At 47.0% G+C, this 60948-nt stretch overlaps 2 protein-coding genes across 2 annotated transcripts in view; both read right to left on the bottom strand.

The window, feature by feature from the left end:
* Nucleotides 1–604: 604 nt before the first annotated feature.
* On the bottom strand, nt 605–33598 carry RAB11B (RAB11B, member RAS oncogene family). Its single transcript, XM_037885543.2, has 5 exons — nt 33211–33598; nt 11498–11693; nt 10013–10206; nt 8173–8253; nt 605–5818 (listed from the first exon to the last, which is right to left on the bottom strand). The coding sequence occupies exons 1-5, from the start codon at nt 33581–33583 to the stop codon at nt 5673–5675; spliced, it is 990 nt and encodes a 329-aa protein (XP_037741471.2). The 5' UTR covers nt 33584–33598; the 3' UTR covers nt 605–5672.
* A 25968-nt stretch (nt 33599–59566) lies between these two features.
* The window catches only part of ANGPTL4 (angiopoietin like 4), a 14002-nt gene continuing 12620 nt past the window's right edge, over nt 59567–60948 (bottom strand). Inside the window, exon 8 of the mRNA XM_037885956.2 lies at nt 59567–60948. This exon is cut by the window's right edge and continues 616 nt beyond it. The gene's annotated coding sequence lies outside the window, so the exon portion shown is untranslated.

Below are 60948 nucleotides of genomic sequence, written 5' to 3'. Positions count from 1 at the left end.
GCACAAAGAACCTGGAAAGTGCCCCCATCCTCCCAGAGGGGTGAAGGATTTTCACAGCTGCTGGAAGCATACAGGTGTGCTGGAGAGCAACAGGTTAGATATCAGGGATGTACATGCACACAAAGTTGACATGGGAGTGGGTGGGTACCCTTGATGATGGTCTGGGGCAAATGAGAAGGCTGGAAGGACAACGCTAATTGATATGGAGTTTGTGGTGCATAACAACTATTAGGGAATTAGGATGGATAGAGGGCAGGAGCAGAGAATTCATTAACTAGAATTTTGAGGAAAAACAGGGAGCCCTCCATTACATCAGGCAGCACTTCATAAAGGGCTACCCAAATTTATATAAGCTAAAAGGTCTGTTTTTGGCTACAAGAGGTTGACACATACGGATTTTGGAGAAGCAAAGTACTAGGATCAATGTGTGTGAGACAATACGCTCACTCAAAACGAGCCAAAAAAGGCTCCAAGCTTTCAGGCCCTCTTTATCCATTAAAAAAAAAAAAAATTAAAAAAAAAAAGTTACCTTGCTAGTTCCAAAAGCAACAGATTCCCATCTTATTCTAAGAATGTTCAGAACAAAATAAATTTACACATGCAATTTGGTTTGGCAATCTTTATATCCACAATACATAATCATGCACAAAAATCAAGTGATGCATATATATATTTACAAAGTGAATTGCACTTAACTGAACACATTAACCATGAGTAAAAGTAAGTGAAAGGAACCTCTTCTCAGTTGCATAAAGGTCCAGTGTTACAGCCCACAAAGCCGGATCGACTACACTCTACCAAAAAGAAGAGGATAGTGTAAATAACTAATGAAGCAGCCTTGGACATCACAATATTTTTCTAGAAATACCCCACTGCTCAACATTCTGAACTACAAAATTCTACATTACAGTCCTGTTAAGGATCTCTTCTAGAAACCATGAGAGTCCAAGCTCAGCCCTAACGGGCTGTAGATCAGTTCAGGACAATTTCAGCCTTCACTCCAAATTGCCTCTTTAAAAAGAGCAGGTCCTTAGTGTAGGTTCCTTTATTGTTAGGAAGGGGGGAAAAAGGCCTCAGTAGGTGCCTATGAAACACTGAATTAGGTCTGTATTTTTCTACTGAGATCAAAATGTCTAAGGAAAGTATTCTTCCTTTATGCTCGGAATGGAGACTCTCCTATCACAGAGAGCAGACGGACACACTTTCACACCACTGACAGATCAAGGCCATGACAGCATTCTGTGCCCACAGGGCTAGCCCACAAATCAAAATATTACCGGCCAAACAGAGAAGCAGATTCTCAAAGCAAGTTGGCTTCTTTCAATGAGTGACCGGTTCAAATAGCAAAGGCACAGACCTGTCCTCAAAATCAAGATGGCAGCCTAACAATTCCAGTTGAAAGGGCAGTTGTCTTGCAGTGTGAAGATCTCTCTTGATTCATATGCATTTTCCACTTTGATCTTTTTTTAAAATGGACAAATATACTCAGTCTTTTCCCACAGGCTGGGGGTTCTGTAGAGGGAGCTGACTATACGTGGTGCCCCTGATATAGCTCTGATGAGCTGTGGGGGGAGGAAAGAGGAAATCATATTCCTTTCCCCCTTTGTGTGTCTGCTGTAGAAGTGTTTGCAGAGTCCTTTTAACAAAGGGATTCAACAATTATAGCAGACAGCCATTGTGAAGTTTTGCAATAACAATTTTAGTGATTTAAACTTTCCACTGGACCACACTTGCTTGCTTTGCACATCAGAGGTGAACTCCAGAAAGACAGGCTGAATATCTTTCACTGAACTCAGTCATGTAGGCAGTTACTGAGACTTCCCCATCTGAGACAGAAACGACTGAGATTTAACAATAGAGACCCCTGCTCAGAATAGGATGAGCCAATGTAATGAGGTTCTGCTGTGCATGTGTTCAGTAACGAACACCCAATGTTTGTCAGTTTTGGTCTTTTGCCTCCTCTCCAAAACAGCTTCAATAGACAGTGATTAGCTAGTTATTTAACTAGTAAAACATGCTGCTATCATGGCCCCATCCAAGGCAGAAATAAATTTAAAGTCAGCAGGGAGCTTCAAAATGGAGACAACGACCAGACCATCCACACCAGATGGTGGAAGACATTTTTAAAGTTAGCTTTAATTAACTTTAGAAAGCTAACACTGTTCGCAATGTCTGGGTGAAGCAGGGGCTTGGGGAACAAGCTTTGTGAAGATTTAACTTTAACTCCCACAGAACCGGTTTGCTTCCTTGAGCAGACAGCTTTCTGTAAAAAAAAAGTTTTAATTTAGGAGACAAATTTTGCTTTCAGTGACATGCAAATTCCCCCATTGGAGACAAGTGATTAAGGGCAGAAGTGTACCCCTTCTTGTTTTTCCTTGCACTACAACTTTGGGATATGGAGCTAATGAGGTTATGCCAGGGACTCCTATGAAATTATGCTGCAGCTAAGATGAGCTCAATTTTTTCAGGTCAAGAAAGTGCACACTACTGCACAGCTTATTGGAAGGTTTGTTCTGGCTACTCCGGGTCTGACTATCAGAAAGCTTCCTTTGAATTCCTTTGTCCAGCTCCCCTCTGCGTGGACTCCAACAGCAGGCACCTGTAGTGCTCTCTCATCACACTACATTTCAGAAGCGTATGGGATTGGCATAGGGGAAGAATCAAGGTATTTTAGATTACAAGGTAACCCCATTAAGGTTTCCTATCTGTGCATGGGAAGACATTTAAGAGTGAATAAGACTTAAGACTACAGTAAGTGCCCTTTTTCTAGTGCTAATGGCCTCTGGCATATCTTGGCAAAATCATCTCATCCTCACAGGAGAGGGAAGAGTTTTGTGCTCTGCTGACTTTGCAAACAATTGCAGAACAGGCTCTGGGAAACAGTCCAGACCTAGTCTAACGAAGCAACCAACCACTGCAGACAAAAACTTCATGTCACATATGGGCTGGAGTGCAGCCAGAAAACTAAGGGTAGGTCTACACTGCCCATGTTACAGCGTGGCCGCGGCAGCGCTGTGACGTGGGCAGTGTAGTCCCACTTTATCACCAGGGGAGAGCACAACTAAGCAGCTCATTATGCCAGGACCTCTTAGGTCTGGTGGCAGTAGCACAGGATCTCTTCAGTAAGCAAGACAGTCGGCTGTACTTGAGCCCTGGACAAGGATGGTTTATTAGGGCTTTGAGCCAAATCCTAGAGCTCTGCACGAATCCCAGGAGTAAAAATGTTTCTATTCCAGAGCCTAGGAATTTAAGCAATTATGACACCTACTGCTTCTCTCAACCCTTCTCAAACTAGCCAGAAAAACCCTCACCAACTAACAAGAGGAGAGGAAGGTGAAGTTCATCTTTAGAAACAAAGGCTTTGCAGGGTAATCACAGTATTAGTAGATTACCCTGAACTAAGGCCTCTTAACAGCACAATTCTTCCTCATCCCATCGAAAGTTCTCAGGGACTGCTCCCTACTCCTTTACATAAAGTGTTCTGTTGATAGAGCTCTTAAAAAAAAAAAAGAGAGAGAGAGAATCCAGCTCCAAGAGCGGTTGCCTGGAATATTTTCAAACCTTTGTGAGAATATTTAAATATATTATGCATGATGTGCTTCCCCCGCCAGCCTCCAAATACTAACTGCAAGTCAGACAATGGCTCAGACACACCAGAAGGGTTCCAGTTCAGGCGTGCTAGGAGTCCTGTTCTCAGAAGGTTATTAGTGACAGTGTCATGTGCTGAGAGTGCTTCCAGCACTGGGAGTTTGCTGGGCCAGCACCAGCAATTCCCAGGAGGGATAAATACCTTCACCACGAGATGGAGCTCACTCACCTAGAGCATAATCCCACAGCCCGAAATGAACCCTGCCAGTGACTGCAGTGACTGCGCTAGGAAACAGGTTACGTTTAAAGAATTTATGTTAAACTATAAAGTACTGAGACCATGTGACTGCTTAGCTTAAAACTCTGACCTTCTATTTGTAAAATTCAGTGCATTTGGCTGGACATCTTATAAAGAAAAGCCATCAGAGTTAACTGCCCTTAATTTTATTACATAACCAGATACAAAACAGTTGAGACTGGAATGTCAACTCCCCCCCCCCCCCCAAACCCCAAGCACACAATGTAGTTTCCGATTTACTTTGTAACATAAAAAACTCAACAACTCACTGACATGCAAGGTAGGATTTGTCAAGTGAGGCATGGACTCAGAATTTGGAAGCAAGTTGCTTTAGCTAGCCTCCCAAGAACAGCTGGTGCTCCCAACACCTCATTTTGATCATTTCACCTGGGATTCTCTTTCAACACAACACTGGTTACTGCAAAGACGTAACAGTATCAGAGCTGGTGATGCTGAACCCTTCCCCATTGAGGATTTTCACAAGCTTGCAAGCGACTGACAAGGTTTGATAAAATTATTCCCATTCAACAAGTTTTAGAGTTGTTAGCCCTGCTGATGACAGATAATCAGTCATAGGATGTGAGTTACAGTCATTTGGAAGTTACAACCTGCAATTCAGAAAACAGGCTAAGAGTGAAGAAGCAGGACTGTGTATTATGTGGAATTTTATACAGTTTAGTAGAGGTCAAGAAAAAAAATTAAGCACAAGGTCAACAGTGACAGATAATGGAAAGAAAATCCAAGATGCTACGGTTCTGCATAAGTTTTACAAAATGTATAAAGTATTGTGTTTCTCTACAACAACCAAAAAACCTTTCAAGTGCAGGTATGTACATGACATGAAAATATTGCTTTACTCTCACTCAAATGGATTTAAGGATAGACCTAGTGAGAAAGCAGCATGCAAAAAAATTCTGGGACTAGAGAGGATTTCTCCTCCAGACACTGATCTACAGTATAAAATGAACCTAGTTCTACAGCTTGCAAAAAGATCTTAAAATTAATATGCTGGCACTTACTGTACATTAATGTTAATTAACAAAGCCAAGAATAAATATTAAGCCACTCCATACTGCCTCACAGAGCTGATCAGGCATCCATCATGGCAAATAATGCACTGCAGACATACTTCATTGATCCCAAATAAAACAAATTAAGAGAAGAGAAGATTTCCCAGGCAGGAAACAGTAAACTGCACAGCCAGACTAACTCTGCATTCAGGGGAATTACATAATAAGTAAGGTTTTTTCCAACACCACTTGTGTGTGCAGCCCCTAAAAACCTCACTGAGATGCTTCATCTGGACAGAAACAGAATGTTTGGTAGAATAGATATATTCTTTTAATTTCTCCCCCATGTTTACAGAAACATATGGGGCTTTGAAAAAGTCTGACTACGAGATAAAATGAAAACCTAAATGTAGTTATTTCTTCAGCCGTTCTAATCAAGTCCCCATGCCTCCTCTCCCACACAAAAATAAAAATATACATTTGAGGAGAGCGCTTCACAGGATAACATCCAGCAGCAGATGTTCCACAACAAATATGTCTACCAGATCAGTGCCTACATTTCAAGCCCAAAAGTCATCACATTCAAAAGGGAATTTCAGAGGCAGGAGAATGTTAGCCCTATAATTAAAGCTCTAAGATGAAAGATGGGGTTTGGGGAGGGGTGTGGAGAAGAGGAACACAGGGAGTTATTGAATCACAAGAATATTTGAAAGAAGCCCACACAAGTTTCTAACTGAAGCACAGATGATGTGAGGGGCACAGACAGCATCTACAGGTCACAGGTTCTGACAGCACTGGAGTTTGTTGGATTTCTGTCCATCGGTGGTTGGCGGGACACTGATATCAACTACATTGTTGCCAGGAGACTCATCGTGTGCAGATCGATCTGCAATCTGCTTCTGTGAGACGATGCGGTAGATTTCTGTAGATGAGAACAGACTCATTAGTGAGAGCCTAGACTTAAAACACATTTGCTCCAACAAGGTATTTGCACATTCCACAGAAAAGACACTGTAGAATGTAGTACTGAAGAGTTTCAAGGGTAATCTAGTTTGACCAGCCCTGGTGCTTACCCACAGCAGACCCTTTTGGCTCAAAAGGAGGCTGTTTGCCTTGCCATAACAAGGTTTATACAGTGTTATCTAGCTAATCCCAAATCTCTTCTAGTTTAGTTAAATTCTGGTTTTGCAGAATATTAATACCCACTGACACCTCTGAAAGCCATTATTTTTGAAGAGTACTTTGCAGTTGTCCTTATTGAATTTCATGCTATGTAGTTCAGACCATTTCTCCAGATCATTTTGAATTATAATCCTATCCTCCAAAGCACTTGCAAGCCCTCCCACCTTGGTATCGTTCACAAACTTTATATATGTACTCTCTAAGCCAGAGGTTCTCGGACCGTGGTCTGCAGGCCACCAGTGGTCCACGAGCTCCATTCAGGTGGTCCGCGGATAGTTCCCTTTAAGGTCCGTGCCTGTTAATTAAGGGGTTTTTTTATATAGCGCTTTTATCCAAAGAGCTTTACAAATAGTTCGCTAACGGTTCAAAGTACATTTGGAAAGATCATTAAGTGGTCCGCTGAGACCCTCAGCAATTTCAAGTGGTCCGTGAAAAAAAAAAAAAAAAAAGTTTGAGAACCATTGCTCTATGCAGTTATCTAAATCACTGAAAAGATACAGAACTGAACCAGACCCAGAACTGATCCCTGCGTCGTAACAAATCATTCAAGTAAAAAGGCCTTTTAAAATCAAATTTCATTTCACTCCTTCTGCCAGTCACCTACCATGGTGGGCAGACAAAGAAGGGGTGTCTGCTTGGAAGTCAGTGTTCACTGCCCACCATTCTGTTCAGAGGGCCAGCAACCTGTAAGTAACAGCCGCAGCACAGAGGAAGTGCCTCCAGGCTGCTGACTGTCTGCTAGATGGCTCTGGCTGCTTCCTCTGTGCTTGCTGCTGTTGTCGCCATCTGCAACCCACTCTCACTCCACCTGGGCAGCAGACAGCACCCTGAGCAGTGGGATTCAGGCAGCAGCCGCCGTTTGGAGCACGCAGCCAGAGCCAGCAAGTGGACAGTCAGCAGTGATCGTGGCCCAGCCACAGGGACAGCGGTGCTGACTGGAGATGCAGAAGAGGACAGAGCTGGGAGAACAAGAGCAAAGGGTTGGGGGAAGCCAAGCAGAGGGTCTGGGAGCAGGGCAGCAGGAGTGTTCTCACCTTGATGCAGAGGAAGACTGGCATTGTGTGCCCTCCTCCTTGCTGGGAGGGGATCCACGTTTGGTGTCTGTTTCAGATGGGTGCCCCAGACATAAAAGGATCTTGAGAGGCTAATTCTCTCCCAGGACAAGGACATCCTGCAGGATGTTTTGTGTATTCCTTTGTTTTGTTGTATGTAGCCTATCCTCCACTCCCCCATAAAGAAAGCAGCGATGACCTTAAACTACAGGGAGCTCAAGCCCTAATAGATAGTTCCCTATCCACAAGAGAGGGCAGGGCTGAGACAGCAAGAGCAAGGGGGCTGGGAGAAGCTGAGCAGGGGCAAGGCTAAGCTGGAGGCTGCCCCACTCCTCCTTTTAAATGGGGCTTCACAGCCCTGTATGACAGCATGTACAGTGCTAGTGTGGATAGATTTTCTTTTTTCTTTCATGTTTGAATTAAAAAACATTGAAAGATTCAATTAAATTCAGATTAAATTTAAAGACAGTGGTGTGTGTATGCACTGGCACACTCAGTGTCTCTATCATCTTATATATAAAATGGTGAGCCCAAGAAAACATCACATGCCTGAGTTCAAGCAAAATCCAAATCCAGCCCTTAGTGTCCCAATTTAAAATAAAATAATAAAAAACAACAAGAACCTCTCTGTTCATCGGTATCCATCAGCAGCAATTGCAAGGGCACAAATCTCTTCCAGGTCATCTTGGCATTACAAACCAGCAAAAGGCTTCAGAAGTTAACTGCTGTCCCTAACGGTCTGTCTCCACTGTACCCATCATCACGTAAGACTCAAGTCTTGTATCCAGCTGGTAAGTGCCTTTCCTATCAAGCAAAACCAGCAAGGAGTACTTGTGGCACCTTATAGACACACATTTATTTGCCCAAATAAATTTGTTAGTCTCTAAGGTGCCACAAGTACTCCTTGTTGTTTTTGCTGATACAGACTAACATGGCTACCACTTTGAAACCTTTCCTACAGAGGTTCTCATTAGCTTTTCCCCATGTAAAACCCTTTAGTGCGTCGTACTGCAGACATGCAAGCCAAAAAGCAAAGCCATACCTGTGAGAATGTTCTTGAAGGCTTCTTCTACATTTGTGGAATCCAGGGCAGAAGTTTCAATAAAAGATAAGTTATTTTTTTCTGTAAAAAGGAACAGATCATTCAGTTAAAGACTTTAGCAGCACTTTTGAATTACAGCCCTTAGCTTCGACTTCTTGGTTTAGACGGCCCGGACCCCAGTCTTGTTTTCTGTGAGAGAGGGGAGACTCCACTACTTGCTCAAATGGACTTGGCACCTCGTTTTATTTAGCTATAGTCCTATGAGCAGTAGCAATCCGCCGAGTCGGAGCACATCTCCCTCCTTTCAATCCCTCTTCTGCCAAGCAACAGGGTCCCCTGCCCTGCCCGCTATTATTCCTCTGCAGTCGCCAACAGCCGTTTGACACGACCAGTGTGATGCAGCTCCCAGCAACACAGAAGTGCCTCTGAGCAACAGCACAGGCACAGGTCATGTAGATAAGTAACTTCAGGATTCACCTTCCCTCCACTCCCAGAGGGACTGACTTGGAAAAAGCAGGACTTCTGTGATCCCACATCCAATAATTCCCTGGAGACAGCACACTAGAAGGGGCAGGAAATAATGAAACAGGAGTGCCCAGGGATGGCAGGTTTGTATAATTTTTGGTAGTACCCAGAATGGGTCCAAGTGCGCACCCCCCTCACCTGCCTAAGGCTCTGGGAGGGAGTTTGGGTGTGGGAAGGGTGTAGGAGGGGGTTTAGGGTGCAGGCTCTGGGCTGGGTCAGAGGGTTGGGGTGCAGGGCTGCAGATGAGTTTGGGGTACAGCAGGCAGGCTGTCCCCAGGCTGGGAGGGCCAGAGAGGACTCATCTGCAGGGGGAAAAGGGGGGCTGCCATGTGCCTCCTCCTCCTGCAGGCGCAGCCGCCGCCTGAGCCTGCCTCCGGCGCCGCTCCCTTCTGGCTGGCAGCGGCAGGCGAGGGAGCATAGCACGGAGTGGCAGCTGCCCAGGGCGGGCAGGTACGCTTGGGGAGGCATGTAGGGGCAGCAGGCGGGGCTGAGGGAAAGACCTGGCTCCTAACATTGGTGGAGCCGGCACCTGAATTTGTTGGAGCCCAGGCACCACGGACCCACACAACTCGCCGCCCCTGGGACTGCCTTCCCTCCACAGAGGTCATGTACTACTGCCACCATCAATGTTTAAATGCTGCACATACGATGTTACAGTACTGCCTGCCAAAATGTGAAACCTTCGATTGGAAGTCTGCATTGCAGACCCCGCCCCATCATTAACTATGATCGAACAGCTGAGGTAGAAGCTGCAGCCTCTCATTCCATATGGCTTTCAGTAGCACATGCAGGGGAAAGACCCATTTTGCCTCTTGAGATTTGTGACTTGTGCAGTTACATTGTGTTAGCCAACACCAAGGCAGGGAGGGTTTTAAACCATTTCCACAGCCAAAGGTAAAGCTCTGTTCAACCCAAATGTTTCACTCTTTAGTGAATGTAATACTCAGAGAAAGATTACTTTTTTGGTGTTTTATGTTCTTCTTTATTCATCCCCCAAGATCCTTTGACACTGGTTTTTACATCAGCAACATTTTTCATCCTGATCTTTGTTACTCTTCCCAGATGGACAAGACTGGTTTGCAAGACATCTTCCTAGCTCTGGGTCTCAAAAGAGTTTAATCAAACACTGTTGTTCAACCTTTAAGAGCACTTTTTCCATTGGCTTTTTTTTTTTTTTAAATCACATCACCCCTTAAGTCAGAACTTCCAAATGGAAGGCTGCCCCTTGTCCGAGATGGAGTACTTGAGTCTGCTACACACCACGTGCTGAAGTTAAAACACTGCTTAACAGATAAAACACACACAGTCCACAAACCTGCAAAAGCTCGGGCCTCATCGGTGGGCACAGCTCTCAGATGGCGCAGGTCACTTTTATTTCCCACCAGCATGATGACAATGTTGTTGTCTGCATGATCCCGGAGCTCCTTTAACCAGCGCTCGACATTCTCGTAGGTGAGATGTTTGGCAATGTCATAGACAAGGAGGGCCCCAACAGCACCACGGTAATAGCTGAAACCATAAAGAATATACTGCGTTAGACAGAATTCAGCTCAGGGATCTACAGAGAAACATTTCACAGTTAGTTTTTCTATTTTAATGTTTATTTTCAAAAAAGGGCACTAAGGGTTTGTTTTCTTCTTTAAAAAGAGAAAAGCGAGTTTCAACTTTAAAAATGGGATTTTCAGAAAACTGAAATGTATTTAACAAAACGCTGAAGATCTGGAGACTGTTTTAAGCAGGACATATTAGCAGCATAAAGGGAAACTCACTATCGTTTCAAAGAATAAGAAAAACAGGAGACTTCTGTTCAAAAAAGTTTTGCTGAGTTTATGTAATAGATCTTTCCACATACATACAGAGAAGGTGGAAGTTGCCATACAAACTGTAAGAGGCTAATTAATTAATATGAGCTATTATCCGCAGGAGAAATTAGCCTCTTACAGTTTGTATGGCAACTTCCACCTTCTCTGTATGTATATATCTTCTTACTATATGTTCCATTCTATGCATCCGATGAAGTGAGCTGTAGCCCACAAAAACTTATGCTCTAATAAATTTGTTAGTCTCTAAGGTGCCACAAGTACTCCTGTTCTTTTTCAAAAAGAAAAGGAGTACTTGTGGCACCTTAGAGACTAACCAATTTATTTGAGCATGAGCTTTTGTGAAGCATCCGATGAAGTGAGCTGTAGCTCACGAAAGCTCATGCTCAAATAAATTGGTTAGTCTCTAAGGTGCCACAAGTACTCCTTTTCTTTTTGCGAATACAGACTAACATGGCTGCTACTCTGAATCCTGTTCTTTTTGCGGATACAGATGAACACGGCTGCTACTCTGAAACCATTCTTTTTATAGTGTGTTCGTACTCTGAAAAGCGACTGCAAAAGTAGCATTGTAGTGGTTCTCAGCCAGGGACATGCATACCTCTCATCTAGATATTTGCATGGTTTTACAACAGGCTACATAAAAAGCATTAGCAAAGTCAGTACAAATTAAAATTTCATACACAAACAAAATGAGAAAGGAGCAATTTTTCAATAAGTATGCTGTGACACTTGTATTTTTAGGTCTGATTTTGTAAGCAAGTAGTTTAAGAGAGGTGAAACTTGGAGTATGCAAGACGAATCAGACTCCTGAAAGGGGTACAGTAGTCTGGAAAGGTTGAGAACCACTGCTCTATTGAACCTCACTGAATGCAGATTAATCCTGGAAGTAGAAAGTAAAACTGGTTTCTTTCCTTCTCATGCATCTCCACCAACAGCAGAAGTGGAGCAGAAGAGAGCTGGTGCTAGGCAATACTCACGCTGAGGTTATGGCACGATATCGTTCCTGCCCTGCAGTGTCCCAGATCTGGGCTTTTATCGTCTTCCCATCCACTTGGATGCTCCTGGTGGCAAATTCCACCCCAATGGTGCTCTTACTCTCAAGATTGAACTCATTGCGAGTGAAGCGTGACAGAAGATTACTCTTCCCTACCCCAGAGTCTCCAATCAACACAACTGGAAGAAATCAAAATTAATCCTTTATCTTGAGATTTGTAGAAGGAATTAATGATAATATTTTATGACTTGGGAAATTTGAACTCATTGCATATGAAATGTGACAGAAGATTACTCTTCCCTACTCTAGAGTCCCCAATCAACAAAATTTTATCAGGCCACTCACTGCCTGCCCACAGGCGGAGTACAAAACCCCTAAAACAAACAATTATTTGCAGTCCCTTCGGTACAGGTTTCATTCTAAGAAGTTTTTGATCTGTAGGCATAAGCAAGAGCTTCACATAAAGTTAGGCAGAAAGAAAACAGATAGTCAGTCACTTACCACTATGAGCAAGATCTGAAAGAAACCCACATTTCATAGTGTAAAACTTGTAATTCAACCAACAGCCAGTTTCTGGTAGGTTACATCATTGTTGGTAAATGACCATTTGAAAGTCTCTACCTAAACATGGCAATGTTCCAACTAAACCTTGTAGAGAAATGGTATAAACCAGTGGTTCTCAACCTGTGGCCCAGTCAGCACACAGCTGCAGTCCATGGGACAACCTCAGGGCCAAACAGGTCATATTGGCTATGGCCCACATAAAACAAAACACTTACCACAGTGGTAAATAGGTAGTGAACCACTGGTATAAAACAGCACTGATGAGATCTTGACTACAAACAGCCTTATCAATTTTACAAAAATACTTGCAATTAGATGAAAATTAAATGAATGCCAAATCCCAATGCCATTTCCTAAATCTGGGACCAGCCACACTTAACATTCATTACATGTATTTGGATATAAACCCAGTCCTGGCTTGCACCTGTGCTCACACTCTAAGGAGATAAAACAGGTTGCTCCTTTACTCTTTGGTCAGTTGCTGAGCTCCCAATACAATCCCCTCTCCCCCAAAACCAACAACAACTTATTTTCTCAGCCAGATCTGTCAAACATTACAGGGACTTAGACATTTTAGGCAATTGCCTACAATCTCTTTGAGAGATCTTACCATATTAAGTTTATGTATCATTATGGGACAGGGATTATATAGAATTCCATGGGGGAGGGTAACCACATCCCTTTAGGAACTATGAACAGCAGGAGGTAATTAGGCAAATTCCCTCACGTTTTAACACCTCCAGAGTAAGGTACCATGCCCTGGGGAGGCTCCCTTTTATTAGTTCAAACTGGATTCTCCAGAGGCCAACAGACAAAGGAAGGACTAAAGAGCCTGAATTTAAACTGACTCAGTCCTTGTTCTGATCCAGCAAAATGAACAGGATCAGATTTGTCCAAGGGGAAGGCCCCAATCCTTAGGGTATGGTTTAAAGGACTGACACCAGCTGGAGCTCTTGGGGAGATGATCTCTGTTAAGCTTATTGGTATCCATGTAAGTGTTTTTTTTTAATGTTCTAATGCTTTTACCTTAAGAATAAATGTACTTGCTTAGAAAGAGCTGTGTGGTAACTTTACCGTGGCAATTACACTATTTATAGCCTGAGGAGGTAGCAAAGTGCAGAAACAGGCCTGTTTAGGCAGTCTGCCTTCCTGGAGCAACTCAGTGCGGGGAAAGAACTATGAAGCCTGGAAAAACCCTGGTCAGGAGGGACAAAGACAAAAGTCTCCATCCAAGAGAGGTAATGACTGAGGAGCCTAGATTTGAGCTCTTGTGGGACCATGAGGGGGAATTATGGGTACCAGGACTACTATTTTTTTTTTTTTTAAAATCCCTACATTAGGGAGTGCACAAGTTAGCAAGCAATAAATAAATGGAAACTCATGGTCAAATCAACAAAAGCCACCCTCACCAATCACAGCAAAAAAATATAAGCAACATGCATCCCTCTTCCAAAAGAGGTTACTGAAGTTGAAGAAGGTTCAAAAAGACAGACAGACGGTATGTGGGACATCCCGTTATTGCAATAACAAGAGTGAATTATAGTGGGTGGGTCCTAGGTTGCCTCACAGACTTCCTCTTCACTAAATGTGGTACTTCTGCCTGATAGCCAGGAGCATACACCATTTCCACACACATTTAAGCAATTATATTGCTTAACATACATTTAAGATTTCTAACAATACAAAAATGGAAAAATTAGGAAACGGGATTTTTTATTTATTAGGTTAATTTCTCTACTCATGATCTGTGTCAAGCTGCATTTAGATGGTAATTTAAATTCAATTAAAAATGCACAAGACATTTAAAAAGCTTTTCATTAGTTAAGTAAATATTTCTGCATACATAAAGAAGTTTGAGAACATATTTTGTATTTAATTTATTAAAGGACATATTATCTGTAGTCAGTGAATTGAACTGATTGTTTCTGGTCCCTGTATCCTTGAAGATTTTAGAACTAAAAATTTAAAGAGGTCTAAGACGATGAAATTAATTCAGAGACTGGAGGTGGAAAATAAGCTTTCCTGCTTTTACAGCTTTGAATGAACTAGCTGAATGAACTGAAATAAAGAAAATATTCTTCTGCATGTGCAAACAGAGGCTACTGCTGTGAAAAACAGGTTTACCACTTCAAACTCTAGTCCCAGGTGCTTAACTGTGACTTCCACCAGTTCGGGGATTTGACTTCCTTTAAAAACTTCAGCAGTAAACATGTACTGCTTGAATTATTTCTTATTTAACATATACTATAGGAGGTTTAAGACTTAGCACAGGCTGTTATTTCAAGTTTAACATTAAACAGATTTTTAAAAAGAAAAAATTTAAATAAATCCAATTTAAACAAATCTAGTTTATTTAAATCAGATTTTAAGCCACCCTAGATAACAGACCCTCCGCAAGGAGTGGTGGTTCAGCTATTTCTAAGGCCTGATCTACACAACAGAGAGTTAGTCAACACAAGGCAGCTTACGTTGATCTAGCTCTAATTGTCTACACTACAATGGCGCTCCTGCCAATGCAAGTCGCCCACTACATCAACTTAACTCCACATCCATGCACTTAGGTTGATGTGGTTAGGATGACGCAGTGTCAGCATAGACACTGCATTACTTATGTTCATAGAATATCAGGGTTGGAAGGGACCTCAGGAGGTCATCTAGTCCAACCCCCTGCTCAAACAGGACCGATCCCCAATTAAATCATCCCAGCCAGGGCTCTGTCAAGCCTGACCTTAAAAACTTCTAAGGAAGGAGATTCTACCACCTTCCTAGGTAACGCGTTCCAGTGTTTCACCACCCTCCTTGTGAAAAAGCTTTTCCCAATATCCAACCTAAATCTCCCCCACTGCAACTTGAGACCATTACTCCTTGTTCTGTCATCAGCTACAACTGAGAACAGTCTAGATCCATCCTCTTTGGAACCCCCTTTCAGGTAGTTGAAAGCAGCTATCAAATCCCCCCTCATTCTTCTCTTCCGTAGACTAAACATCCCCAGTTCCCTCAGCCTCTCCTCATAAGTCATGTGTTCCAGTCCCCTAATCATTTTTGTTGCCCTCTGCTGGACTCTCTCCAATTTTTCCACATCCTTCTTGTAGTGTGGGGCCCAAAACTGGACACAGTACTCCAGATGAGGCCTCACCAGTGTCGAATAGAGGGGAATGATCACGTCCCTCGATCTGCTGGCAGTGCCCCTACGTATACATCCCAAAATGCCATTGGCCTTCTTGGCAACAAGGGCACGCTGTTGACTCATATCCAGCTTCTCGTCCACTGTAACCCCTAGGTCCTTTTCTGCAGAACTGCTGCCGAGCCATTCGGTCCCTAGTCTGTAGCGGTGCATTGGATTCTTCCGTCCTAAGTGCAGGACTCTGCACTTGTCCTTGTTGAACCTCATCAGATTTCTTTTGGCCCAATCCTCCAATTTGTCTAGGGCCCTCTGTATCCTATCCCTACCCTCCAGCGTATTTACTTCTCCTCCCAGTTTAGTGTCATCTGCAAACTTGCTGAGGGTGCAATCCACACCATCCTCCAGATCATTTATGAAGATATTGAACAAAACCGGCCCCAAGACTGACCCTTGGGGCACTCCACTTGATACCAGCTGCCAACTAGACATGGAGCCATTGATCACTATGCCCATTGGCTGACAGCCTGGAGCCCCCTGCCGTCTCTCAACAGCCCAGAGTCCTGCTGCCACCTCCTGATGAGGAAGTGGGGAGGAATTGGCAGGGAGGAGAGCCCAGGTGATGGCCAGGCTTGGGCTCTCCTTCCCCCAATCCCTTACTGGGAGGTGGGCAGGCTTGTGCTCTTCCCTTCCTGCTTTCCACTCTGGACCGTCAGCCCCAGTGTCGGGGCTCCAGGCTGTCACTGCTCCACACGGTCAGTTTCCTCAGTAGAAGCACTCCTGAGGATGACGTGCACCACCAACAGAAGGAGCTAGTGTGGCTCTGAAAAACTGCAGTAATTACTGCAGTGGCTGTACGTTGACTTAACTTAGGTTGATTTAATTTTGCAGTGTAGACAAAGCCTAAAGTGGGAAGGACAGGAGCATGAATGCTTTTCCACTTACCTGGACAAAAAGCTACTGGTCTTTGCTCTTACACCAAGAAAGGATCAAGCTAGCAAGAAGTGCCCTCTCCATCCTCTAGAGAAGGCCTATCCCACCAGTAGTCTGGTAAAGAAGTTTGTTGATCCTAAGAGCCTCATACAAATTTTGTTCATAACCCTGCTATGCACCGCAGAAGCCAAAAAATGAAAAAGGTATTCCAAGATGATATATGTGTATTTAACGTTGTAATACTAGAGGTATTTGTCATTTGAGAAATAGAATGTGATCATATAATTATGATGGTCTTTACACATGCAAAAAGGGGCAGAGTTAAGACTGTGTCCAATCTTAGCTTTGGCATCTCCTAATCCAAGTGCTCAATTGTGACACTAACATTCTATTAGTGTATGTGTGGAATTACAGTTAAGTTTGTGACTAGTTCTTCACTGCAAGTTATTAGGGGCAATACAGGAGTAACTGGGTGAAATTATATGATCTATGTTATATGTGAGATCAGACTATGAAATGATCTAATGGTCTCTTGCCTTAAAATTTAAACAAATCAGTGACTGAAAAACCCTATTTTGAACCCCTTTCCCTGGTTCCTATCCCACAAAAAACACTGCCAAAACTCAGCACTAATCCACCTGACATTTGCCAAGTACTCCTCTGCCAACTGAGATATTGGAAATTTTAAGGGGGAAGGAGGGAAACAGGACTATACATATACATTTTTAGAATGCCACTTAAAAGTGGTTTTTGCCTAAAAATTCCAAGTTTTATTTAGTTGACGTGAACAAGAACGGATATACTGACTATTTTTGAAAGCCTGGATAAAAAAAACCAAACCAAAAAACCCATAAAGAAAGTTGCACTAATCAGTTTCAAAACAATTTAAGTGACTTTGTGTATGTAATATCCCCAATAGCTGGGATGCAGAGTAAGAACCAAGGGGTGAGGGAAGTCTTGATAAAGTTATAAAAGCTTTTAAAATGTGTTTAGTTGTGATTATTTTTACTTCATAAACCACAGTAGTCAGACACTGAGTCAGCTTCATGGAGCCCTTGAAGTTTAGTAACTACACAATGGCCAACCTGCCACTGATTCCAAGGGGAGTTACACTCCGGATTGTGGGGGGTAAGCAGTCTTAAGTTTCCACAGACCATAAATGGAATTTACCCTATCCCTAGAATGAGATTAACACCCTGATCTAGACACACATTTCAACATTTTTGGTTATCAGATTCATAGACAAATGGAGAAGGGGGTGGGGGAGGAAGGGGTCGGGGGAGGAAGGGGTCATTGCATGCAACTCGTGACAAGCGAATTCAGGGACCTCCTAAAATCTTAAGTAGTTCCCTAGTCTTGCCATAAATCCTGCTAAGGGGGAGTGGCATTTCACCTGTATCAGGATATTGTGTGTTTTGAATGACATTTTAGTTAGAAATTTGCAGATATCAAGTTTGTTTCTCCAGTCATTACACCCAATTAAATTAAAAATTTCAGTAAGTATTAGTTAGTATTTATACAACTTTTCATCCAAAGGTCTCCAAGTACTTTACAAACATCAATCCTCATAATAACCTTGTGAGTTAAGCAAGAGGAAGCAGAAGACAAAGGTTGAAGTGACTTGCTCAAAGGTCACACAACATGTCAAAGTCAGACATGAGTTTAGAATTCAAGAGGTTCCTAGCATCAGGAACAATTCAGTAGACAATCAGCAGAGCTTCCTGGTGGAGTTAAATGAAAAAAAATGGTTTTGGATGTGGTGTGAAGCTCTTTTTTTTTTTTTAAATAAATGAACATGAAATAAATAGGGCAAAACTCAGATTGTAAAAACTCTTTAGAGTAGGGACAGTCCGTCCTGTGTTTCTACAGGGCCTCGCACAATGGGAACCTAGTCTATGACTGGAGTTCTAGGTGTTGCAATAAATAAAATTATACATCACTTTCAAATGCTCCTCCACTGGAACATACCAAACCACAACATTAATGGGCTCTAAAGGTACTAAAAAAGTTGCACTGATCTAACTAGACAGATTTTTAATTTAGTTAAACCAGTGCAAATCCCTAATGTAAGTGCACTTAAAATCAGTTTAGCCCATGCTTAAGTCAACCAAGCTTGCATCTTCAACTGTACTGCTGCTTATGTCTTTCCTGTACTTCCTTTTCTCTAACTACACTGTGCCATCAGTTTATTTTGTGTGTTTACAGAGCACCAATTACTACAAGTACCAAACATAGTACAGTAAGCGGGCAAAAGAAAGAAGGGGGACAAATGGTAAACTAGTTGCTGAAATAGTCTGTTCCCAGGTCATTAAAGGCATTTAAAAAAAAAAAAAAATCTAGGAAGATGACCCTGAATTGGACAGAGTTGAGGGTGTAGAAGTGATGTACTTTTCCTCTCTATCTCTCTCACACACACACCCCAGCTCATCCCACCCGGAAGGCAAGCTGCTGTGTGCTGGACAAGTTGAAACTTCAGATTGGCCTTTAAGTGCATAGTGTAGAGGGAACTGTTGTGCGTTAGTCTAGAAGTAATGAATTAACATATTATTGTTGCTAGGTCCTCATCCCAGCGAAATGGTTGAAGTCTTCTGCCTATCTGGAGGCGCAACATACATTATTAACACTACCTAGTTCACAAACAGAGTCAAGTCTCATACTCAATTCCAGATAACTGAAGCACCAATGGCAAAGTTCAGCCAGTAAGAACCAAAAATAAGCAGACATCCTGACTTTAAAAATACACATCTCCTAGCAGAGCTAGAGCAGTAAAGATGGAAGACCAGATTAAAAAAAAATTGAGCACAAAGACAAAGTTGATTTTCTTACAGTTGTGCAGCTTAAATTGACACTAGTTGACATTAAAAATTGACACTTATGACATGGTCATGGAATCTCTCTCAGATAGTAGAGGACTTCAGGAAACTCAGAAGCATGTTGAAGACAAGCATCCAAGCAATCTTCTCTGAGATCCTTCCTGTCCCACGAACAAGACAGACAGAAGACTGAGGAAGTGAACCACTGGATAGGTAAGTTGTGTATGATGGAGGGTTTTGGTTTTGTGGAACATTGGTCCACCTTCTATGGGGAGAAGGGACTATACAGTCTGGATGACCTCTGCCTCAGTAGAAAGGGGATCAATCTTCTTGGGGACAAGCTGGCTTGAGTAGTCAGGAGGGGGTTAAGCTAATAAAAGGGAAGGATAAAGAGAGGGAAGATATGAGCACTCAGCAAAAAAAATTAATCAAGGAACCAAAAGGGCATGGAGACATTCACTAGCCTTGAATTGCCTATGCAATGCTAGGTGTCTGGGTAACAAGAACTGGAACTGCTCATTTATGCACATAAATTCAATTTAGTTGGTATTACTGAAGCCCAGTGGAATGATTTGCACAATGGAACATTAACATCAATTATTATAACCTAGTCAGGAAGGATCAAGTGGGCAAAAGGGGAGAGGGAGGGGCACTGTCAAAAATGGCATTCCCTGTTTCAGAGTCACTGATAACTCAGAAGAAAATGATCCTTAATGCTTACAGATCAATGTCTTTATAGATTAAGCACAAGATGCGCTATTAGTTGGTGTCTTGTACAGACCATCACATCACATTAGGGAACATGATGACTACCTCCTTATGTAGCTATCTATAATGTGCAGAAAAGAGTGCTGTGTGATCATGGGGGGGGACTTCAATTGCAGTGACATATGCTGGAAGTCTCGTGCTGCCAGTATTATATCATCCTTGGAATTTGTACAAATTATAGATGACAGTCTCCTAACTCAAGAAGTGTTGCAACCAATTAGAAGAACGTGTATGATAATTGGGAATCATTTAAGAGCAGCTTACTAGATGCCCAAAAAGCCACAATTGAAGAACGGGGCTCTGCTGGTTAGAGGGGAAGTGAAGGCATATATATATATTATATATGGAAGAAAGGAGCGGTTGATAGTAATGAACATAAATCAGAAGTTAGGAATTGTAGAAAATTAATAAGGGATGCAAAGGAGCACAAGGGGAAATCTCTGGCCAGCAGAGTTAAGGACAATAAGGAGGAGTTTTCTAAATATACGAGGAACAAAAAAAAGATACCGATGTGAGGATCTGGTCCATTACCAGAATGAAATGGTGGAACCATCAGAAATAATGCAGAAAAACTTCAATATTTCAGTTCTGTATTTGGAGAAAAATACAGATTTACACTTTTTATTCCACTGAAGTGTAAAACAAACAGCAGCTACTAAAGTTAAACTTATCAGCAGGTCAAAATAGTCAGCTCTTTTAAAACTCTTTGATGCAAATTGAGGAGCATGCTGGACCATTAATGCTGATTTTCAGTAAGTCTTAGAACACTGGGGAAGTTCCAGTAGATGGAAGAAAACTAATGTCGTGTCAATTTTTTTTTTTTTTTTTTTAAAAAGGTAACAGAATGACCAGGGCAATTATAGGCTGGTCAGATGACCAATCCCAGGCAATATAATGGAGCAGCTGACATGGGAAGTATTAAGGAGATAATTAATTAATACAAATCAACAGGGATTTATGGAAAATAATCCTGTCACACTAACTTGCTATATTAAAATGAGATTACAAGTTTGGTTGAGCTAAGTATATTATGTGAAGACAATTACTTTTACTTCTGTAAGACATTTGACTTGGTACCACAAGACATTTTGATTTAATTCATTCTAGTTTTTCAAATTAATATGGCACACATTAAATGGATTAAAAACTGGCTAACTGATAGATCTCAAAGTGAAAAGGAATACTTGTGGCACCTTAAAGACTAACAAATTTATTTGAGCATAAGCTTTCGTGAGCTACAGCTCACTTCATCGGATGCAGCTGATGAAGTGAGGTGTAGCTCACGAAAGCTTATGCTCAAATAAATTTGTTAGTCTCCATGGTGCCACAAGTACTCCTTTTCTTTTTGTGAATACAGACTAACACGGCTGCTACTCTGAAAAAAGATCTCAAAGTGTAATTGAGAATCATCATCAAGAGGGTATGTTTCCAGTGGGGACAAAGAGGGAGTGGTTCTTGGCCCTGCGCTAGTTAACATTTGTAGTATTGACCTGGAAGAAAACAAAACCATCACTCAAATCTGCAGATGACAAAACTGGGGGGGAGTAGTACATAAAGAAGGCTGGTCACTGATTCAGAGTAAACTAGGTTGCTTGGCAACCTAGGCACAAGCAAACAAAATGCATTTTAACTAAGACTGTCAAATAATTGCAGTTAACTCATGCGATGAACTCAAATTAATCACAATTAATCACAATTTTAATCGCACTGTTAAACAGTAGAATACCAATTGAAATTTAAATATTTTGGATGTTTTTCTACATTGTCATAAATATATTGTATTCTGTGTTGTAATTGAAATCAAAGTGTATACTATTTTTGATTAAACATTTGCACTGTAAAAATGATAAACAAAAGACAGTATTTTTCAGTTCACCTCATACAAGTACCATAGTGCAATCTTTGTCACGAAAGTGCAACTTACAAATGTAGATTTTTTTTTTTTGTTACATAACTGCACTCAAAAAAACAAACCAAAAAAAATGTAGAACTTCAGTGCCTACAAGTCCACTCAGTCCTACATCTTGTTCAGCCAACCGCTAAGACAAACAAGTTTGTTTACATTTACGGGAGATAATACTACCTGCTGCATATTTATAATGTCATGTGAAAGTGGGAACAGGTGTTCACATGGCACTTTTGTAGCCATCATTGCAAGGTATTTATGTGCCAGATATGCTAAACATTCATATGCTCCTTCATGCTTCAATGACCATTCTAGAGGACATGCTTCCATGCTGATGACGCTCGTTAAAAAAATGTGTTAATTAAATTTGAGACTGAACTCCTTGGGGGAGAATTGTATGTCTCCTGCTCTGTGTTTTACCCACATTCTGCCATATATTTCATGTTATAGCAGACTCGGATGATGACCCAGCACATGTTGTTTGCTTTAAGAACACTTTCACTGCAGATGTGACAAAATGCAAAGAAGGTACCAATGCGATATTTCTAAAGATAGCTACAGCACTCAAGGTTTAAGAATCTGAAGTGCCTTCCAAAAATCTGAGAGGGATGAAGCGTGGAGCATGTTTTCAGAAGTCTTAAAAGAGCAATACTCCAAAGCGGAAACTACAGAACCCAAACCACCAAAAAAGAAAATCAACCTTCTGCTGGTGGCATCTGACTCAGATAATGAAAATAAGCATGCCTCAGTCCACACTGCTTTGCATCATTATCGAGCAGAACTGTCAACAGCATGGACACATGACCTTCTGGAATGGGGGCTGAAGCATGAAGGGACATATGAATCTTTAGTGCATCTAGCATGTAAAAATATCTTGCGAGGCTGCCATGGGAATGCCTGTTCTCACTTTCAGGTGACATTGTAAACAAGAAGCAGGCATCATTATCTCCTGCAAATGTAAACAAACTTGGTTTGTCTGAGCCAGGGGTTGGCAACCTTTCAAAGAAGAAGAGCCACTTTTTTGTTTTTGTCTTTCACCAAAATATTTCAAGAGCCGACAAAGGGGTATTCACTCACGAAAGCTTATGCTCCAATACGTCTGTTAGTCTATAAGGTGCCACAGACTCTTTGCCGCTATCACACCCAAAGCTACTTGTAAAGTCAGAATTTATCAACTAATAATAATTGAATATACTGAAGTTATTACTACTCGCCAATACTTTTAATGCAACTAGAATCTAGTCAAGGATCGGCAACCTTTGGCACGCAGCCTGCCAGGGTAAGCCCCTGGTGGGCCAGGCTGGTTTGTTTACCTGTCACGTCTGCAGGTTTGGCAGATCACGGCTCCCACAGGCCACAGATCACTGCTCCAAGCCAACAGGGGCTGTAGGAAGCAGTGCAGGATGTGCTGGCTGCCGTTTCCTGCAGCCCCCATTGGCCTGGAACAGCCAGTGGGAGCCACAGTTGACCGAACCTGCGGATGCAGCAGGTAAACCGGCCCGACCCGCCAGGGGCTTACCCTGGCAGGCCACGTGCCAAAGGTTGCCGATCCCCAATCTAGGGGCTTCAGCGAGGACTGTACCAGACTGCCCACAGCCTGCGTATGTAGCCACGGTGTTAAACCATGCTGGGTCCATGCTGTTGCATCTTTACTGATATCTTTAGCCAGGGCAGCTAGAGTAAAGCTACAGAGCTGCAATGACGCTTCTGATTGCAATGCAGGCACACCCCCTGCATTTGCACAGCACCTAGCACAAAGACCTGATCTCAGTTGGGGCCTACTGATGTTCATGACATACAAATAAGTTTGAACCCATCGCTCCTGCAAATACTTGCATTCAGATTTGGGTTTGTTCAAATACATTTGCTACAGGGCCTGAAGCGACCTGGCAGTCCCTCAAATGAGGCTCTGAATAAGGTCAGTATCCTGGCAGGGGGTCACAGTAATGCGATGTCACTGTACCATGTGTGTGCTCCCTGAGGGCTGAGTGGTCTCTGCCCTTCTGAATCATGGGGTGCCAGGTGCTGTCTCAGGTACGCAATGCTCAATAACTACATCCGTGCTGCAGTGCTTATGTGAACCTCACCCTGGCTTTGTATCAGACTCCGAATCCCCTGCATGCAAACCTCCCACTTCTTCTGCTGGGTGCCAGTCTTTCTGGATTACAAAGCAGGGGATTGGGGTGCAGGGGGTGTGGGGGAACCAGCCAATGGGAGTTGCAGGGATGTTGCCTGCAGGCAAGGGCAGTGCATGGAGACCCACTGCCCCCATTCCCACCAAGGGGTGCTCAGAGATGTGCCAGCAGCCAGCTACTTCCGGGAGCAGCATGGGGCCAGGGTGGGCAGGCAGCCTGCCAAGCCCTGCTGCACCGCCAGACGGGAGCCACCTGTGGTAAACACCTCCTGGCCAGACCCTCCACCTCACACGCCCTCAAAAAATGGCTGCCCACAAGGGGGCAGCCAAAGAGCCACATACAGCTCCGGAGCCGTAAGTTGACGACTAGCTCAGAATGGGGTGGGGAAAAACAGCCCTGCCCTGAGCACCAGACAGGATCTACTCCCCCAGAAAAGCTCCAGTTATACCCAGGGACTGCACTCTCCCCAGCCAGGAGCAAGGAAATCCACAAGGGTGGCAGATTATGCTGCAGAGCAGCATAACACAGTAATGGGGCACAAGACCCCCACCTTTACAAATGGGCCTTGTTTTCAGAATGATGCAGCCATGGCCCTTGGTTTGACTGTATCAGCCTCACTATTTCAATAGCTCAGAAGGCCTCTGACGGGTTTCAATGGGGAGCAAAATCCTTTAGCTAGTGCAGATGACTCCCACTAGTGAAAGTACTGAGTAAAAATGCAGGAGGAGCCAAAGTTCAGCCTACATATTCAGCCCCCAGCCTGCCTGGACTACACATCCCACCATGCAGTGCTCCACCTTGATTGAGGAGCCTGCTGCACTGCATGCTGGGACATGCTACAGGCTGGGGACTGACTGGCTAAGCAGCAGTTCTTCAGAAAAGGACCTGGGGATTACAGTGGATGAGAAACTGGATATGAGTCAGCAGTATGCCCTTGTTGCCAAGAAGGCTAACGGCATGTTGGGCTGCATTAGTAGGAGCATTGCCAGCAGATCGAGGGAAGTGATTATTTCCCTCTATTCGGCACTCGTGAGGCCACATCTGGAGTATTGCATCCAGTTTTGGGTCCTCCACTACAGAAGGGATCTGGACAAATTGGAGAGAGTCCACCAGAGGGCAACGAAAATAATCGGGGGCTGGGGCACGTGACTTATGAGACGAGGCTGAGGGAACTGGGCTTGTTTAGTCTGCAGAAGAAAAGAGTAAGGGGGGATTTGATAGCAGCCTTCAACTACCTGAAGGGGGGTTCCAAAGAGGATGGAGCTCAGCTGTTCTCAGTGGTGGCAGATGACAGAACAAGGAGCAACGGTCTCAAGTTGCAGTGGGGGAGGTCTAGGTTGGATATTAGGAAACACTATTTCACTAGGAGGGTGATGAGGCACTGGAATGGGTTACCTAAGGAGGTGGTGGAATCTCCATCCTTAGAAGTTTTTGAGGCTTGGCTTGACAAAGCCCTGGTTGGGATGATTTAGTTGGGGTTGGTCCTGCTTTGAGCAGGGGGTTGGACTAGATGACCTCCTGAGGTCTTTTCCAACCCTAATCTTCTATGATTCTATGATTCTATGACCCCTGGTCTGAGCAATTGACTGTACAAGAAGTAGGAGTGAGGGACTTGTAGTCTCTGAAGTTTTTTATTGTTTTATTTTTGAGTGCAGGTTTTTTTTGGTACATAACTCTACATTTGTAAGTTCAACTTTAATGATAAAAAGATTCCATTACAGTACTTTTATTAGCTGAATTAACATACTATTTCTTCTCTCTTTTTTACGGTGCAAATATTTGTAATAAAAAATATAAAGTGAGCACTGTACACTTTGTACTCTGTGTTGTAACTGAAATCAATATTTGAAATAGTAGAAAACATCCAAAAATACTTAATAAATGGCATTCTATTATTTAACAGCACAATTAATTGCTATTAATTTTTTTAATAGCTTGACAGCCGTAGTTTTAAAATGGTTAAATGTCAGTTATATATTCAGGAACAAAGAACGTAGGCCATACTTACAGGATGGGGGACTATCTGGGAAGCAGTGATTCTGAGAAAGATTTGCGGTGGGCTTCCAGTGTGATGCTGTGACCAAAACAACTAATGCAATCCTGGGATGCATAAACAGGGGAATCCAGAGATGTTATTTTACCTCTATAGCTGGCACTGGTGAGACCACTACTGGAATACTGAATTCAGTTCTGGTGCACACAATTCAAGGAGGATGTTGATAAACTGGAGCAGGTTCAGAGAAGAGCCACAAGAATGAGTAAAGGATTTGAGAACAAGCCTTATAGTGACAAACTAAATAGACTGAGCTTTTTGAGGCTAACCAATCATTGGCCATGAGAAGGTCCATTTTGGTCAATTTCATAGTCACAGGATTTAGTAATTTTAGAATAGTAATTTTCATGATTTCAACTATTTAAATCTGAAATTTCACAGTGTGTAATTGTAGGGGTCCTGACCCAAAAAGGAGTTGTGGGGTACAAGTTTAGAGAGAGGGGGGTGTCGCAGTACCTCTACCCTTACTTCTGCGCTGCTGCTGGTGGCGGCACTGCCTTCAGAGCTGGGCAGCTGGAGAGCAGTGGATGCTGGCCGGGAGCCCAGTTCTGAAGGCAGCACCATGGTCCACCAGGAGCACAGAAATAAGGATGGCACAGTATGGTATTGTCACCCTTACTTCTGTGCTTCTGTCTGCAGAGCTGGGCCCTCAGCAGCTGCCACTCTCCAGCCGCCCAGCTCTGAAGGCAGAAGCACAGAAGTAAGGACGGCATAGTAGGGTATTGCCACCCTTATTTCTTCAGAGCTAGGTGGCTGGAGAGCAATGGCTGTTGGCCATGCCCAACTCTGAAGGCAGCACCCTACCATCAGCAGCGCAGAAGTAAGGGTGGCAATACCATGACCCCCCCCTAAAAATAACCTTATGACCCACCTGCAACTCCCCTTTGGGACAGGGCCCCCAATTTGAGAAACACCGATCTCCCCCGTGAAATCTATATAGTATAGGGTAAAAGCACACAGAAGACCAGATTTCAGAACGGGAGACCAGATTTCATGGTCCGTGACACGTTTTTCACGGCCATGAATTTGATAGGGCCCTAGTAATCATAGAATAGAATATCAAGGGTTGCAAGGGACCTCAGGTGGTCATTTAGTCCAAACCCTTGCTCAAAGCAGGACAAACACCAACTAAATCATCCCAGCCAGGGCTTTGTCAAGCCTGACCTTAAAAACCTCCAAGGAAGTAACCTATTCCAGTGCTTCACCACCCTCCTAGTGAAAAAGGTTTTCCTAATATTCAACCTAAACCTCCCCCACTGCAACTTGAGACCATTACTCCTTGTTCTGTCATCTGCTACAACTAAGAACAGTCTAGATCCATCCTCTTTGGAACCCCCTTTCAGGTAGCTGAGAGCAGCTATCAAATCTCCCCTCATTCTTCTCTTCTGCAGACTAAATAATCCCAGTTCCCTCAGCTTCTCCTCATAAGTCATGTGCTCCAGCTCCCTAATCATTTTTGTTGCCCTCCGCTGGACTCTTTCCAATTTGTCCACATCCTTTCTGTAGTGGAGGGGTCGGGGGGGGGGGACGGGGGACCAGTACTCCAGATGAGGCCTCACCAATGCCGAATGGAGGGAAATGATCACATCCCTCGATCTGCTGGCAATGCTCCTATTTATACAGTCCAAAATGCCTTCTTGGCAACAAGGGCACACTGTTGACTCACATTCAGCTTCTCGTCCACCATAACCCCTAGGTCCTTTTCTGCAGAACTGCTGCCTAGCCACTCGGTCCCTAGTCTGTAGCGGTGCATGGGATTCTTCAGTCCTAAGTGCAGGACCCTGCACTTGTCCTTGTTGAACCTCAGATTTCTTTTGGCCCAATCCTCTCATTTGTCTAGGTCCCTCTGTATCCTATCCCTACCCTCCAGCGTATCTACCAGTCCTCCCAGTTTAGTGTCACCTGCAAGATAATATAGAAATTCAGACTAGACGATCACAGTGATCCCTTCTGGCTTTGGAATCCATCAATAAATTTTGTTAGCATCTTTTAATTTTTTGCCTGTGGTATTCTGAACACTCTAAACAATATCAGAGCACATTTCCCATTAGGGCTTGCAGAAATAAGGCTTGTTACAAATAATTTAACATATAGGGATGCCAAATCTTTGTGCATTATTTAAAGTGGTTTATTATGAATAAACCTACCTTTACTACTACTGCTCCTACTACTAAAGCTTCAGTTATACTGGTCGTAATTCCAAAAAAGCTAGAGGCAAATATTTCTCTACCTCTAGATACCGTTTCTTAACAAAGGTCAGCAATTTTTCCTTCCTGCCGCCTGCAACATTTTTATTTAAAAGTGAACTTTTCTGTAACAATTGATTTTCTTGTTAGAAGACAACTGACAGAGTTTGCAGTTTTCAGGTACAGTGAATCACCTCAAAGACCATTTAGGGGATATTATGAAACATTGAAGGACAACTATTAATGTATTTGACTCTAAACAGACCAATGAACCCACCTGCTATATCTTCCGTTTATAACTCAAAGCAAAAGGTTTCTGCTTTTTAAAAAGCCCACACTGCAAGCTAATTTGCTAACAGAAAAATCCAAACTGTTTCAGCTTTGTGTATTATTCACCAACAAGAGACTTATTTCAAAGTCCTTCACTGGCAATTTTAATTCTGTTCTGCCACATGCAGACATCAGCTTGTTCTTCCCCAGCTAGAGCATAACAGACAAAGCTAGAGCAGTGCTGACAGTGGACAAAGTTTCATTTTGATCAATAAAAAAAAAAAACAGATTTGACCAAAGATGCACAACATGACACTAAAGTTTATTATACAGATATACTCTAAGAAAGTCTAGTCCTCCAGAGCAGCTTTCTGACCATAACCACACTTTCACCCTCCAAGTACAAAAACAACAAATTACCTGAGGACAGATTTCAGCCATCTCTTTCCATATCTACTACAGTCATATTAAAAACAGCCACACCCACATACACAAGATGGCCAATTCTTTTGTGTGAGGGAACACCAAAACGGTGAGCTGGCTGTAGCAACAGTTCATGCTCAAGTTTCTCAGCCATTTTCAAATTCTGAACAGTTGGTTTATGCAGTAATTTCACATAAAACATTGCTGTTTTTCTCTTGGCCACTAGAGAGATCATCAGGGTGGTGAAGAGAGAAAAGCCCAATTTAAAATTCTTCCACTGGCTAATGATTTTTCTTAAAGCTGCCGAATACCATTTTTGCTAACAGAAAAAGCTACTGAAGTCAAGATTTTACAAAGGAAGTTCTAGAGCAGTAAATATTTTAACAGTTGAAGAGTGAGATTCTGAAGTTTAAAGAAAAAAAAAGGAGTCCTTGTGGCACCTTAGTAACTAAAATTCATTTGGACATAAGCTTTCATGGGCTAGAACCCACTTCACTGGATGCATGGCTTGAAAAATACAGTACACAGGTATAAATATACAGCATATGAAAAGATTGGAGTTGTCTTACCAGGTGGGGGGTCAGGGCTAACGAGACCAATTCAGTTAGGGTGGATGTGGCCCATTTCCAACAGTTGACAAGAAGTGGTGAATATCAGAGGGGAAATTATTTTTTGTAGTGACCCAGCCACACCATCAGGGGCTTGTTCACCTGCACATCTACCAATGTGATATGTGCCATCATGTGACAGCAATGCCCCTCTGCCGTGTATATTGGCCAAATGGGACAGTCTCTACACAAAAGAATAAATGGACACAAATCAGACGTCAAGAATTGTAACATTCAAAAACCAGTTGGAGAACACTTCAATCTCCCTGGACACTCAACAACAGACTTAAAAGTGGCCATTCTTCAACAAAAAGAAAAACTTCAAAAACAGACTTCAACAAGAAACTGCAGAATTAGTTTGCAAACTTGACACCATCAAATTAGGCCTGAATAAGGACTAGGAAAATAATTTCCCCTCTGTTGATATTCACCCCTTCTTGTCAACTGTTGGGAATGGGCCACAGCTACCCTAACTGAATTGGTCTCGTTAGCACTGACCCCTCAACTTGGTAAGACAACTCTCATCTTTTCATACGCTGTATATTTATACCTGCGTACTGTATTTTTCATATCATGCGTCCGAATAAGTGGTTTATAGCCCACGAAAGCTTATGCCCAAATAAATTTGTTAGTCTCTAATGTGCCACAAGGACTCCTCGTTGTTTTTGCTGATACAGACTAACACAGCTACCCCTCTGAAACCTGAGGTTTTTGAGCCTCATTAGGTCTACTAAAAGCCACTCCAATATGTGAGTTGGGATGATTATTAGTACGTATCTTTCGTTAGCAAATTGTATCTGTAAAACTAAAATTAGAGTTAAATTATACCCTAAAGATGCACCAGGAGATAAATACCAGGTCCCTTTCAGAGAAAGTGGTGAGCATATTCTTTCTCCTTGACAGAGAGTAAAATTAAAAAATCCTTCCTGAAATGCAATCATCTCCTTCCTGCTCAGACCACTGAATATATGGCAGCTGGAACAGCAGTAGAAAAACTCAAAAAGCCAGTGCACAGATAAAAATAAGGGCAGGTCAGAAGACCAGTAAAAAATTCACTCAAACACCAATAATTTCTTCAGTGCCTGCACAACACCTGATATATAGTTCCACAAGCGAGTGGAGATTGAAGTTGGTCTTACCCACTGTCTTACTACTTTTGGGGACACAGCTTGGGCAGCAGCCCCATCTCTTTCCAGGTCAGAATCATGAGCCACTATAGGATTCCTTCTCTGGTATCAATGATCCCATAGCTAGAAGGGGAACAGCACAACAGATTTTTTTACTGCTGGGCCAAGAGATAAATTAATAATAAAAAAAATCTAAGCAACATCAGTGCGTTTCCAGCACCATATGGCACATAGAAGACATGGTCCCCCCCTAAGGAATTTAGACGCTCAGCCACATAGAACAGGGTTCCCCCTCACTAAACAGTGTTAGAAAGTACTTTACAATAGAAATACAAAAGCACAGACCCTCCCTGAAAATTTAAAGTCTAATTTAAGTTCAGATATTTCTAAACGGTGTAGATTTTTTTAAACAAGATCCATATAATGTTGTGTACTTTCATCTACTTAATCAAATTATTATTGAGGGGGAAAAGAATAAGACAGCTGTCAAGCTTTAAAGTCTTAGGATACTGAGCCATTTGGAAAGCTGATGAGATTCAGTACCAGACATGGCAGCTTAGCATAATTTGGAAGTCAATCAATTGTGCTTTAAAGGAGGCAGGGAAGAAGAAAGTTTTTCCAACTATTTGGCAGCTCTTAAAATGAGTGGGTCATATAGTGCAATATATATTAACTTTAATGTAAAGTAAGAGACACAGTAAACTGCTGCTAATGGAAAAAACTCATTTTTTCCCCAGCAAGCCAAATATATATGCATGGCCACCAATGAAAAGAACAAGTGCTTGTCTATATAGCAAGTTCCAGCATGGCAAGCCCGTGTGTGAATCTACACCACACTAGCTTGCTGCACACTCACTCACTGTGAGGACACTTTTCAGAGTAGCAGCCGTGTTAGTCTGTATTCGCAAAAAAAAAAAAAAAAAAAAAAAAAAAGAGTACTTGTGGCATCTTAGAGACTAACCAATTTATTTGAGCATAAGCTTTCGTGAGCTACAGCTCACTTCATCTGTAGCTCATGAAAGCTTATGCTCAAATAAATTGGTTAGTCTCTAAGGTGTCACAAGTACTCCTTTCCTTTTTGTGAGGACACTGTTACAGCATAGAGAGTGTCCTGAATTACCACTAGGAGTACTGCTATTTGCAACTGTCCTACAATACACATCAACTTCAAATCCTCAGGAAGATTTTCACCAGAGAAAACACACACATCCTACTCCAGTTCCAAAATCAACTACACACCTAGATGTCATCAACCCTCAGCTTCTGCTCCTAGAATATCACACTGTTCCAACTCAACTGGTGGAAGCAATAGTGAGAGTGCTATTGTTGCCAGTGTCACAGACCAGCTCGGAGCTGGGGCCAGTCGTCAGTCTGCACTAGTGCAATCATCATTGCTACTGCCAGCGAAGATGTGACAATGACACATTTGTGTTAGCAGACACACACCCTTAAAACTCCAGAGCATCCACCACCAATATTTTTGGATGAGAGCACAAAGCCATTTCAGCTCTCTAAAGAGAAATCCCTAATCCTAAAAACTTCTGCAGATGTTCAGCAACCGGCTTCAAAGAATTTTATGAAGTTAATTTATTAATTTCATGATGGGATTAAATATCTACTGAGCAATCCCAGTTTAAAGCTGTCCAGTAGTTAGAAAGTTGTAGTTCTATTGGGATAGCAATAGAGTAATTTCTGCTTATTATAGCAACTCTCGAGTTAAGGTGGAGAAGAGTTTTCTATTCTAACCCCCATTTTCACTTAGCAATTTTTGAGCAACATTTGAGCTGAAGTTTCTTGTGCTTGGTCTCAACCCAAAGCTAGTTTTTTGGAAAAATTAAACTTATGCTAACCTGTTGTTCCTGAGGCTACGTCTACACTGGCAATTGAAAGACAAAAGTTTTGTTGTTCAGAGGTGTTAACGCCTCCCACCCCCCGGAAAGACAAGCGCCAGCGTGAACAGTGCGAAGTTGGCACAAGCACTCCTTGGGGGTGGAAGTTTTTTGTTGGCAGGAGAGCCGACAAACAGCGGCTACACTGCCCAACTTTCAGCGGCACGGATGCAGCAAGCAACGTAGCCATGTCGCTAAAAGCTGTGTAGTGTAGACGGAGCCTTACGTAGCCAAGCATTACACTCACATTTTTAAGTGCTTAAAAACCGAGAGACAGACAGAGCCTAAGAACAGAAAAATTTGCGTTCACACCTTTTTCTCTACTTCCAAACGCTCAGCTAGGAGCATGGTCTTCACCACATTAAAAAAACTGGGTTTTCGAAGGTGCTTGGAAAACCCTTCGGGAGGGCACAGGCGCTCTGTGCATCAAGCCCGGGCCGCCACCAGCCCCCCGACTATTGCAAGCCAAAGCGGACACGCTCTGGCCACCCCCGGCAGCGGGGGAGGAAGAGACGGGCCGCGGGGCAGGGGATGGACAAGCGCTGGACAGACCCATCCGACCTGCGCCGAGCGCCCGGCCCGGCTTGCAGCGCCCACGGCCTGCGGCAGATCCCACACGCGCCCCGCCTGCCAAGCCCGGTGGGCTCCGGCTCTCGGCCCGGGATACGCCGCCCCTGGAGCGCCGCAGGCCCCGCTGCCCGCCCCCCTCAGAACATGCCCCGCGGCCCCGACCCGCTGCCCGGCGGCCACCGCGGGCGGCGAGCCCAGGCAGCGGGCGGAAGAGGGGCCGCTCCCGGGCCTGCCGCCAGGGCGAGGGCCAGGGCGGGGCGGCGCGGAGGGGGGCGCAAGGCGGGGGCGGGGGCGGCCGCGGCACGGGGCAGCGCCCCCCGCCCGCGGTACCTTTGAAGAGATAGTCGTACTCGTCGTCCCGGGTGCCCATGGCGATGGCGGCGGGGCCGGTCCTCTGGCTGCCAGGCACCGACGCGGTGCGGTGCGGGTGGGGAGAACCGCTCCCGCCGCCGCCTATCAGCGGCCGCCAAGGACGCCGGAGGGCGGGCACAGCGCGAGCGCCGCAGATACCACCCAATGGGAGACTGCGTCCTGAGGACTGACAGGCCGCCGAACCAATCATTTCAGGACGGGGCGGAGCGCTGTGATGTGCGGGGAGCCCTGCGTCGGCCCTGCTGTAGCCCCCGCCCCGAGCCGGCAGCGGCCCCCGCGCCACCGGGACACGGCCTGTGGCCACTGCCCGCTGCGGGCCGGGCCGGGCCATTACGGAGGGATCGCTCGTTGCCTTACGTCATGTGCTGACCCCGCAGAGCGCTCCAGCGGGGCCCTCGCAGCCGGCACCGACCGCCCAGCCCACCCCGGGCAGGCCCCGAGGGCACCCGGCGGCCCCCCCCCCCCCCCGGGCAGGCCCCGAGGGCACCCGGCTGGTCCCCCCCACCCCCGGGCAGTGCTGAGAGGGCACGCGGCCCCAGCCCCCACCCCGGGCAGGCCCCGAGGGCACCCGGCTGCCCCCCCCCGCCCCCGGGCAGTGCTGAGAGGGCACGCGGCCCCAGCCCCCACCCCGGGCAGGCCCCGAGGGCACCCGGCTGCCTCCCCCCCGACCCCGGGCAGTGCTGAGAGGGCACGCGGCCCCAGCCCCCACCCCGGGCAGGCCCCGAGGGCACCCGGCTGCCCCCCCTCCCGACCCCGGGCAGTGCTGAGAGGACACGCGGCCCCAGCCCCCACCCCGGGCAGGCCCCGAGGGCACCCGGCTGCCCCCCCCCCCCGAGCCCGGGCAGTGCTGAGAGGGCACGCGGCCCCAGCCCCCACCCCGGGCAGGCCCCGAGGGCACCCGGCTGGTATCAATTCTGCCCAACCCCACCCTGGCCAGGCCCTGCTTGGCTCCCAACTCCGGGAAGAAGAGAGTGGGTGCTCAGCAGCCCCCGATCAGCTCCTCCTCCCCCCACCCCCGCCAGCGCCTCCCACACACCGGCGATCAGCTGTTCAGCAGTGTGCAGGAGGTGCTGGGGAGGAGGTGGGAAGAGGCAGGGGGAGCTCGGGGGGGGGGGGGAGTGGGGGTCAAACACCCCCCAGCAGCTTAGAAAGACTGCACCTCTGGCATGAGCATGGGTTCACTGACTCATGGGGCTCCCTTTTCAGCTTTAGTGACTAAGCCCAATAAAAGAATGTCAGAGTTCCTTTATGGCTCAGGGAGTTCCAGGGGCAGATTCCCTACAAAGAGCTAATCCAAAAGGAGATCTCCCCCAAAGCACTCTTCCATCGAGATTTTGTGGCCCAGTGTGGTTCCCACCAAAGCTCCTTTGGCACCAAAGTGGCACACTGAGGAACCATCACAATTGTCACTGATGAAGCTGCCTTCGCTCAGGGGCTCTTCCTTCTTGATGTCACATTTGGCATCGCCAAAAGCTTTTATGGTACTGCTACATTAGGCACTGCAACCCCAGCAGTTTGGGATGACACTACTCGAAGAGACCATAGCACCATGTAGACTGTCTACTCCACAGCACCAGATGGCATCAGAGTTTTACAGTACTGTCAGATATGCTTATATTGGAGGAGCCTGAATCACCTCTGTTGTCTACATCAGTTTCTCTGCTGGTGCCAAAACATTCAGCAACCGTAGCACTGCCTACCTCAGTGACTCTACTTACCACACCAAGATCGTAAGTGGTGTTGTCAGAGCTGACATACTCTTCCTCAGTGGCCTGAGATGACAGTCACAACTCGGAGAGGTTGCAGCACATGTACTTCCCTAGAACTTCTCCTGCCTCCTCTTCAGTGCTTTACAGATGGTCTAGAGACTTTTCTGGAGACAGGCACTGGGACACCCATCAATCAGGTCACGGAATGTGGATCCCAATACCTTGGCGCCTGGCCTATAACTCTCAATGCCAGTGTGGCTGTACTGGGGACCCTGGTCAGCAAAAAAGAGGAATAATTAACCTCAGACCCTGTGTACCTAAGACACTTCCATACACAGTCTTGGCCACCCTGGCTGCTCTGGAACCTTCACCAAATCAGCCTTCACCTGTTCCTGAGGAGGTACCAGAAGAGGTTGCACCTATTGCTGCTGACATTAACCTCATTCTCCCCTGACAAGGCCATTGTCCTTCCAGCACTCCCCAAATTCAAGGAGATGACTTAAAGGGGTTCAGAACCTACTTAGGAGAATCACAACAGCATTACAGATCCCCATAGAAGAGATCCAGGAGGCCAATCCACAAATTAATGGACATTCTACATGGACCCAGCAAACACCACCCACAGCAGCACTAACTTCCTGCAAGGTGAACAAAAAGTACCACGTCCTCCCTAATGGAGCTGAATTCTTCTATACAAACCTTATGCCACCTTTACTGGTCATGACGTCTACACACGAGAAGTCACAGCAAAACCAAGACACACCAAAAGTCCGAGTACCAATATGAATTGATTTATTTGACCATAAGTCGTATTCCTCAGCAAGACTATAATTTTGGGTACAAACTATCATGCTCTAATGGCCAGATATGACTTCCAAGTCTTCAAAAAGTTGGCAGCCTTTACAGACAGACTTCCACCAGAAGCCAGAGAAGAGCTCTTCTCTTTAATCAACAAAGACCAATTCATGGCATAGTCCAGTCTCCAGACTTCTCTGGATGCTGCAGACAGTGCCTCCTGATCAGTGGCCATAGTGATGGTCATGAGGACACCTCATAGTTGAAAGGCTCTGACTTCCCTTGGGATTTACAATCCACCATTGAGGACATACCATTCAAAGGTGCAGAGTTCTTTAGTTCAAGAAGAGATGAGGCTCTTCACACTTGCAGAGGAGGATCTCTGTGATTTCTGTCTACACTTTGGTCCCTAAAATGAAGCATTTTATACAGCAATCTCATGCTCTGCCACCCTTCTTCCACTAGAGGTCTACAGAGCCTCCTAAAAGGGACATTTTCATTGACACAGGCAGCCACACTCAGCAACCCACCCATCACTACCAGCATCGCAGAAACATTAATTTTAGTGGGACTGTTGAGAGTTATGAGCCCACCTCTTCAGATCTAGAACCGATCCTATCTTTTGGGAATCACCTAACCCTCTTCAGGGACATGTGGCCCTCTGTCAACACAGACCAGGGGTTTATGGACATGATATCAGGCTACACCACCTGGTTTCTCACTGCGCCTACCTCCAAAGCCCCTTACCCTTCCTTTTCCAGGGACTCTTCTCACAAGGATCTTTTATAACAGGAGGTCCTCTCACTCCTCTCTTTTGGAACGATAGAAAAGGTCCCACCTCAATACTGGGGGAAAGGGTTCTACAGCAAATACTTATCCCAAATAAGAAAGGGGGATGGTAACCCATCTTGGACTTAAGAAAGCTGAACTCAATCATACACAACTTGAAGTTCAGAACGGTCACCCTCACTGTGACACTGTACCACATATTCTTCACAGTGATATTATTAGGATATAATTATGATGCATTTTGTACAAGATGGGGCATGTAAGATGTGTGACAAAGTTCCTGCTCTACCTTGGTGGGTCTTGCACTTATTGGCGGATTTGCTCGCCTTGGAGCTTCACGACAGCCCTCAGCTTGGCCGTTTTTCTGAACCCACAGTCCAGGTCGACGACTCCTGTGTCTGACCAGGAGTTGGGAGGATTTGGGGGGCAAGCCGGACCCGCCCTCTACTCCAGGTTCCAGCCCAGGGCCCTGTGGAGTACAGCTGTCTAGAGTGCCTCCTGGAACAGCTGTGCGACAGCTACAACTCCCTGGGCTACTTCCCCATGGCCTCCTCCCAACACCTTCTTTATCCTCACTATAGGACCTTCCTCCTCGTGTCTGATAATGCTTGTACACCTCAGTCCTCCAACAGTCCGCGTTCTCACTCTCAGCTCCTCACACATACACCACAAACTGAAGTGAGCTCCTTTTTAAAACCCAGGTGCCCTGATTAGCCTTCCTTAATTGATTCTAGCAGCTTCTTGATTGGCTGCAGGTGTTCTAATCAGCCTGTCTTAATTGTCTCCAGAAGGTTCCTGATTGTCCTGGAACCTTCCCTGTTACCTTACCCAGGGAAAAGGGACCTACTTAGCCTGCTCTCCTGCTGCTGCTCTCTGGCCTGGGCTTTCCTTGCCTTTTGCCCCTGCTTTCAGCTTCCCCCCCGACCGGGCCAGACGCTCTCCCCCCCCCTTCTTTTCCTTTTGTTGTTTTTTTTCTTTCTCCGCTGTTGCTAGAGTGCTGGCCGGCTGCCAGCCGGCTGTTAGCCCCCCCCCAGCCCACCTGCCCTCGGAAGCTGCTGCCGCTCCAGTTGAACCCCCCCCGAGAGGCGGGGGGGGGCTGCCGGCCCGCTTCCCCAGGGCGGGGAGTGGAAGGATCCAGCCCCCAGACCCAGCTGCTTACTGTTTGTTTGCGGACCCGTCTCTGGTTGAAAGGAATCTTATCACTTGCTCCGGCATTTCTGGAATGCAAAAAAGAAAACCCGGAACAGACAGAGAAACAGCCGTCTATCAGAGGAACACCGCCCGGGGAACTTACAAATCGCTGTGGAGGGGGCCCAAGACTGAGTAACTTTCAAACTGTGGTCTCGTGTGGGGGGAGGCCTTGACTGTGTCGTGACTGTGTTTATAGGGACACAGGTGTGGCACGGAGCTGCCCCCCGATCCATCTGTATCCTCCCAACCCCCACACTACCATCTTCACAACTGCCTCCTCCACCGTCATTGCTGGCTGTTTAACATCTACCTCTGGACTTAGCTGCTCGCCCTGATTCCACCGTGTGGGCCAGAAACACCAGCCAACCAAACAGGACTCTCTGGACAAGCGTACAGTGGTTCATGTGCCCCCCCCCCGAACTGCCCATCCCACAGCCTGTCCCTTTTTACCTGACCCCAACTCTTGTTAACTACCTGCCACTGCCCCCGCTGGGGCATCGGCAATGCCTCCTCCGCTGCCATGCTCACCGGCTCCCCAGACTCTAGGGGAGCCCCCCAGCCGGCGGGAAAGGCCAGGGCAAGAAGAAGGGGAAGGGCCCCACTAAAACCACCAGGCCCTCCGTGGCAGGGGCCACCCCCACTGCTGCAGCCCCATCACCGACCACGGCGTCCCTCCCCGCTGCCCCCTTCACCAGCTCTGTGGGTGTCCCTCCCTCACCCCCCAGGATGTATGCCCGGGCGGCGGCAGCCCCCCCGCCTGCCGCCTCGTCATCTATCCCGCCCACCACCTCCGCCACCATCAACAGCGGCCGGGGTCCCTTCCCCACCATGACAAGGAAGCACGGTGTCCGATGCCTCCTGGTGCCCGCCTCGCCCCATGTGGAGACCTATGTGCGAGGGTGGTGGGGCCCTCGGCCATTGTGGCGGCCTCCAAATGTATGGGAAGATCGTCTTCTTCTTAGCATCGGAGGCTGCTGCCCAGGAGGCGGTGGAGAGGGGCCTGGCGGTGGGGGGGGGTGTTTGTCCCCCTAGAGCCGCTAGAGGATCTGGACGTCCGCCTGGTCCTGACCTTTGTCCCTCCTTTTCTCCCCAGTGCTGCCCTGTTACCCGCCCTTTCCATCCTGGGGAAACCTGTTTCTGTCATCAGCCCTCTCCCGTTGGGCTGCAAGGACCCCACCCTCCGTCACATCTTTTCCTTCCGCCGGCAAGTGCAGCTTCTACTGCCGTCGGCGGCGCGTGACGGAGAGGCGCTTGAGGGGTCCTTCCCAGTCCCCCACCGGGGGGCCTGTTACTGGGTGCTACCTCTGCCAGGCGTCAGGGCATGTCCAGAGGGACTGCCCCTTAGCCCGGCAAGGAGGGACATCTGGGATCCCCGAGACCCGGCAGGACATCGGCCCTGTCATTGCTGACGCCCCTGGCTGCCCGATACCCGAACCCGCCCCCCCTCCTCTTCGGACCACCACTTCTCCTGTTCAGGCCCAAGGGGCACCTCCCCTACAACACCCAGACGAGCGGGAGAGCCCCACCCTCACTGCTGACAATCTGGCGGGGCCTATGGAGGAGGGTGTGGCAGAGATACCACCAGGCATGGGAGAGAACCTGCCCCAGGGAGAGTCGTCCGTCCCTTATGCTGCCCCATCGTCCCTCCCCCAAGTCCCTGAGCCATCGCCTTTACCCCCTGATATGACCCCTGCTAACCAGCCCCCAGATGATGCCATGGAGGGCTGGGCCCTTGTCCAGGGGAAGCCAGGCAAGTGGAAGGCTCGAGCTCCGCCTCATCTACCCGAGGCGGAGGCCCCCCGGAAGACCAGGAAGGGGGGCACCGATGCCGAACCTTCCGCTTTGCCCACGAGTGCGTCCCATCCACCGGTGTCAGCCGGGAAAGACGTGGCAGCACCGGAAGGTAGTGTCTCCCCTGCACGGGAGACCCTCTCCTCCGAGACCCTCGAGGAAGCCCCTTCTGTCCTGACACTACCCGAAGCCCCCATGAACCCCGAGGCAACCGTCGTGGTGGGTGCCAGCGGGGAGAACCCTGGGGCGATGGAAAGTGTCCTCTCCTCCATGTTCGAGGAGATCGAGGCCCTAGATCTGACCCCGGTCGCCCAGGGGGGGACGACCTTTTGCCAGCAAACCTCGATTTGGGCAACCTCACTCCACCCCTCTTTTCCCCATGCTCCCTCCCCCTAACTGCTGCTTCTGCTCCCACCTCCGAGGAGCCCCTGGACTCCTCCACCGACCCGGCCGCTGATGGCACCCCGCTGACAACCACCGAGCCTGCTCAGGTGACAGCTGGCACCACGCAGCCAGGACATGAGTCACCAGGGGCACCCCCCGTTGGTGTGGAGCAATCGATTTCCTTCCTGGGCGGGGGCCCAACAGAAGATAATCCATTTGCTGATGCTGTGGCCGCTAAATCCACCATAGAGCCCGCGCCCGGTATCACTGAGAGCTCCCTCCCCACCCCCTTAACCCTTGAGTCTGATCGGGAGGTGCCACCATCCAGCTGCTTGCCTCCCGAAACCCAGAACCTCACCTCTGCCCCTGCCCCTGCCCCTACCCCTATCCAATTTACCTCCTGCAATGTCACTGCTGCCCTCGGGGCTGTCTCCTTCCCTTTCCCAACTGATGACCCCCAGGGAGCGGCCTTTGTGTTCTCCTGCCCTGTCCCATTAGGAGCTGCTATCTTCCCTCCACCGCCCCCTATCGCCCCAGAGCTTGAGGCGGGCCTAGAAGCTCCAGCCCATCAGGCACCCCGTCAGGGGTCCGCACCCTGCTTGTCCGTTTTAGTGGACCACGGGGCTGCACCAAGGGCCCCGCCGGGGAACAACCGGGAAACCATAACCCCACCCCCCCATGAGTGCGAGGAGAGCTGCGAAAGTTTTTAGAGGATGTCCGTGGCTCCCACAACAAGGTACAGCTTGCTCTCCAGCGATGGGGGGATTTTTTTCAAATCCTCCGGGCCACAAGGGCCCTCATGGGGGAAGGTAAAGGGACAGGGAAGCAGGATGCCGCTGCCTAGTGGCGGGTCTGCGTCTTCCGCGACCAATTACTCACCTACAGGATGGGTCAAGGACTGTTGCGCGGCCCGCTGGGGGATGCGAGCATCCCCGCTAGTGAGGATCCCCCTTGGCCCCCCCCATGACACCTCTCACCATCGCAACGTTGAACACCCAGGGTTGTTCCTGTCTCGCTCCTCAGCACGGACTACAAAATCGTAGTGAAAGCAATCTCGCTGTGGCTAGGGTCTGTGCTGGCAGACGTGATCCACCCAGACCAGACCTACACCGTCCCGGACCGCAGTATCTTTGATAACCTATTTCTGGTTTGGAACCTTTTGGAACTCGGGTGTAGAGACGGTCTGTCGTTCGCCCTCCTGTCCCTAGATCAGGAGAAGGCGTTCGATAGGGTGGACCACGGGTACCTCATGAGCACTCTGCAGGCGTTTGGCTTCAGACCCCAGTTTGTGGGTTTTCTCCAGGTGCTATACACTTCCGCAGAGTGTCTGGTTAAGCTCAGCTGGACCCTGACCGAACCGGTCAGCTTCGGGCGAGGAGTACAGCAGGGGTGCCCCCTCTCGGGCCAACTGTACGCTCTGGCGATCGAGCCCTTCCTCTGTCTCCTCCACAGGAGGTTGACAGGGTTGGTGCTGCGGGAGCCGGAGCTGCAGCTGATCCTGTCGGCGTACACTGATGACTTGCTCCTCGTGATCCAGGACCCCGGCGACTTGGCGCGGGTGGAGGCTTGCCAGGCCATCTATTTGGCAGCCTCCTCCGCCCGGGTCAACTGGGTCAAGAGCTCTGGCTTGGCGGTAGGAGACTGGCGGCAGGTGAGCTCCCTCCCACCCGCGCTTCAGACCATCCGGTGGCACACGGGTCCGCTGCTCTAACTTGGCGTTTACCTTTCTGCCACGCATCCCTCTCTGCTGGAAAACTGGGGAAATGTAGAGGGCGGAGTGATAGAGCGGCTCCGGAAATGGACGGGCCTACTCCGATGTCTCTCTCTCTGAGGGAGAGCGCTGGTGCTTAATCAACTAGTCCTGTCCATGCTCTGGTACTGGCTCAACACCCTGGTCCCAGCCCTGGGTTTCCTGACCAACCTCCAGACATCGATTCTGGGGTTCTTTTGGTCAGGAATGCACTGGGCCCCTGTAGGGGTTCTTCATCTACCCCTGAAGGAAGGAGGACAGGGCCTGAAGTGTCTGCACACTCAGGTCCGTGTCTTCCGCCTCCAGGCCCTACAGAGGCTCCTCTATGGTGCAGGCAGTTCGGCGTGGAGCACACTGGCGCACGCCATCCTGCGCCGCATCTGAGGGCTCCGATATGACCGGCAGCTCTTTTATCTCCATCCTGGAGGTCTTCCGCGAGACCTCTCGGGGCTGCTGATCTTCTACCAGGACCTCCTCCGGACTTGGAAACTGTTTTTAAAGACCAGGTCTATGGCAGCCACCGAGGGGGTAGATCTCCTTGCGGAGCCCCTGCTACACAACCCCCAGCTCCATGTGCAGGTGGTGGAGTCCCGCTTGGTGCGCCAGAGCTTGATCCTGGCAGAAGTCACGAGAGTCGGAGACCTCCTGGACTACGACCGGGGAGACTGGCTGGATCCCCTGATGCTCACCCGGCGCATGGGGCTCTCCAGACCTCGCACCCCCCCGGCGCGTACTTCAGGAGGTGAAAGCCGCTTTGCCGCCTGCTGCTCGAGCTTACCTCGACCGAGTCTTGCTCAAGGGAACGCCCCGCCCACCCTCTACCCCAGGCCCGCTGGACCTTTTAATTGGACCCCTGCCCCGCAGACCCAATTGACCCCCTCACCCCTTCACTGTGAGCCGGCTGCATGAACTGCAGTCAGTACGCTTCCAAACCGCGCCAAGGAAACATCTATACATGCTTGTGCTCCACACCCTTCACGCCCTCACCCTAGTGTCCCGCCCCGATACAAAGTGGCGAGACCTTCTGCCACCTTTGGAGGGTGAGCAGCCCCAGTGGGTCAGCCTATATTCCACCTTGGTTCCGAGGCCCGTCGGAGACTTCGGTTGGCGGATCCTTCATGGAGCTGTGAGCATGGGCACGTACTTGGCGCGGTTCACCCCTGTCCCAGATACTTGTCCATGTTGTGGTGTGAGGGAAACCCTGGCGCACGTATATTTGGAGTGTGCCAGGCTGCAGCCCCTGTTCCAGCTCCTCACAAATCTCCTATTATGTTTTTGGTTGCATTTTTCCCCTCACCTTTTTATTTATGCACTCCCCATCCGTAGCCTCACAAAGTCGCGGGATCTCCTAGTTAACCTCCTCCTGGCCCTGGCTAAAATGGCCATCTATAAAACCAGAGAGAGGAGGTTGGCCGATGGAGTTTCCTGTGACTGTGGGGCCGTTTTCCGATCCTCAGTCCGTTCATGTATCCGGGCAGAGTTCCTCTGGGCGGCGTCCACCGACTCCCTTGATGCTTTTGAGGAGCGGTGGGCACTGTCCGAGGTTCTCTGCTCGGTGTCCCTGTCCGGGTCCCTTTGTCTGACCCTTTGATTGGGGGAGAGAGTAAGGGACCCCAGCCCCAGCCATTGCTGCTGTGGACACCACCACCTTAGAGGGGTCCTTTCACATGTGGGTGCACGTCCCCCCCCCCCGGATTGTCCACCCCACAGCCTGCCCCTCTTGTTGGGTGCTTTCAGAGGAGGGAATTGTTGGTGACACTCGGGCGTGGTGCCAGGTAACTCGAAGGGGTGGAAGACCACGTGAGTCGATGAAGCCCCCTCGCTCTGGGCCACCAGGTAACTCGGAAGGGTGGAAGACCACGAGAGTCGAGGAAGCCCCCCGCTCTGGGCCCAGGCAAGCTTGAACACTTCCCTCCCCTGAAGCTAATGAGAAAACAATTGTGATTGGTTGCTGTGTTACACATTGCATATGCTGCTGTTTTTACTTTGTAAGTGTGTTATGCAAATAAAAAAACATCTTTTGCTTCAAACAAAAAAAAAATTACTCTCCTATAGCCATCTGGCCCGACCCTGTCACAGATGTCATCAGAAAAGTTATGATTTGCTGAATATTATTATCCTATTTGTATGCATATATCATTTTTGTATCTAAAGTTATAAATATTAACTATGTATCTGTATTTAAAATGTGGTTACTCTGGGTGAAACCCACAACTAGCCTTTCAGGTACAACAGTGAAGAGGCCAAATAGTGCTGTTGGCCCATCAGCAAAGACAATGGATCCTGGAAGAACTTAACCTTCCTGTAAACATTCCAGACAGCCTGTAAATAATGGCTGCTATGACTCAGCAAGGTATGCAAAGGCATGTGACCAGGCCACATGACTCTGGACTCTATTTTGGGGTGTCTGTATTTTTCCACACACTGGTCTGGGAGCTGGTTTTGGAACAAAGGGCTCCTGCCATATGCTAAAGCTATATAAGGTAGGGAGTGACATCATCTGTTGTTCTTCACTCCCCACACAAGAAAACTCTTGGAAACACCTGAGGAACACAGATCGAACTGGGGGAAGTGCTGGATCCAGGCTAAAGGGATTTCTAGCCTGTGTATGAAAACCTGGGGATCCCAAGCTGCAAAGCAAATGCAGCTTGTCTCTTAAGAATCTACAAGCCTGCTTGTACCATCTCTCAGGGTGAGAAACTGCTAATTCATATCCAATCTGTCTGGTACGTTAAGCTTAGTTTGCATTTTTGTTTATTTGCTGGGTAATCTGCTTTGATCTGTTTGCTATCCTTTATAATCACCTAAAATCTATCTTTTATAGTTAATAAAGTTGTTTTATGTTTTAATTTAAACCCAGTGTGCCTTTAAGTGAAGTGTCTGGGGGAAAATCTCAACTTGGTTTAACACAGGCTTGTTGCATTTCCACTCCACATTGAGAGGGAGGTGAACTGGATAATAAATTCGTATTGGTTGGAGTTTGGACCAGGGCAGGATGGTACTAAGGTTCTGGGGTCCTTGGCTGGGAAGCTGATGGTTATTTTGGCTGTAGCCTCTCTATTGTTGGTTTATGCCGTGGGTGATCAGAGAGCCTGCATGTAACTGCAGCTGGGTGTGTCCCTACCCATGTGAATGCTGGAGGAAGTGTAGGACCTGGAGTGAGTCTACAGCTTGTCACAGCTACACAGTGTGAGAGGGAATCCAGGCTAGTGTGTCAGAGGGCTCAGTGGTACTCCAGTTCCAGCTGGCACCCTCGGGGGAACCCATTACACTCACCTCCATAATTCCTACTCTGCATCCAGAGTTCACATCTCTTGATATTCAGGAGGTGTGCTTCCGCATAGCAATAATACTATCACACAGGAAGTACATGAGATTCACAATAGGACACAAATACTACCAATATTGATTAAAAAAAGCAAAAGAGGCAAAAAGGCATCCTTTAAAAAGTGGAATTTAAATCCTAGTGAGGAAAATAGAAAGGAGCATAAAGACGGACAAATGAAGTGTAAAATACAATTAGGAAGGCTAAAAAAGAATTTGAGGAAAGACTCAAAAAGTAATAGCAAGTTTTTTTAAAAGTACATCAGAAGCAGGAAGCCTGCTAAACAACCAGTGGGGCCATTGGGTGATAGAGATGCTAAAGGAGCACTCAAGGACAATAAGGCCATTGCGGAGAAACTAAATGAATTATTTGCATCAGTCTTCATGGCTGAGTATGTGAGGGAGATTCCCAAACCTGAGCCATCTTTTTAGGTGACAGATCTGAGGAACTGTCCCAGATTGAGGTATCATTAGATGAGGTTTTGGAACAAATTGATAAATTAAACAGCAATAAGGCACCAGGACCAGATGATATTCACCCAAGAGTTCTGAAGGAACTCAAATGTGAAATTGCAGAACTACTAACTGTAGTAGCATTTATATCAGCTCCTGTAACTGATGACTGGAGGATAGCTAATGTGACACCAATTTTTAAAAGGGGCTCCAGAGGTGATCCCGGCAATTACAGGCCTGTAAGCCTGACTTCAGCACCGTGCAAACTGGTTGAAACTATAATAAAGAACAATATTGTCAGACATATAGTTGAACATAATTTGTTGAGGAAGAGTCAACATGGTTTTGGTAAAGGGAAATCATACCTCACCAATCTACTAGAATTCTCTGAGGGGGTCAACAAGCATGTGGACCAAGGGGATCCAGTGGATAGCATGTACTTAGATTTTCAGAAAGCCTTTGACAAGGTCCCTCACCAAAGGCTCTTACTCAAAATAAGCTGCCACGGGATAAGAGGGAAGGTGCACTCATGGATTGGTAACTAATTAAAAGATAGGAAACAAAGGGTAGGTATAAACGTTCAGTTTTCAGAATGGAGAGAGGTAAATAGTGGTGTCCCCCAGGGGTCTGTTCTGGGACCAGTCCTATTCAACATATTCATAAATGATCTGGAAAAAGGGGTAAACAGTGAGGTGACAAAATTTGCAGATGATACAAAATTACTAAAGATCGTTAAGACCCAGGCAGACTGCAAAGAGCTACAGAAGGATCTCTCAAACCTGGGTGACTGGGCAACAAAATGGCAGATGAAATTTAATGTTGATAAATGCAAAGTAATGCACATTGGAAAGCATAATCCCAACTATACATATAAAATGATGGGGTCTAAATTAGCTGTTACCACTCAAGAAAGAGATCTTGGAGTCATTGTGGATAGTTCTCTGAAAACATCCACTCAATGTGCAGCGGCAGTCAACAAGGTGAACAGAATGCTGGGTATAATTAAGCAAGGGATAGATAATAGGACAGAAAATATCATGTTTCAGAGTAGCAACCGTGTTAGTCTGTATTTGCAAAAGGAAAAGGAGTACTTGTGGCACCTTAGAGACTAACAAATTTATTTGAGCATAAGCTTTCGTGAGCTACAGCTCACTTCATCGGATGCTGTAGCTCACGAAAGCGTATGCTCAAATAAATTTGTTAATCTCTAAGGTGCCACAAGTACTCCTTTTTTTAGAAAATATCATGTTGCCTCTATATAAATCCATGGTACACCCACATCTTGAATACTGTGTGCAGATGTGGTCACCCCATCTCAAAAAAGATAGATTGGAATTGGGAAAGGTTCAGAAAAGGGCAACAAAAATTATTAGGGGTATGGAACGGCTTCCGTATGAGGAGAGATTAATAAAACTGGGATTTTTCAGCTTGGAAAAGAGACGGCTAAGGGGAGATATGATTGAGGTCTATAAAATCATGAGTGGTATAGAGAAAGTAGATAAGGAAGTGTTTACTACTTCTCATAAAACAAGAACTTGGGATCACCAAATGAAATTAATCGGCTGCAGGTTTAAAACCAAAGGAAGTATTTCTTCACACAACTCACAGTCAACCTGTGGAACTCCTTGCCAGAGAATGTTGTGAAGGTCAAGACCATAAGAGGATTAAAAAAAGAACTAGATAAATTCATGGAGGAAAGGTCCATCAATGGCTATTAGCCAGGATGGGCAGGAATGGTGTCCATAACCTCTGTTTTCCAGAAGCTGGGAATGAGCGACAGGGGATGGATCACTTGGTGATTACCTGTTCTGTTCATTCTCTCTGGGGCACCTGGCATTGGCCACTGTCGGAAGACAGGATACTGGGCTAGATGGACCTTTGGTCTGACCCAGTAGGTCCATTCTTACGTTCTTATGAGTGTTACCTTTTGGTCTATTGAACACACCAAGAGTATTTGGAAAGCGTAGGGGACAATTTCCTGGTGCAAGTGCTAGGGGAGCCAACTAGGGGGGGCGCTTTTCTTGACCTGCTGCTCACAAACCGGGTAGAATTAGTGGGGGAAGCAAAAGTGGATGGGAATCTGGGAGGCAGTGACCATGAGTTGGTTGAGTTCAGGATCCTGACGCAGGGAAGAAAGGTAAGCAGCAGGATACGGACCCTGGACTTCAGGAAAGCAGACTTTGACTCCCTCAGAGAACAGATGGCCAGGATCCCCTGGGGGACTAACATGAAGGGGAAGGGAGTCCAGGAGAACTGGCTGTATTTCAAGGAATCCCTGTTGAGGTTACAGGGACAAACCATCCCGATGAGTCGAAAGAATAGTAAATATGGCAGGCGACCAGCTTGGCTTAACGGTGAAATCCTAGTGGATCTTAAACATAAAAAAGAAGCTTACAAGAAGTGGAAGGTTGGACATATGACCAGGGAAGAGTATAAAAATATTGCTCGGGCATGTAGGAAAGATATCAGGAGGGCCAAATCGCACCTGGAGCTGCAGCTAGCAAGAGATGTCAAGAGTAACAAGAAGGGTTTCTTCAGGTATGTTGGCAACAAGAAGAAAGCCAAGGAAAGCGTGGGCCCCTTACTGAATGAGGGAGGCAACCTAGTGACAGAGGATGTGGAAAAAGCTAATGTACTCAATGCTTTTTTTGCCTCTGTTTTCACTAACAAGGTCAGCTCCCAGTCTGCTGCGCTGGGCATCACAAAATGGGGAAGAGATGGCCAGCCCTCTGTGGAGATAGAGGTGGTTAGGGACTATTTAGAAAAGCTGGACGTGCACAAGTCCATGGGGCCGGACGAGTTGCATCCGAGAGTGCTGAAGGAATTGGCGGCTGTGATTGCAGAGCCCTTGGCCATTATCTTTGAAAACTCGTGGCGAACGGGGGAAGTCCCGGATGACTGGAAAAAGGCTAATGTAGTGCCAATCTTTAAAAAAGGGAAGAAGGAGGATCCTGGGAACTACAGGCCAGTCAGCCTCACCTCAGTCCCTGGAAAAATCATGGAGCAGGTCCTCAAAGAATCAATCCTGAAGCACTTACACGAGAGGAAAGTGATCAGGAACAGTCAGCATGGATTCACCAAGGGAAGGTCATGCCTGACTAATCTAATCGCCTTTTATGATGAGATTACTGGTTCTGTGGATGAAGGGAAAGCAGTGGATGTATTGTTTCTTGACTTTAGCAAAGCTTTTGACACGGTCTCCCACAGTATTCTTGTCAGCAAGTTAAGGAAGTATGGGCTGGATGAATGCACTATAAGATGGGTAGAAAGCTGGCTAGATTGTCGGGCTCAACGGGTAGTGATCAATGGCTCCATGTCTAGTTGGCAGCCGGTGTCAAGTGGAGTGCCCCAGGGGTCGGTCCTGGGGCCGGTTTTGTTCAATATCTTCATAAATGATCTGGAGGATGGTGTGGATTGCACTCTCAGCAAATTTGCGGATGATACTAAACTGGGAGGAGTGGTAGATACGCTGGAGGGGAGGGATAGGATACAGAAGGACCTAGACAAATTGGAGGATTGGGCCAAAAGAAATCTGATGAGGTTCAATAAGGATAAGTGCAGGGTCCTGCACTTAGGATGGAAGAATCCAATGCACCGCTACAGACTAGGGACCGAATGGCTAGGCAGCAGTTCTGCGGAAAAGGACCTAGGGGTGACAGTGGACGAGAAGCTGGATATGAGTCAGCAGTGTGCCCTTGTTGCCAAGAAGGCCAATGGCATTTTGGGATGTATAAGTAGGGGCATTGCCAGCAGATCGAGGGACGTGATCGTTCCCCTCTATTCGACACTGGTGAGGCCTCATCTGGAGTACTGTGTCCAGTTTTGGGCCCCACACTACAAGAAGGATGTGGATAAATTGGAGAGAGTCCAGCGAAGGGCAACAAAAATGATTAGGGGTCTAGAGCACATGACTTATGAGGAGAGGCTGAGGGAGCTGGGATTGTTTAGTCTGCAGAAGAGAAGAATGAGGGGGGATTTGATAGCTGCTTTCAACTACCTGAAAGGGGGTTCCAAAGAGGATGGCTCTAGACTGTTCTCAATGGTAGCAGATGACAGAACGAGGAGTAATGGTCTCAAGTTGCAATGGGGGAGGTTTAGATTGGATATTAGGAGAAACTTTTTCACTAAGAGGGTGGTGAAACACTGGAATGCGTTACCTAGGGAGGTGGTAGAATCTCCTTCCTTAGAGGTTTTTAAGGTCAGGCTTGACAAAGCCCTGGCTGGGATGATTTAACTGGGACTTGGTCCTGCTTCGAGCAGGGGGTTGGACTAGATGACCTTCTGGGGTCCCTTCCAACCCTGATATTCTATGATTCTATGATTCTATTTACCACAGTGCTAGCAGTCATGGCAGCACATTTAAGAAGGAGGTTATTTTAGTGTATCCTTACCTGGATGTTTGGCTGGTACAGAGACAATCTCCTCAACACGTCTCAGAAGCCATTAGTTACACACTCAACTTGTTCCAGAACCTGCATCTGAAAGTCAGTGTTCAAAAGCCCATCTGACTCCCATCCAGAGAATCAAATTCATCGGAGCAATTTTAGATTCAAACAAGTCCATGATTTGACTTCCTCATTTTTGTGTAGTTCCCCTTTTTTAAGTTAAATGCCACTGTGGTGGGTTTCTTTGGTATTTTCCCCCCTACAGGGATGTTAAATTTAATTACATTAAGGTTGCTATTACTGAGTGGTTTCGCTAAATTCACCTCTTGGACCAGATCCTGTGCGCCACTTAGGACTAAATCAAGAATTGCCTAGTTCCAGGACCAACTGCTCCAAGAAACAGCCATTAATTGTGTCTAGAAATTTAATCTGCATCCCATCCTGAGATGACATGTATCAGGTCAACATGGGGATAGTTGAAATCCTGTTATTATTTGGTTTTCTGTTTTTGTAGCCTCTTTAATCTCCCTAAGCATTTCACAACTGCTGGTCATCATCCCGGTCAGTTGGTTAGTAGTATATTCCTCCTGCTATATTCCTATTATTCAAGCATCCAGACACCACAGTGTCTTCACTCATTTCAGACACATGGCTTTGTGTAGCTTCATGAAGTCTCATGGCAGACTATGACTCCAATGCATGCAAGTCTGGCTGAGATTGGTATACACCCATCAGATATCATCTGGATATGGCCCTCTGTATGCCTTCACTAGTTCTGTCAACCTGAAATGGTGGAAGGACCCTACAAAGCCTGCAGAGAAGTTCCCTTTACACCTCTCCTCCCATTCAAAATTAAGAAGACAGATGCCTCACTTTTGGGATGGAGAGCACAAATAGATGGTATGCAGGTGCAGGCCTGTGGATGCCTTGAGAAGCATAAATGCACTTCAGCGTCTTAGACTTCAGAACAGTCCACAAAGCTTGTGGGTCAGTCTGGTCAGTCTGTACAGATAATGACAGACAATACAATGACCATATTTTACATTAACAAGTGTGTCATAACCATACAGCTAAGGGTAGCCTAGAATTCCTCCTTACCTGTAAGGGGTTAAGAAGCTCAAATGACCTGGATGGCACCTGACCAAAAGGACCAATGGGGAAAGAAGATACTTTCAAATCTTGGGGGAAGGGGAGGAGGGGAAGGCTTTGTTGTGTGTGTTCTCTTGGGAAGCAGAGAAGCATGAGGTCAGAAAACTCCTTCTCCTATAAAAGCCAGGCAAGGCGTGTTAGATTATCTTTTGTTCTGTTTGTGAATTTTTCCTTTGCTGGAGGGAGGGACTTTGAAACTAAGCCTAGAGGAAGTTCTGCTGTGTTTTTGAATCTTTGTTACCCTGTAAAGTTATTTTCCATCCTGATTTTACAGAGGTGATTTTTACTTTTTTTTAATAAAATCCTTCTTTTAAGAACCTGACTGATTTCTCTAAGACCCAGGGGTTTGGGTCTGTGATCACTTTGTAATCAATTGGTTAGGATATTATTCTCAAGCCTCCCCAGGAAAGGGGATGTAAGGGCTTGGGGGGATATTTTGGGGGAATAGGAACTCCAAGTGGTCCTTTCCCTGATTCTTTGTTAAATCACTTGTTGGTGGCAGCGTACCCTCCAAGGGCAAAGAATTTGTGACTTGGGGAAGTTTTAACCTAAGCTGGTAGAAATAAGTTTAGGGGGTCTTTCATGCAGGTCCCCACATCTGTATCCTAGAGTTCAGAGTGGGGAGGGAACCCTGACAAAGTGGATGGGCAAAATCCTCCCCTTTCTGTCAAGAAGCAGTCAGGCTCTGGATCTGGTGCATCAAGCACCAGATCTCACTCTCTGTGGTACGCTTACCTGGTCTGCAAAACAGCATAGCAGACCATTTGAGCAGACACTTTTCTTCAGACCACAAGTGGGAAATCAAAGACTCCATCCTCCAGAACATCTTTTTGGACGGAGGTTATTCTTGAGTGGACCTGTTTGCAACACAAAACAACAAGATCTTCTGTTCTGGGGGGTGTGAGCCCAGGTGCCCTGTCTGATGCCTTCCTAATCTTGTAGACATGGGGTCTACTGTACATCTATCCACAGGTCCCATTGCTTCCCAGAGAGCTCTGCAAAATCAGACAGGATGCATTTTGATAGCTTCAGTGAGGCTGAAACAATGGAGAGTCCTTGTGGCACCTTAGAGACTTACACATTTATTTGGGCATACGCTTTCGTGGGCTAAAACCCACTTCATCAGATGCATGGAGTGAAAAATACAGTAGGCAGGTATAAATACACAGCACATGAAAAGATGGGAGTTTCCTTACCAAGTGCAGGGGTCAGGGCTAAAGAGGACAATTCAATTAGGGTGGATGTGGCCCATTTCCAACAGTTGACCAGAAGGGGTGAATATAGAGGGGAAATTACTTTTTGTAGTGCTAATGAGGCCAATTCAATCATCGTAGATGTGGCCCATTCTCAACAGTTGACAAGAAAGTGTGAGTATCAACAGAGGGAAAATTATTTTTTGTAGTGACCCAGCCATTCCCAGTCTTTATTCAGGCCTAATTTGATGGTGTCAAGTTTGCAAATTAATTCCAGTTCTGCAGTTTCTTGTTGAAGGCTGTTTTTGAAGTTTTTCTTTTTGTTGAAGAATGGCCACTTTTAAGTCTGTTATTGAGTGTCCAGGGAGACTGAAGTGCTCTCCTATTGTTTTTTGAATGTTACAATTCCTGGTGTCAGATTTGTGTCCATTTATTGTTTTGTGTAGAGACTGTCCAGTTTGGCCAATGTACATGGCAGAGGGGCATTGCTGGCGCATGATGGCAGAGATCACATTGGTAGATGTGCAGGTGAATGAGCTCCTGATGGTGTGGCTGAACATGTTTTCTCTTATCTTCTACAGTTTCCTACCCCTCACATTTTCCCACTCTGCTAACCCCTATTCCCTGGACACTTGTGCCAGTGGCAGCCTTCAGCAGTCTACTGCATGGTAGTGTGCTCGGGTGTTCACCCCACACTAGCCTAAGAAGTGTTAATGAGGCTGAGAAGGGGCCAATTAAATGGATAGGCCACACCTGAGGGGAATTAGGTGGCCTAAGTAAGCCCAGCTGAGAAGGAACAGGCATGGCTGGTATAAAGCCAGGAAGTTGGAAGCAGAAAAGGCTGCAGTGAGGGAGCCTGCATCTACTCTTAGGATGTTAAAGAGGGGAGGAAGGAAACCCAGGGCGAGAGCAGAAACCCCCAGGGAACCCGGGCCCTAGGGAAGGGTTTATCCAGAAGGGTGGGAAAAGGCTCAGCGAAATGGCATCACTGCAGACCTTGGCTGCTGATTAGAGGGTCCCTGAGCTGGAACCTGGAGAAGACAGGCCCAGATTTCCCTACCAGCCACTGGGGAAATGACACAGTCTAGTCAGGAAGAAGACTGCCATTTTGGATGGAGAGACTTTGATAACCCCCAGAAGGGGAAAGCACACAGTCTCCTGGCCAGAGGGCCAAGTCACGAAGAGAGAGCACCCTGAGTCACAGAGAGAGAGAGAGATGGGTGGCAGTGCACATGAACGAGTGACAGAAGGGGGCACAGGACCTGGAAGGAACTAATCCCCAGAGCAGCCAGGAGGTGCCCTAGCAGTGAGTGAACTCTGTGACAGGTAGTACCAGGCTATTGTCCATGCTTTGACTGGGAAAACTAAGCAGCCATGGATTGGGGTCCCTAATGAGCGTAGAGAATGTGGCTCAGTCACAGGATGGTGCAGAAGAGGTCGGGTATCTGTAGAGGAAGAGCCGCCTGAGGATGACTCATGGCAGGGAGTTCTTCTTTTCTGGGAGAGATGCTGCTGCTAACATGATGCAGTCACTCCTGTGCAGAAAGATGGGCATGAAGGTCATGGGAGGGGAGCCCAGGAAATGGAAGAGAAAGATAATAGGAGGGACTCAGCATTAACAATATAGATGTACTCCAGGGATTGTCTTTTTCTCAGAGAACACATGCTGCCTTTTTCCAGAATAATATTTTCCTGATGACCCTTTGACTTTAGTAATTGATAAGCTGGGGGGCTTTAGGCAGAGAACGTGGGAATACAAGCCTCAGTATTTGGTGATTGGCCGACAGCATAGAACACAGCCCACCAATGGTGCCACAGAGTGTGTCACCATCTGATCAAGGAGGAGTGATGTACAAAGAGGCGTGGTGCTTAAGGAGGTGGACGTATGGCTTTTGCCTCCCTCTTACACCTCAACAAGGCTCTCTCCGTTCCAGTGAGTTACCCTCCTTCAGGAATCCCTTCTCCTTCCTGCGGAGATCTCCTCAGATGTGGTCAGAGGAGCAGCCTCACAGGAGTTCCAGGAAGGAGAGCAGCCATTGCTGCTTCACACAGATAGGTGGGGATGGCTCCTTGAATGAATGCTTTGCTGTCAAGATGGACACTACTCTGCTCTGGGAAAACCAGTAAGTGGTGCACGTTTTGCCAGTTGTGTACATGACCTGATTCGCACCGATGTGTGCATAAAGGTAATGGACCAGATAGTCAGCTGCAGCTGAGGAGCAGGCAACACAGCTCTGGAGCGGGGGATACAAAGGGGGTTGTGATCGAGGCTGGTTCTTTGGTGTAAGTTAGAGCTGTCTGAAGGTTACTTTGATTTGTGCCAGCTGCCAATGTCTTCAAAGAGATCACATGGCAACCAGGGATCAGCAGAGTGTAGAGGTATCCTGGCCACACAGCCTTTGCTCTGGCTACATGTTCTCAGGGCCAGAGACAGATTAAAGTTTCATGGGGCCCAGGGCCAGAGCAAATGGGGCCCCCTCCCCACCTGTTCCAACTGCGGCCCTGCCCCGGTTCCGCCCCTTCTGCCTGTGGCCCTGCCCACAGCCCCACCCCTTTCTGCCCTTTCCTCAGGGATATTGCCCCTGTTCCACCCAGGGTCCCCTCCATTTGGCTCCCCCCCCCCCCCCCCCGGAGCCCCCAGGACCAGAGACGCTCTGTCCCCATGCCACGGCCCCAGGTCCGTAGCAGGGCACGAGAGCTCCTCCAGTCCCAGGGCTGCAGCAGGGGTCCAGCTCCTGGGCTCCCCTCACCATTCACCGTGCTTCTGTGGGGGACCAGGGTTGGGGCACTGGGGCTTCTCTCGCTCTGCCCCCCTCCCCCCTGCACTTCTGCTGGGGACAGGGGGGTGGGGGGAAGCTGGAGGGGGGGAGTTTCCCCTATCCTGTGACTTCTGCCGGAGGCGGGGTTGGGGCATGGGGGCTTCCCACAACATGCCCCCCCGGTGTTGCTGCCGCGGAGGGCTTCCCCTGCCCACCCACCCGGCGGCCAGAGCTCCAGGCTTCTGCTGCTGGCGGCAGACTTTTTCCAGAGCCCCGCGGTTGGCCGGGGCTCCTGGGCACAGGCCCCATCGGCCCAGTGGCTCTGCCACTGCTCGGGGCTACACTTGAGTGGTTTTCCTGTGGCTGACAGTGCTGGCTTTGGGGACATATTGCATCACTGGCGTCGTGTAAAACAGCCACAGAACAGCACAGGATCTGGGCTGCTCTACAGCTCAGGGAGTTCTGGATTCACAGAAAGAACAGGAGGACTTGTGGCACCTTAGAGACTAACACATTTATTTGAGCATAAGCTTTCGTGGGCTACAGCTCACTTCATCGGATGCACAGAATGGAACATATAGTAAGATGTATGTATGTATATATATATATATATATATATACATACAGATAACATGAAAAGGTGGAGTAAGACGCTAATTAAGATGAGCTATTGTCAGCAGGAGAAAAAAGCTTTTGTAGTGACAATCAAGATGGCCCATTTAGACAGTTGACAAGAAGGTGTGAGGGTACTTAACATGGGGAAATAGATTCAATATGTCTAATAACCCAGCCATTGAATCAAGTACTCCTGCTCTTTTTGCAGATACAGACTAACACCTGGATTCACAGGTAGCTCACAATTTTATTGTGGGGATGTAGGGTCTGCAGCTGTGTGTGTTCTTTGCCCAGTGTCCTGCAAGCTTTTTCTTAACCATTGCCAGTGCAGGGTGGAAGGAAACAAGAGAGAAGAGACCGGGGGGATTTGCTGTGGGTGAAGAACAGGTATTGAGGAAATGCCAACTTCCAAGAACAACTCTGATGGGGACTCAAAAATCCTAAAGTCAGGCTTGCTAGCCAGGAATATCACCACCTGCTTGTTAATCTTCTCACTGTGGACCTCCGTACAACCTCTGTGTCAGCACTAGCCCCGGGGAAGGGCTGCCGTGTGAAGGAAGCGACAGTTCCGTAAATAACAAAAGACTGTTTGGCGTCAAGGTGAAGCCAATGGGAGGAAGTGTCTGGCACCTCCATCCCAGGGACTCAGAAGCTGCAACGTGAGGAGGCGTTTTGTTAATGGGAGATGTAAAAGTAGTCAGCTGGATTGAGACACAAGTGGGGTACCATTTAAGAGGGAAATAAGGAACCACAATGATGAATTCACCCATTTGCTGTACATCTGCCTCCCCTCCCCAAGGACCAAGCAAACATAGCCCCTAACAGCACTTCTTCCCTCTCAGATCCTGTCTAAACTGGGAGAAGAAACCTCCTGCCCTCAAACATGATTTTTGAGGATGGATATAGCAGTTTAGTTCCTGTCATAGTTTCAGGGTAACTGCACCTGTATTTCGCTCTCTGTGGAGCCTCAAGGGCACCTACCTAAGGTTTCTGGCCCCCAGCTGTTATTTCTCTTGGGTGGAGACCTGTGTGTCTCTCTCTCCCTTCTGATCAGTGTTTTAAGGCTGCCCAGCTTCCTGCCTTACACTGTGATACCCCCAGCAAGCCAGCATGCCTAAAGGTAGCACCTGCGCTTTGCTCTCTCTCCAAAGGCAATGAACAGTGTATTGCCAGCAGGTACAAGGTACCTCCCAGCTCTGTTTGAGCAAGCACATTGAGTCCTAAGGTAAAAGCATTGCAAAGGAAACAAAAACAATAGAACCATAGAAGATCCGGATTGGAAGAGACCTCAGGAGGTCATCTAGTCCAAGCCCCTGCTCAAAGCAGGACCAAAACCAACTAAATCATCCCAGCCTGGGCTTTGTCAAGCCTGACCTTAAAAACCTCTAAGGATGGAGATTCCACCACCTCCCTGGATAACCCATTCCAGTGCTTCACCACCCTCCCAGTGAAAAAGTTTTTCCTAATCTCCAAACTAAACCTCCCCCACTGCAACTTGAGACCATTACTCCTTGTTCTGTCATCTGCTACCACTGAGAACAGCCTAGATCCATCCTCTTTGGAACCCCCTTTCAGGTAGTTGAAAGTTCCTATATGCATGCTTAGAGCTTACCAGAAGTCACCCATCATGACCCATCACCGGGCCCTGGTAGGCCAAAATCTTATGGGGCCCCCTTCGGCAGAAGATCCTGTCTGTTAGCTGTACTAGAAAGAAGACCCTGAGTCAGTTTAAATGCCATTTATTTAAGCCTAAAGCCCTTTCTTTGTTTTCCTAGTGTCTGGAAGCCTAGTTTGAACTAGTATATGGAAACCTCTGCAGTGGGCGATACTGCTCTGGAGGGGCTTAAAACATGAGTGATTCACCACGCCAATGTCACACTTGATCTGTCTGTGACCACTGCCTCCAGGCCAGCCTATTGACTCCAGACAGCCTTGACTCTGACGGCCACAGAGTTCTTGGCCTGCACAGTTTGTATTAAACCCCACATCACTCCCATCTACCCACCTCTCACTGCACCCCTCAGGACTCATTGAGGCTTCTGTCCCTGAGGACTCTGTATGGTCACCTCCCCTTGTGACATGCTCCACCTCTCTAGCATAGAACAGCCCATGCACTGCTCTACAACCAGGGGACATGTAGGCACCTGAACCAACTCATGGCAGGTGAGTGAAGGAGAACTGATTTTCAGCTACACGCTATTACTCATTTTAAAGCCTGGACCTAGATTCTGTTACCACTTTTAAATTCTTGTGGGGTTTTGAAGCATAGCTGTCAGTCAGATAAACACTTCTCTGTCCAAGGCACAGAACCTATTCTAAGGGAAGAGTAGTTTGTTCACAGGTGGAGGGGGTGAGAAAACAAGCAACTCTTTCCAGCAAGGCTGCAGAGCTTTGTGCCCCACTGGGGAGCTGTTCACTAGAATTCAGAACTCTTGTGCTGCATGACTTGCGCTGCAGTCCTTAGATGGAAGCTGCTACATAAATGCTTTCTTAAATTAATTGTTATAAGGCCACAGCATCAGATACCAACTTGGTGCTGGCCTGTTTCCTCAGAAGGGGGCATTTCATATCCATGGTTGTGAATATTTGGAATCTCAGGAATATCTGAAACGGCCCTTTCCTCAGTGACACTGCATGCAGTGTCATTTCTCTCATCACCAGAGGGAGCCCTCATCTTTCATTTGGAGTTGAAGATCAAACTAAAATCAGAATTCAAAGTGTGCATTGGAAAATAGATGAGAAGGGATTCAGAGGGAATTCTAGTTAAGAGTCCAGGTACTTCCCCTTCCTTGTTAATGTATGTCACAATAGTGGAATTTCCCAGAGAAAGATCCGCACCTGGCTGGGGAGGCCCAGTAACGCACTTAATTTGTGATTGGTCTCTGCCTTGGGGGGTCTCATCCCTCACAGCAAGAAGTGGAATTGCACCATAGGGTAGATCAGGACCAAGGAATAAGTGAGAACAGCAGGGATAGTTCTCCAGCTGGTCAGGGTCAGCTCTTTTAGCTAGCTTGCAAGCATCCCAGTGCTAGTCTTTTGTGAAAGGTTGGACTGTCTGCTAGCTTTGCTCTTTTGGCTGGAGTCTTGCAGAAAGCCAGTTTCTGCACATTAGGTCCCCTGTGCCAGGCAGTAGCTCACAACAGGAACGATTTCTGGCTGGTGCTGGAAATAAAGGTTGAATATCATTGGAGAGTAAAGCTGGAAAATTTATTCCAACTGCCACAGAATGAAAATCCAGAAATGAACACAAGGGTGCAGCCATTTCACTGCTCTTTATTCGTAGGAGCATCTTACTTCAGTGAACATAGCACAGAGGGTCTCCAACGTCTTCACACACCCTGGGACTAATTTAGTTTTGAATGAAACCAACACCATTCCCCGCCCCCCCAGCCGTATCTATCCACCAACGTATTATTTCAGAACACAAGGGGGCGTGGATACGTTGCATGGTTTGTATGAGCACTTCCAGGCTAGTAGAGAACTTCACGCAGCAATTCCGGTGCAGAGTCCAAGCATTTGTTGACTTAAGAGAGTTTATCCTTTTAACTAGAGATTGGATGCCTGAGACACCAAGTGACGGAGAATCCAACACAGCTCTTGAAAAGGTGCTCCACTGGAAGCAACGTTCAAGTTTGACCATTTCAATTTGTCTAGCTTCAAGCTTCTGGCCATTTGATCTTATTTTTCCATTGGCTGCTAGAAGAAACAGCCCTCTGATATGAGAGATCTCCTCCCTGCATAGGTGATTATGGGGGATTGCACTGGCACTTCATGTTCTCTCCAATAAGCTAAACACATTGAGCTTCCTTAGTTTTACTGTAAGGCCTGTTTTCCAGACCTTGTCATTCTCGTAGCTTTTCTGAGCCCTCCCCAGTTTTGCCAGACATCTGTTAACATGTGAACACCAGAACTGACCTAGCATAGTTGGGACCAAGAGGTGAGTCCCTTACATAGCAGTGCACCAGGTGGCCTCCCCCACCTCCTTAGTAGTCCTAGAGCAGAACTAGGAACACATGTGCAAGATTGATCAGGTTGGTGGGTTTTATTAAACGACAACATCTGCAGAAAGTCAGATTTTAGTATAAAAAGGTTAAGAGCTGAAAACAGACAAACTACTCAATTTTTTTCAAACCCAACATTTATAAATTAGACCACACTGTTAACGCTGCATTTAAATACAGAAGCAAATTAAACAGCAAATTCATTAAAAAGATCCAGCATTCTACAAATGACTATTTACAGTATTCAGCAGCTAAGAGCTCTAGCAAGTCAGTCAATATGACTCAAATAGGGCAGGATACTTGGGAACACCCAAGAGGGAAACTTGGCCTGTAACAGTTTTTCAGTGATCACCACTTTACCCAGGGTCTCCCCAAAGATCAGACGCACCCCAGCACACCTGCTCCCTGCCTCTAAGATACTCTGGGAAATCCTCAAATCCAGTTGCTGAAGATACCAGAATAATCTGTGCAGTATTTAGGGGCAGACACCATGTGCAATTGATGCTGCTCCCAGCATCTTGGGGGAACCCTACTGGACCTCACCTTTCAGAGAGAGAGTTTCAATTTCAGGTCACAGCCAGGGGACAGGGTCTAGTCCACACTGGGATTTTGGAATCTTTCAAGAAACTAAACCTCCAGGATACGGTGAAGGAAGAGATGCACAGCCCTCGCTGGGAATTCAGGGTGGAGAGGCGGGGTTGGGCCCATGCCCAAGGGCAGACTGTCCCTCATGCCACTCTAGGGGCTGTTCTAGCTGACTGGAGCAGCACTGTTAGGCTCTCTCTGAAGCTCAGGATTCTCAGAGCCAAACAGACATCTATGATCTAGTCTGGTCTCCTGGTAACAGGCAATTGGAGGAATTACTGGGTGAAATCCTGAAACTGTTCTTCCCAGGTGGGGAGGCCAGGAAGGAGGAGTTGCATGTAATCTTTGAGGATGAAGAAAGCTAGATGGGCCTCAGTCCCTGCTCCTCAAGAGGGGCTCCCAGAACCTTCCCCTTGGAGGAAAACAGTCAAATGGGGTTTAAGTAACTGAGGAGAGAGGGGGGCAGCTGGGCAGAGGTCATGAGAAACAAGGTGTCAGACATGAGTTATATTTGCTGCTGCATGTAACTGACCTGCCATGGCTGGAGGTGGGGCAGAAGAGGAGGGTCTCTAGTCAGCTGTTCTGGGGGGAATGGGATGGATTTTTGGCAGCAGCACTTGACCACGGCTCCAAACCTCAGAGCCCAGCAGGGAGCTATCCTAGAAGAAAAGCCTGACAGTATCAGCAGCCTCTTGGCTCATGGGGGCTTTGTGAACCTCCTCCAGTTGGGAATCCCCGTGAGAGGAGAGGAGTAAGGTGGCACATGGGCCCAGGGTGCAGCTGTTCTATCTAGGTTATAAGAGGACCCTATTCACCTCACCTC

This window comes from Chelonia mydas, chromosome 25 (assembly GCF_015237465.2).
Source record: "Chelonia mydas isolate rCheMyd1 chromosome 25, rCheMyd1.pri.v2, whole genome shotgun sequence".
Taxonomy (NCBI): domain Eukaryota; kingdom Metazoa; phylum Chordata; order Testudines; family Cheloniidae; genus Chelonia; species Chelonia mydas.
The sequence above is the reverse complement of the archived record's forward strand: the minus strand, read 5'-3'. Positions and strand labels throughout refer to the sequence as shown.

Excerpts from the sequence above, each read along its gene's own strand:
- RAB11B (XM_037885543.2), bottom strand. The coding sequence starts at position 33,583 with ATGGCCCGGCCCGGCCCGCAGCGGGCAGTGGCCACAGGCCGTGTCCCG. Across the intron at positions 8,254-10,012 it reads TGAGGCCCGAGCTTTTGCAG|AAAAAAATAACTTATCTTTT; the intron begins GTTTGTGGACTG and ends TCCTTTTTACAG. Across the intron at positions 5,819-8,172 it reads CTTCAAGAACATTCTCACAG|AAATCTACCGCATCGTCTCA; the intron begins GTATGGCTTTGC and ends TCTCATCTACAG.